Source organism: Dysidea avara, chromosome 1 (genome assembly GCF_963678975.1).
Source record: "Dysidea avara chromosome 1, odDysAvar1.4, whole genome shotgun sequence".
Classification (NCBI taxonomy): Eukaryota; Metazoa; Porifera; class Demospongiae; order Dictyoceratida; family Dysideidae; genus Dysidea; species Dysidea avara.
The window spans coordinates 42,217,351-42,289,439 of record NC_089272.1 but is presented as its reverse complement, the minus strand read 5'-3'; the positions used below and the strand labels follow the sequence as shown (position 1 = coordinate 42,289,439).

At 37.3% G+C, this 72,089-nt stretch overlaps 1 protein-coding gene across 19 annotated transcripts; it reads right to left on the bottom strand.

Annotated features, from left to right (window-relative positions):
* Nucleotides 1-11,509: 11,509 nt before the first annotated feature.
* Nucleotides 11,510-56,103, bottom strand: LOC136264859 (uncharacterized). Of its 19 annotated transcripts, none has more exons than XR_010705322.1 (12): nucleotides 55,929-56,097; nucleotides 55,660-55,870; nucleotides 55,448-55,607; nucleotides 55,221-55,325; nucleotides 54,901-55,170; nucleotides 54,812-54,840; nucleotides 54,629-54,721; nucleotides 54,146-54,210; nucleotides 12,377-12,405; nucleotides 12,194-12,326; nucleotides 11,722-11,786; nucleotides 11,510-11,662 (listed from the first exon to the last, which is right to left on the bottom strand). XR_010705322.1 is itself a non-coding variant. In XM_066059659.1 (12 exons), the coding sequence occupies exons 7-12, from the start codon at nucleotides 12,793-12,795 to the stop codon at nucleotides 11,587-11,589; spliced, it is 339 nt and encodes a 112-aa protein (XP_065915731.1). In that variant the 5' UTR covers nucleotides 12,796-12,889; nucleotides 54,812-54,840; nucleotides 54,901-54,965; nucleotides 55,221-55,325; nucleotides 55,448-55,607; nucleotides 55,660-55,870; nucleotides 55,929-56,097; the 3' UTR covers nucleotides 11,510-11,586. The 19 variants fall into 19 exon arrangements, 10 of the variants coding, with proteins under 10 accessions (XP_065915731.1, XP_065915701.1, XP_065915725.1 ...); XR_010705320.1 differs by having other exon boundaries at nucleotides 12,194-12,286; XM_066059659.1 differs by lacking the exons at nucleotides 54,146-54,210; nucleotides 54,629-54,721 and adding exons at nucleotides 12,466-12,530; nucleotides 12,785-12,889 and having other exon boundaries at nucleotides 12,194-12,286; nucleotides 54,901-54,965.
* Nucleotides 56,104-72,089: the final 15,986 nt, after the last annotated feature.

The window sequence follows — 72,089 nt, the reverse complement described above, 5'->3', positions numbered from 1 at the left end:
TTACTCATGGGGAGTTCGAAAATCTTTGTTTCATTTCTGTAACCCCAATGGTTTGCGTGTCACATGAGTTTGTTTACGAAGTGGCAGACGTAAACAAAGTTATTACTGTTTTTTTTTAAAAACAAAACTGCCTTCATACTCCTATGCACAAGTGAACGCAAGGCTAAAACTATACCTTAGTTGATCTGCCAATCCATGGTGAACATTGTAAGCCAAATTCCAACTTTGTAGACTAATCCAAATGGAAGTTATGGCTACGAATGCAAGCGCCTGTAGTTTATTTTTAGTATAGTCACTGTACAAATTGATTTCCTTGTTCTTCCTACTTTCTAGCACTGTAATTCCAAACCTACTCACCACAGAAGGCTGGAACTTTGGTGAACCATTCCCAAAGTTTTTATTCGCCAAAGTTTTTACCGCCAAAGTTTTTTACTGTATGGTATGTAAAGATATTATGACAATGTGTCAGCTCATCAGTTAAGCAATGTAGTAAGTGTATAGGTAGCTAGCGTTGTTGTTGTAGCAGTACGTTTTTGTAGCTACTGATCTAATGACGTGCTAGCTAAGGCGTGCTTCGCTATCTCCTGCGATGCCGAGAGCAACTGTATTTACTTTTTCAGTGAAATCCAGCAGCAGAGGTTATCACGTATATATCAAAGTATTTGGCCAAATCCATCGCGAGACAATGAACTACAGTAGCTGACTTGCGAACAGGAAGCCAGCTGGAAATGCTATCCCAAGGAGTGCTTACAACTGTGGGACACATTCCTAGGAAGATCTCCAAAGTCAGCTCGATCTTTATTGCGTGGTGGTATGAGCTGACCTTTATCTCAAGTTCTAGTTACTCAATGTGCTCATGTGATCATCTAAAATAATTGGCAAAAAAAACTTTGGCGAATTAAACGCTATTTGCCAAATTCGCCAAAGTTTTTTACTATACGGTATGTGACTATTGTACGTATATTCAGTGAAATTAAGTAATGAATAACTCTCAATCTTTCTTTAATATTGTTGCTCTGTTTGTGTTGGCTAGTCCATCTGTAATTCTATAATTTTTATAGCATACTGTAGCATTGTTACTAGGTTGTACTGAGAATAAAGCAGATGGGGTTGATAATGGTCCTATTCAGTGTCATACATGGTACTGGGGACATTAACTTTATATAAGTTGACCATAACAATATCATTATGTATGTACACTGAGCACAGGGTTGACACTTGTTATCTGTATAGTAGTGTTGTGAACCGGTATGGAAAAACTGGTTATTAACTGGTATTATCTTTTGCCCACCCACTTGGTACATAGACTTCTGCTGACAAGTGATAATGTCATAGCATAACCTCAAAGCATGTGTAAATGCTGTGTAACAACAAAATAATATTTAGGCAATTTGCAGTTGTTAATTTGGCGAAATACACACTATTTAATTTTTATTAAATTTACTGATAAATTAGCACTACACTGTTGCACATGTTGTAGGCTGACAGAAGGATGAATTTGTATCCTGAACATTTCTTATGCTGAAATGTCTGTCTTGTAGATTTAGTGCTCAGTCACAGTGAGCTGTCCACTGATCCCTTTCATAGGGTTAGATCATCCAACGTGTAATCAAATATCTGAGTCTGACCCGGATTGGATCATGTGTGCAATGGGTCAATTAGTTCACGTTGAAGTGTTTTAACCTAGTCCTGTTACAATCTAGTTTTTTTGTGAGCCACACCCACTTATCATGATCATGTACGGGGTGTGTATCTCAAAGTAATCTTTGATTTCTTTAGAATGTCATATCAAGTTACACATACAGTATTAAGGAGTGTTGACAATGTCATAAGTGGACTGCTTATTGAAGCCAAACTACAAGGGTTATTGAAACTTAATGCTGAGTAGAGACCTTACCAACTAACACATTGAAAGTGACTATAGGTATTGCATCATAACTTCAAGATATGCATTTGTACAGCTATACTGAAGTAGCTACTCTCCTCTCTTTATATATTATGAACTCTTGCTAGTGACCATGAGCTTGGCTCCATGTAAGCTTACAGACAGCATCAAACATAAGATTCATGCAGACTGTAATACTCTAATTGATAAATGAATACAAGCAGAGTCTTATATTTAGAGCGAATTTACTAGTTTGTGTGTAAAATTACTGATATGAGCAATTGTTCTTATAAATAAGACATGTTCATGTTTCATGTATACAGCTTCCCTAGACATATCAGTACTGTTCATTTGGTGCATATAGGCACACATGTCAGAGAATAATAGTATATAGCTTTGAGCATCTTACCATACCTTGCAGCAGTTTGGATGTGTGACTACTGGTTAAGACCAATCTATTATAGATACACTTTTCTGTACACTTTGTAGAACGGAATTAATTTTGTGTATAAACATGGCTTATAGTTACCGTAGCAATTAAACCTATCACTTTACAATTATATCGGATTACTAATTAGTGCATAAACGAATGCTCTGAAATTCGAATGTTTGTTCGTTTGGGAGCATTTGAATACAAATTCATAACATTCAAATCCTTTACGCGGGCGCCCAATGTATATAATTAGGTCAGGTGAAGCTGAAATAGTACAGGACGTGACATGTGCCAGATGTCAAGTGATTAACATGTACTTCGCTATTGTTTACACTTAGATAACAGCCTGTTGTCTACAGTCAGGTGCATGTGAAGCCAAAAACGCTACAAGCGACAGCTAGCGCGCCAGGTGTGAGGTTGATTACAGCGATAAAACTACAACTTCACTACTGTTTACACTCACTTTACTGTCTATATCAAAGAGTATTTTAACAAGTAAGTGCATAGAATCCTCACAACAATAAGTCATTTTCGTTAGATTCAATAAATTATAATTTTTGATTGTGGGTTTTAAATATTAGAAACATTCGAATAATCCGCAGTTTTTCATTCAAACATTCGAATGCTCAATTCTAGCATTCATTTATGCACTAGTACTAATGGCTACAATAGCAGTGCTAATGTAAATGTAATGAGCTAGTCATTTTGGGAGTGGGTAGCCATGTTAGTAGTGTGCAGCCATGTTAGTAGTGTGCATACTAAGATTCTATCATATAAACTATTGGCATATAGCTTATAATGTATATGGACAGTATAGATCCTTGCTAATCTAAACTCCTGTAATCTGAACACTTGCCAATCCCAACAGTAGAAATGACTGTTCTATTAGGGTATTTTGAGAACAAGTGTTTGTTCTATTAGAGTATTTGAATAGGGTTCTGTATATAGTCAATAATCTGAACAATTTCACTACTTTTATTAACTTGAGAACAGTGCTGTTCAGATTATTGAGGATCCACTGTTTAATAAATTACTATAATATCCATTTTATTGTATTATTAACTTACAAAGTGTGCCTGTTGTACTGCACATATGATGAAATTAAGTGATGGATAACTCCTAATCTTTCTATGATAGTTCTGTTCTGTGTTGGCTGGTCCATCTGTTGCCATATAATTTTGATAGCATACTTTAACATTGTTACGAAGTTGTACTGAGCTTTCAGTGTCTTTGTATTGGTACTGGTACTGGTGACATCAACTTTATAATATGACCATGTATTTTGTGTATGTACACTGTGCACATGGCCCTTGTCATCTGTACAGTGGTCCTTCTATTATTTAAATTCATTAAATAATGGAAAGTTAAAATCGATTGATTTATATACAGAATTCCATTCAAATACTCTAATAGAACATACACACTTAAAGAAAATACTCTAATAGAGCAGTCACTTCTGTTTGAATAACAAAACATTTAGGTATCGATGGCTGAACATTAAATGGACCACTGTACTGGGGCATGTGTGACCTATTAGAGTATTTCGTCATTACGTGAACATTCTATTAGAGTAAGTGTATGTTTTATTAGAGTAGTTGAACGTAACTCTATATAAACAAATGGGATTCATTTATTTGAATAAATTCACTTAACTATAATATGCTTTTAACGTTGAACTGAAACAGATGTTCGGATAATGGAGGTCCTACGATACTTATTATACATCACAGTTTAACAAAACAAATACATGTTGTTTTATACGTTAACAAATTTACATGGTTATGTGTGACCGGTCCTAGTAATTGCATAACCAAGTAATAAGAAATGACGTCATAAATAATTAATTAATGTACAGGACTAACTACGGAGTACATAAACGAATACTCACCGGGGTTGTATTAGACGCTACACAAACTTCAAAATTAACTATAGGTTTTTTCCCCAGTGCCTTCGTTAATGAGTTAGGTTTTCTAATAGACGCCGTCCTTTCCAGTTCTTAACAACCGGTTCAAACACGCCACGCGTTAGTTACTAGGCATTCCACTCGTATAACCTGTTTGAGTAGCTACAGCCGCGTAGCAACCAGTTTATATGCACAGCGTGTAAAACCAAACATTGAACTCGTACAACCGGTTCGAGAACCAGGTTTGTAATTCTTAGCAACCAGTTCATATGTGCTGCATGTTAAACTAAGCATTAGTGTTAGTATTAGTATTTGTGTTACAGGTAAAGAAAGCTCAAGGAGCCTGTAAAGCCTGATCTGTACAAAAAGAATTTAACAAATTTGCAACTACATAGCAAAAACTTACATACAATAATAAAGTAGACCAGCCACTGTCGAGAAAATTAAGTGTGGGTGCATTAACTATGTGATTGGGTAAACTGTTCCAGTCATTGATGGCTGGTACAGTGAAAAAAGTAGATCTCACTCTTGATGTTGCTTGAGGTTTAAATAACTTGTAATTGTGACCCCTAGTTGTTGATAAAGTTGCAGTAGTAAACAAATCTGATGTATCTAGACTGAATTGGATACTACAAAATTCGACTCGACGCTTTGACATGAGAACTCACTGGGTGGAACTAGAGCAGCGTACTCTGTAGAAAGATCGAGATACTGGTGTGAGAGACACTTGACCAAACAAAGGGAGAATACACGAGCGCCTTACACGAAAACAATAGGCTGGAGTAGAAGGTTTTATTTTATAATAGACTTAGACTGTGTGAATTTCTTTTAAACCATTGCCCCTAGGTTAACCGGGCAACTTTTGTCAGTATGAAATTCATCCTTTAAGAAGGATGGGGCCTAAAAGGTAGCACAGGATGATGTCAAACGGAACCATAAATGGTGGGGCCCTTGGACAATGCTTGCAAGGAAAGATTGAGATACTCTAATAGAGCAGTCAGCTACTCTAATAAAATAGTCACCTTTACAGTTCCTTTAAAAAAAGCTAGCAGTTTTTTTGTATGTTTTGTTGTAATTTCACTCCTTGCCACACCCACCTTATGGTCTTCCATGTTGTGGTCACGTGTGCCTGAGGACACACCACACTCTCAGTTACTGTATAATATACATATGCACTATTTTCATCATCATTGATGGTTCTCTCTCTTAAGTAGTAGCTAAGAACAGTTAAATTGTCTAAAATAGGCTCTCTGGGCTTCTAAACTATGAAAATTTGGGGGCAAACACCCAGATCCCCAACATATCTGTTGTATGCTTCAAATTACATTAGATAAATTTCATTGTCAAAGTTGCCCCCTCATGCTTTAGTCTGCTCCACCGCCTCTTTAGGAGCAGTCAAAAGATACCATAATAAAACAGCCAAAAAAGCTCCATCCAGCTTTGCCATCAGCTTTTCCCCCTTGCGTCATCACATTAAGTCAAGAGTTTTCCTGATAGTTTAACTCAATTGTTGTATGGCTGACTCGTACCTTAGATTTCTACTGTTGAAAGAGATTTTTCAGCTTGCTAAATGTGTGTCCCTTTGTATTTCAACATTTTGTCCTCCATAAAATTTTCATATGGCTGATGAAAACACTGTTAACATCTGTAAAATCGACTCAAAACTGTAGATGTTTCTTCTTGGCCACAGTGGACTCTGATAATATGAAACAAAAAATTTTATTGTGTTTACAATGTATTAGTTTTTAGGAGTACAAAATAGATTTTTAAAGTATAAGATTGTGACACTTAATTTTCATAGTGCTGTGGAGAGACTACCTCTGATGTCCATTCAATCCACTCATCCACCAATGTTAAAATTTCTGAAACAATCAATTATGGTTAAACCTTCATCATAGCTCGTAACTGTACTCCAGCACATAGGTTGTGGAGGGGGGCTAGGGGGGCTGAAGTCCCCCCTCGGTCTGCTGAGGGGAACGTAGCCCCCATCAGAATGATATCATGCCGAAATTATCCTTCTTTGAGTGAGGCTGAAAACCGTAATAAATATTGATATACTCTAATAGAACATTCAAGTACCCGTCAAGGCACCTTCATAAAAACATGTTCCTAAAAGTAGCTTTTAAAAAAGTTGCCTATAGTGGGGATTGAACCAGGTACCTCTTACTTTAAGAGTTGGTGTCTTACCACTGTATCAAGTGTTTCCAGGTGGCTATAGGCTGTTTTTGTACTGCTTATAGATATTATATGTTCATTGACCCTGTAGTCAACAGCTAAAAGCTTTGCCAAAAAGTTTTATTAACTGCAAATAGCCTGTTTTAAGGTTACAGTATATTTTTAATGCGTGGGCAGAACAATTTACAGAACCCAAGCAAGGGAAACATAATTTCACCAACTGTGTTGTAGAAGTAATACAACTATTTGTACTTGTTTGTTTATACTGCAGAACAACAACTGTTCTTGGGTGTGTGGTCCACGATAGAGCCATGTTTTTCAAAAATGCGCCGCCAAAAACCAGACCAATGGATTACTGAATCCCTATAATTTTGACACAATTAACTAAGCAACTACAATATCTAGGCCCTATGGAAGCAATATTTTAAGTTACTGTTTGTGAACACATTTTATTAAACTTTTAGTAGATTCTTTGAGTGAAACAAGCTCTTTGAAGGCTTGTATCTCTGTCACTGGGAAGAAATATGCCAAAAACGCTTCCACATGACCTCATTAATTTATCACCATGCCCCAGAACTGCCCACACATAGAGCCTACAGCTTTTGCTGCATTTGGCAGTGGAAAAACATGGTAGTGATAGCTGGAGCTGAGCAATGTACGGGCTATCTTACCTGTCTTACTACAACAACTTGTAGTGTTCCACCTGCCTCAAACTACACTGTAGCGACATAAAAACATTAAAAATGAAGGGCTTTGTGTTCACTTTAAACCTTTCACGCTGCTAGACTCAGTAGACTGGTTTTATGGCCTTCTCAAAAAGTACCGGTGGGCATTCACAATTTTGAATGATTGCCTGTGATTATACCATAACCTTAAATAGTTTTGACTAAAAGTTGGTGTTTTAGTTAAAATGCTTCAAATTGTACTCTATAAATTAATTTTGGTGAACTTTGAGACGTTGTGAAAGCTATAATGGCTACAGCTTCTGGGGGGCTGTGCCCCCCAGACCCCCTGCTGCCAGAAGTTCTATACTCTGGTCAGTCCCCCATCATATCAACTACTTCCTCTGCCACTGCTCCAACAACTGTTTTCTACCCCGATATTTTGGGTCTATAATCCTTTAAAATACACGCAAATACACAAAACACATGTGTGTACTTCTTTTGAAAGTGTTTGTCTACATGTTTTGCTTGTGCGTAGATGGGTATGTTTGTGTGCATGCATGTGTGTGTGTGTGTGTCAGAGATGTATGCAGGAATTTTGAGAAGGAGTTTCCACTATAGGTAAATGACTACTATATTAGAGTAGTTTATTGCCTGACAGCTTTATTAGAGTATCTCAATCTTTTCACCAAAATTACAATTCAGAACAATGCTATAAGTGTTGTTATTGTGAGAGACTAACAATTTAAAATGTGTCCTGTTCCATGATAGATTCCGGCTTCTGGATACCTGAAGTTTCAACTTGTTAAGGTTTAAACTAAAATCAAAAGGGGCTTCCTGAAATCCCTGGAACCTCCTTGGTATACCCCTGTATGTGTGTGCATGCATCGGGGTATAGCCAGCCAATTTTCTGATGGATATCCATAGCTACAGTGGAACCTCAGTTATCCAAACCCCACTTATTCGGATTCTCAGTTAACCAAGCTACAGAAATGACTGCTCTATTAGAGTAGTGACTGTTCTATTAGGATTCTGAAATTTTTAAAAATGTTCTTATGCAATTTTATACAGTTTCAGAGATTTAGACTTTTCAGACTTATGGACCACCCCTGGTTCCAAGGGGTTTGGATAACTGAGGTTCCACTATAGTATCAACTTTATACACACATAAAAACACACTCACATTCATGTGAGTCATTATTAAAAAATAGTAAAATTAGGTCTATAACTAGCTATGCTATAATGTAAACAAATGCTGCTTGTATGGCATGCAAATTGATACACTTAACTATATATATGTTATTCTATAAGTTGTAGCCCTGGCCATGGTTTGTAGCTACAGTATCCATTGGTGACGATCGTCATAGTTGAACATCATGTGACATCAAAATTAGTAAGCCTTAAACAAGTATGAAAACAAACCATCTTATCTGTCTTACAAGCTACAATCAAATGGAAGTAGAGACCTGTGATATACTCAAATAAACATTGTGTCCTAAATGAGCATGAAGGACAGGGGTACAAATGTATGAACCAGCAAACTCCTGGCATACTTATGCAGCAGTAAGCCTGTGACAAATATTTCAGTAAAATAAGAAGCACAATAGGCTAGTGTGTTATGTCAGCATAATACTAGCATATTAGGTAGATATTTCATACTTAATTCCATTGATTCTCCCTAATAGAGCAGTCATTGAAAAATGCAAACTGCAATGTAACACTCATATACATTGTGCATACCTCCTTTGATCAATACTCTCTAATAGAACAGTCAGTGTGTAGTGAAATGCTCTAATAGAGCATTTGCAGATTAAAATATTCTAAAATTATGGTAAGGAATGTTGTTAACCTAGGAAGGGACACTGCATGAAGTGCATAATAGGCAAATATTTTGGGAAATTCCTGAAAGCATTTTGGGCAAAATTTTGAACATATTTGGCTCAGGCCTACTTCTTAATAACAAATTAAGTTTAGTCCCACTGAGTTGTAACAAATGTACGCTTTGCGCAGATATAGTATCTACAAAATACGGTTGGAACTCTTCACAATGACTTGATCTTCTCTCCATTTCCTGTTCCATCCAATCCTCATGGCATATATCATAAATTGTATGAGCAGAATTTTCTTCTTTTCCACTGGTAGTCTATGTTCCTAGGGTGTGCAGCACTTTCTGTAGTAGACTAAAGCACAGTTGAACTGAAATGTCAAGGCCAACTACTCAAGATTGAATGGTGGCCATTACGCTTCGCTTTTCAGTCCATTAAACAACGCTACAAATGAAGAGTTACAGTATGTACAAAATAAACGTGCATTTATATGAGGTGTGATAGGGACTTTCCAAGAGATTTCTCCTAAATATATCATGTGATGTCAATCATGAATTCAGGCCTTTGGCAAAATCATAATTCAAACAATGTGGTACGTGCCATATTGCTGTCACAGGGTTGTGTGTGCTCTGCCATGAATCTAGTGTAGCATAACTGACATTGAGTTAGTTGTTTGTGATGGCTGGACAAAGGTTGATGGATGGGAAAGGAACTGTAATGGTAGGGCAATGCCTGCAGCTGCTCATGCCCACCCTGGCCATGGCTACACCTATGGTGTGTGTGTGTGTGTGTGTGTGTGTGTGTGTGTGTGTGTGTGTGTGTGTGTGTGTGTGTGTGTGTGTGTGTGTGTGTGTGTGTGTGTGTGTGTGTGTGTGTGTGTGTGTGTGTGTGTGTGTGTGTGTATCTGTCAAATATGTGTGCACACAACTATGTGTGCATTTATCCATGTACATAATATGTGTATGTGTGTATATCTACATGTGTGCATCTGTGTGTGTACATGTGTGTGCGTGTGTGTGGTGTGTGTGTGTGTGCGTGTGTGAATAATAATAATAATAATACCTGCTAGTTAGAACTCGATATCTTCCTTATTAGCTGAGATATTACCGTTCAAAAATTTTCTTCCCATAGTCACCCATACAAATTTTACGAACGTCCCCACACTACAGCGGGCATTTTTATGTCTCTGACATAATTTCGGATAAAGTCCATGACATGAATCAAGTGACAATCAGTTCATGTGCATTAGGTTCAGCATCTCGATTAGCCCAGCAGATTAAGGCTCTCCCTATGATGCTATTACAGCATTATTGGGTGTATATCAGCACATTGCTGATATACATCAAAGAGCCAGCCATACAATTGCCACAATATTTTTGCCACAGACCTCCACCACCAGACAATTCCACCAATTACATTTTTTATTACCATCATCACACACCCAACATTATCAAGAGTGCTTTTTTTACAGAACTGTTAAAGAATGGAATGAGCTGCCACCATCTAGTTATGACAAACTCCTAGTTGGACCAACATTTATAAATCAATTTATATTATTGGATGTATATCAGCACATTGCTATCTTTCCAATATAATATGATCATAATCATAATCGTTGCTGTCTTTCCAATATAATATAATCATAATCATAAAACACACCTGCACTGGCCCAGACCACACCTGAGTGAATAATTAACATAAATATTTACAAAAGGAATATACTATTATCAAGACTCACAGTAGTGAGTCGCGCGGCCAAGAAACTACAAAGCGCACGCCCAATTAAAAGACGCGCGGCCACTACTGTGAGTTATTTACATGTAGGGCCGGTTTCGCAATATTAGTCCTAGATTATGCAACATCTCTCAATAGATTTGTATTGCGTTACGTGATAAAAAAATCTTTAGGAGTCGTCATCATAGTTTTCTTGCGACCTCGCTAAAATAAAAAAGTAACCATCGCAAAATAAAAAAATAGGCGTATTTCACTTTATTTCTCTACCTTATGTTACAACTACTGTCACGTTATACCAGTCAACATAGCCGTGTTTGTATAGTCCATCTAGCACTGACATTATCCAATCCTGGTTTGCCTATACGCATATTTTCTTCAATCAAACCTCTAATCCCTACAATAACTTTTAAAGACACTACGTGGACACAAACTCTAATGCCTGATAAACAAGTTGTGACAGCGTGCTGAACCGTAAGTTCCCTAGGGATGGCGTTTTAAGCAGAAATCTTTTAAATTCCATCTAGTGCCACACCCCATGCGAGCGTTTATAAATCGCCAGTTGTCTTATGGTGTGAACAAAATCACTAGCGAAGGTGCTTTAAACATATTCTTCAATTCTCTATTTACATGTAATTTTTTATAGATTAACCACAAAGGCCGATAAGGTGAATACAAAAGGTAACAAGCCTTTAGGGGTTACCACCTCTATGTAGTGTGTACCATGTAGCTTGTGTTGTGGCTTTCATTAAGTATTATGCACACACAAATGGTGCAACAAAATTTTGTAATGGATTGCTTGAATGTGGTTCGTGGTGTTGTGGCTTGAATGTGGTTCGTGGTTTGCCAGTGACTATGTATGAGTTGGGGTTGTTCCACACAACTTACACAATATTCAAATTTCATGATGGCCATGAAAATTTCTTGCCATATGGTAAACATACAACAATGTGTAACAACGTTAATCAACATCACATCAAGACTTGACTAAAAATAGTTCCAACAATAGTGATGATTTCTTGTATGTCAGCATGACGATACTGAGACCTGTAAAAGAATAAGCAGGCACTGAAGTTAACCTTAAATTAAACACTCATGCAACTGACCTGGAACATCGGTCACAACACCAAAAACACTTGTTTCGATATCTGATGACACAATCCAGCAGGCACTGAATTAAAAGAGAATGTACAAAAAATCAATATGCCGGGCTGTATCAATAATAGCATATAATCAAAATGAACAAAAATTATATCCCAGGCTAAGTGAATGAATAACATAACTGTTGGGTAAGCATGTCAAACCTGAACATTAGGACATTAGTCAAACAAAAGTATGCTATCACAACTTGGTCATAATACAATGTTTGTACCACTGGAGTTCACACTGGTTGCCCAAAAATTGTGCCATTCCGGGACAACAGCACAATTATGAAACAAATAGTTACTACAACACAGAAGGCTTACTGTTGCACTGTCCACACTGATATACCATAATTTAAAAACGGGCATTAAATACAATACACTTAACATCTGGGTAATAGGAAAAAATCACTAACATCACAACATGTAAACTGACCTGGAAATTAACACCCTTGATGCCACTACAGTCTACACTGGATATTTGTTTGAACCCATCAACACTATGCCCGATACATCTGAGTAGACTGACCTACAAATTCACATCACTAGTATACAGTGATAATTGATAACTACAAAAACAACAATTGCAATAATAAAATTCTTCTGTACGTCAACTGACCTGAAATTCATGACACTCGATACCGAGACCTGTACAAGAATAAGCAGGCACTGAAGTCAACCTTAAATTAAACACACATGCAAACTGACCTGGAACATCGGTCACAACACCAAAGACACCTGTTTCGATATCTGACGAAACAATCCAGCAGGCACTGAATTAAAAAGAGAATGTGCAAAAAATCGATATGCCAGGCTGTACCAATAAAGGATGGATAATCAAAATGAACTTAAAAAAATATATCCCATATGCAGGTTAAGTGAGCAACATAACTGTTGAGTAAGCATGTAAACCAGAACATTAGGTCATTAGTCAAACAAAAGTACGCTATCACAAACTGGTCACTGATAATTGATAACTACAAAAAGAACAACTGCAATAATACAATTCCTCTGAACGTCAACTGACCTGAAATTCATGACACCTGTATCTTTGTTCCTGCATGGTCTCAACTTACATATGTACCATGATCACATTCAACTGCTAGTGGATAAACCAGTATGACCAGATGGCCTGCAAAAACCAACAAGCAGGTGTTAAATACAATACACCTAAAGCCTGGAATATGAAAAATATTATATAAGCATTATTCCACACTGATATAGTAATAGATTATAGGATGTTGTGGAACTTGCCCGAACGTGTAAACTTGAACATGAGGACAACTGCATAATCTGGACACTTGGAATTGTCCAATACCTGATGAACTAATGACATTCACTTCAACATTTTATCCCAGCTGGGTGAATCTCTTGTAACTGAGTAAAAAGGTGTTTATTTTCCACCAAGTTCTACATTTCTGTGGTTGAGTGTACATAAACTGACCTGGAAAATCAGTATGCCATAGGGGTATGGAAATGGTTCCTTTCCTTCTGTTGTGACATTACTTACAGCTGACTGGTAAATGATCATCGATGTCCACGTGGGCCCCAACAATGAGTATATCAATAACTTCACAAGTTGGAATGAATTTCCTTTCAACATGTGGTGGAATGAATTTCCTTTCAACATCTGGTGGACAGGTCCAAAAACCCTATCGCACAAACACGGTAAATCAGTGTGTGGCGATGTGACACGTTGCACAAACTTCACTCCTCGTTTCGTTAGCCTTCAAGACCGGCATATATCATAGAGTACCTCAGTATTCTTGACTCTTACTTCTGTGTTCAAGCGTTGCTCAAGCAATGTAGTTTCTCACGAGGGGCTCGAGTTTCTCATTAAAGTCGAGCCAATTAAAGTACGCCTCACCATCCAGTTATGGTCTTAAACCATTCAATTTAAAACCACGTATCACGAGTGTCCGCTTAAGGTAATTAGGGATATTCCACGAGATTTCCCCTAAATAGATCACGTGTTAGTTGTCAATCCGGTGGATTCTGGTGGTATACATGGTTCAACAATGCGGTAAGTGTACTTTAATATAGTATAAGCTGTCAATAATTGTTTGTGCACTGCTAAACTAAGTTATTTTTGTGTGATAAGCATGCGTGAGGAAGGGTCTGGGGGACGAGACTAATGTTTTGACAGCAGTTGATGATGGCCAGGCAAAGAACTGCGAGAGGAACTACTGTGATAGTGTGATAGTAGGGAAAAATTCCCACCCCTATAGCTCTGCCTAGGGGCATCAACTAGCATTATCTACAGCTACTGTATTATGTTGCTGATATGTACATCCGGGCTAAGAATAAAGGTGAAAGTGGTAGTAAGGCTCAATCCTATTATTCTGCTGAACAGGCATGGGACTCTGGGGGCATGCTCTCTCAGGAAAGGATAAGTACTACAACTTTTTTGTTTTAATTGCTTCATCAAGTATAAAAATTTCAGTAAAAATGTGATGATTGAGGCTCTGGTCTTATGCACTGGTTGCAGTGGTTGTATCGATACTGCACTGTGACATCCTTGAGGGGTTAGTGCTGGCATTGTCCATGGCAATTCTATTCCATCTCCCTGAGTCTTGATGATTGAGTCCTCCATTCCTTTCTCTGCTGCTCCAATCCTGAAGTTGTAACCACAGTCAAAAGGTGACGATCGAGGCTCTGGTCTTGCATCTATACTGTACTGCAACACCCTTGAGGGGTTAGTACCGGCATTGTCCATTGCAATACTGTTCCATCTCCCATATGCAAGTCTTGATGGTTGAGTCCTCTATTCCTTTCTCTGCTGCTCTAATCCTGAAGTTGTGACCAAAATATTAAAAAATGGCTATAACATGATAAATGATTATGATGATAACAATTACAAATGTATTTATAGCTGTGTAGCAACTGTGAACTAATTAGGCACTCGCAAGTTTAATTAGGTGTCTGAAGCATTTAACATGCACAGATATGAGATATATTCGTCACATGCAGGCAGTAAAGATAGATTTACTCTAATAGAACAGTCATACTACACCGTAAATTCATACTTCCGAATTTACAGTGTTATGAAACAATCATTATTATGTATGGATTTTACTGACTCTCCAAGATAATATTCTGCATTAATGTTAATTGCTCATTTCCAAAAAAATTACCTTTTAAACCAAATGTAGAGTCTATCACTGACAAAAATGAGTGATATCCACCCCAAAAACACCTTCGCTGTAAAAAAGGCGCACCCAAGAAACTACAAGTACCTGGAACCCAATGTAAAAAACAAAAAGAAAAAACAGCTCAGCTGAAGTGAAAAGTAACTGGTAACTTACAGAGCTGATATCTGAAGCGGCCAAGAATACAATTACTAAAGTTTAATCCATGCAAGAACACCTTGGCTATAAAACAGGTGTGTACATGAAAGTAACTGGCAACTGAAATGGCTGATACCTGAAGCGGCCAAGAATGAATGATCATATACAACTAATTCAAAAATTTAACACTGAACCTTTATAATTCAGCTGTGTTCTATATTCACTCTTGCTGCATCGTAAAGTAATTTCTTTTAACTCTAATTGGCTGGTAATTTGGCCGTCTTTTTTTGCTCTATTATACTGACTATTAAAAAAGGCAGCCAAATTACCAGCCAATTAGAGTTAAAAGAAATTACTTTACGATGCAGCAAGAGTGAATATAGAACACAGCTGAATTATAAAGGTTCAGTGTTAAATTTTTGAATTAGTTGTATATGATCATTCATTCTTGGCCGCTTCAGATATCAGCCATTTCAGTTGCCAGTTACTTTCATGTACACACCTGTTTTATAGCCAAGGTGTTCTTGCATGGATTAAACTTTAGTAATTGTATTCTTGGCCGCTTCAGATATCAGCTCTTTAAGTTACCAGTTACTTTTCACTTCAGCTGAGCTGTTTTTTCTTTTTGTTTTTTACATTGGGTTCCAGGTACTTGTAGTTTCTTGGGTGCGCCTTTTTTACAGTGAAGGTGTTTTTGGGGTGTTATTAATTACTGTGCAGGCCTCTGTACAAAGTGTATAAGTGCACAAACATTACAAAACAAGTAAAACAAAATAATAAGACTAGATAACATTGTCTAACTTGATAATTGACTTTGAAAGTCATCTACGGAGTTGGCTTCAATCACATGAGTTGGGAGAGCATTCCAGAGTCTTACTGCAGATGGATAGAAGGAGTATTTGTAAGCGTCTGCAATTGTATAAACCTCAATGGGTGACCACGAGTGTTCCATGAAACTGGAGTTAGATAGCAATCTGGTACTGAGACGTCAACAACCTGATGTAATATTTTGTACATGAAGACAACCTTAGCTATATCTCGACGTTGGTTTAGGGTAGGCAATGATAATGACTGTAGCATTTCAGTTACACTAGAGCATCTTGAGTAGTCATTACATGTGAATCTTGCTGAGTATCTTTGTATCTTTTCACTGCATGGTTCCTATTCAGAAATGACAGCGATTTCATGGGTATTTCCGCAAGATCATGTGGGTGCCTATTTCATGCATCAGATTGCTCTATGCGCTTACTGGGCAAGATAGCTGTATTGTTAGGTGTTAATAACCTTCGTATCCTTGCTGCTGGAGACTATCTCACTGATGTATCAACCACTCTGGTATTTGTTTGCGAAAATCACATCATTTCGGCCAAATTTCAGCATATAGTTGGCTCAGCCAGATGGCTAACAAGCTTCAATTATAACCATACTCCGCATGCAGGTACTTTACCTAGTAGTGGTCATTGCTGACCCACGGCGCAGTTGCTGCTCTACTTGTCCTGTGCTCCAGAGGAAGAAACATTTTGTTTGTCACCAAAAAGCTGCACAGATTGTGCTGCCACCAGAAACTGATCAATAAAGTCAAACCACCAATACTTTGAGTTGATGATAGACTACTTGAACAATGTTGATAGTCCACCTCCAGTCAGCTAGTCCTTTGATCATAGTTCACCATCTCTAGTCAACAAGTCCCTTTGATAACAGTTCACCATCTCCAACCAGCAAGTCCTTTGTTGATAGTCCACCTCCAGTCAGCAAGTCCCTGTTTACTGTTTCAGCTCCTGTGTCACCTCCCAACTCAGATGGTCCTCCCAGCTATCTTCTTGGTATTGTCCTTTGTGTGGTAAGCATTGTTCATCTTGCTCTTTACTCTGGAAACACATAAATTCTGTTCACATATCAAGGCTTGTTTTCCCATGTGTTACTTTCTTTGAGTCATGTAGTCGCTTAGTCTGTTCTCTTTCTTCTTGTCAGTGGGCTTCCCATGCATGTTTTCACAATTCTGGCTGTCATCATTTACTTAGTCCTGGTGTACGCTGTGGTGCTCCACTTGTACCAGCTAACGAGGTTGTGGAGGTGCCTAGAGTTCCTCATTCTGCTTCAAGATTAACTCCTGTTTCTCTTTCTGATACCAATTCGTTTTCTTCACTTGACCCTCTAGACATTGGGCCGATTTCTGCTTCAGCTGGCTCTTTTCAAGGACCTCCTGCTATGGAATCCGAAGTACTTAATGTGTTACTTGAACATGTAATGGTTTGTCCTGTTTCTACGGTATCTCACATCCCTCGCAGTGTTCGTCGCCTCTTGGCTCATGTCCTAAGTATGGAACTTCGAAGAGCTTGTTCATCAACTTGGTGCTTTGTTAGATTGCTAATGTTTGCCGATGCAATGTTCTTAGTTCCATTCTTCTTGACCGTTTGCACATTTGGTCTCTCTCTGATGGGATTAGAACTCTATGGTCATCCATGTGGGATGATCTCAAGGACACTAAACATAGCCACAGTACTACCTGCAATGATTTCAATAAAGCTTGTGCTTTGTATTGGGCATGTGAGGGTAGGTATAGTAACACTCTTCAAGCTCTTGCCTCTACTGGAGTTGCAGGATATGATGATAATGATGATGATGCCTATCAGGATCTGCTTAAGTGCTACCCTACTTCTTTATGCCCTGACTGTAATGATTACCCATCTTCTCCATCTGTTACAGTGGATGATTCTATGGTTCTGTTGGCAATTTCCAAAGGGCACAAGTCCTGGGGCCTCCAAACTTCATTCCCAATGTTTACTTGATGCAGTTTCGGGTAGCACTGCCCCAGCTGCTGGTGAGTGTTTACGCTCTCTCACTTTCTTTGTGAATCATCTTCTGTCTGGTAAAAGTCCCTCCTGTTTAGCTCCTTGGTTGTTTGATGCTCCTTTAACTGCACTGCTTAAGAAAGGTGGTGGTGTTCGCCCAATTGCTGTTGGAGAGCCGTCTAGCTAGTTGCCTTTGTTGTCTTATCATTTGCCCTTCCTTCCCTGACACTTTCCTACCCTATGGACAAGTTGGTGTTGGTATTCCTGAAGGCCTGGAATGTGCTATTCATGTTACTCGTCGTTTTCTATCTCTTCATGGTGCCGATGATTCCCTAGTGTTGCTAAAGGTAAACATGAAGAATGCTTTCAATGAATGCAGTCGTCCTGCTTTTTTTGCTCGTGTATGTGAAGATTTTCCAGAAATTTCAGCATGGGTAAAATGGTGCTATTCTCAGCCAGTTGAATTACATTTTGGTAGGAAACGAATGGTTGCTTCTTCTGGGGTACAACAGGGTGACCCACTGGGTCCTCTACTTTTCTCTCTTGTCCTCTTGCAATTTACTGATGCTGTCAAACTCCATGATCTTGTGCAATTAAATATGTGGTATCTGGATCATGGAACTTTTGTGGGTAAGCGATCCTCTATGCAAACTCTTTTGTCTCACTTTATTTCACCAGGACCTGAATTTGGTCTTCATTTGAATTTATCAAAATGCAGACTGTTTTGGCCTTCTGGTGATTCTTTTTCCAGAATTGTCAGAGCTGAGTACGCTTATTGGGCGCAAACATCAATACCACTTACTGCTTATTTTATTTCATTGATTCCACGCAAGAATGACGAAGGAAAATCAACAGAAATGTAACAGAGCACTAGTCTAGCTCTAAATATTGTACTCTACATGTTTATACAAATTATCACCAAAATGCAAATAATTAGTGAAAACCACAATCGAAATTTCCATTCATGTAGTTAGAACTAGACTAACTCCATTTGGGCTGTGTAATATTTCTGTTGGTGTTTCTTCGTCATTCTTGCGTGGAATCAATGAAATGAAATAAGCAGTAAGTGGTATTGATGGTTGCACCCAATGGCATGCTGTGATATGTATTTCCAAAAGGCTGAATAAAAAGCTACACAGATGAAGGCAATTGAATAGTCCAGTAAGGATTTAGACAGACAAGCCAACATGTTTGACTTGTAAAACTAGTGACAAGTGGTGAGATCGGCGTTTTTGATGGATTTTGGGTTTGATGAGAGAGCTGCCAGTGGCGCCCTATGGACGAATATAACTAAACAAGGATGCAGCATGACTTTAGAGAGGAACAGCATCACATTTGTGGTGCAAGATTTCTTTAACACAGTTTTAATTGGTCGATATCGGCATTTGGCAGATTTTGATGTCGCTAGAAGAGCTGCCAGGCCAATCCTATGAATGAAAGCTACTGGCTATGGGTCTAGCAGGCTTTTGAGAAGTAAACTAGCACATCTGGCTAGCAAAAGTTGCTGTAAGTGGATAAAATCAGCATTTTAAACGAATTTTTGACAGCCATTGAGCTCAGCCAGATGGCAAACAATTTTGGAATTCAATGATATTTGGTGTGGTAGTAGTTGGACACATGCCAGACCAGTTTGACATGGGAGGGTAACTTTGGCATCGCTGCTGTGTGTTCCAACGGCATCGAAACTTTTTTCAAGTCCGAAATTTATTTTTGCGATGCTGCGGTTGTAAATTGCTCCAAACAATGCAGCCACTGATGGTCTTAGTTTAGAGTACAGTTAGTAAGAAAGGTTCAGAGTGCGTATTGTAGCTTGAGAAGACATTTCCTTAAAGATATAGCAAAAAATCTCGTAATTTGTAAGGCTGTTGCTATTGTTCCGGCAGTCACGTGAATAAAAATAAAACTTAGACAAAAAAGGTCCTCAAACGAACAAAAAAGAAACACAAAATTCCTTGCGTGGGAATTGAACCCAGGACCTCCAGTGCTTGAGCCCAGAGTCCTACCCATTGAGCTACGTGGCTCCCAGCTATCCAACTACCTTAGTTTCTACCTTATATGTCTCCGAGTGGAGTAACTTCTATTATAATATTATATAATATATATTGAAGGTGAAGAAGAAACTAAAGCTGAACCCGACCTTAACCCTAACACTAGAACTTAATTTTTTTTTTTTAAGTTTGACAATGATAATATAAATAAAACTATAAATTATTTGTATTGGCGATAATATTAATAACCGTTATGGGGTTATTATACCGGGCGTTGACAATAAAAATGCCACATCAAGGATTTACCGAAAGGGGTGTTGTGGAAGTTATTTGAACTCTTATTCCTGCGGGTATTTTAATTGGAATTGCGTTTCCTTCTTTGAAATTGTTGTATATGATGGAAGAGGAGTTAGGGATTGATGTCACTGTTAAGGCAGTAGGGCATCAATGATATTGAAGTTATGAACACATGGATTTTAATGGAGAGGTGATAGAGGTGGAGTCTTATATGGTGAATACAGGGGATTTAAATCCGGGAGAGCACAGATTATAAGTAGATAATAAATTAATTGTTCCTATGAGGACTTTTCTTAGAGTTTTGGTAACTGGAGCAGATGTATTACATTCTTTTGCAGTACCGGCCCTTGCTGTTAAAATGGATGCAGTACCTGGTGGATTAAATCAAGTTTATCTTATGATAAATAGGCTAGGTGTTTTTTATGGTCAATGTTCTGAAATTTGTGGGGCTAATCATTCTTTTATGCCTATTGTTGTTGAATCGGTTTCCTTATTGGATTATTGTACTTGAATCCAAAATTCCAGCCAAGAATAGAATGGAATTTCGGATTATGAATGGCAAATTAAGATACTAAATCAATAAATTGATTTAGTAGATTAATTTGCCATTCATTGAATCCAAAATGGACAATCAAAGATCATCCATTTTGGATTCTGAATCCACAAATTGATAATTTAAATTAGCAATTTGTGGATTCAATGAATGCAAAATTTGACACTTTGTATAGACCTCTCAATTCTCACGATTTGGTCGTGAGACACACGATTTCAGCCTTCATATCACGACCACTTGCTGATCTCACGATTTCTCACAATTTTCAATAAAATTTCCTAAGCACGATAAATCTCCTTGGTTTAAGCCCCAAAACATCTTGTAGCAGGTATCACGTGATCAGTTAATTAGAAAAGTGGGGCACCTCTGTATTTAGAGCTGGAAATTTTGGCGGTTTTCCATATTTTGACTGTGTCACAAGTCACTACGCTGTCAAACTCAATGAAATGATCATTATTTGAAGGTGAAGTCCTTTGAGAAAATACTCAGTACACATGGAAGGTGAAGAATAAGGTGAAATCCTACCAGTTGTGGTTTTACAAATGTTTATTGCTTAATTTTGGTTGTTGTTGGTGAGGTGTACTTGTGCAAAAAATCTGCGCTGAACACTAAATCCACTGCTGGATACTGATCACTCAAGAAATGTGATTTCAACGATGAACCATTACATCAACGGAGTTGAAAGACTGATATCACGTGATTCAACAATGGAGCAAAGATAGTAGGTTCTTGTTATATAGTAGGCTACATTGTAGCATAGAGATATTATAAGCTGCGATAAACAGCAATATTGCATCCACATAGCTAGCTAGTTGTGCTTTTAAAACAATTTTTTGTTAAAACAAATGTATGTGCATGAGCCCCATCACAAAGATGGTAGACTTCACAGCTGCATGGGGTATGGGTGGCTAGCTTTCTCATGACCAGGTCTGCTTCCAGGTTGAGAGGTCTGTTTGTATCAATTTTTGTATTCATTGAATGGATGCAGTACTAGAACTACTTTTCGCGTCCCCTAAAGTTGAATGGTTGGGGTAACCTACTAGACGCGTTCCCTAAAGTTGAATGCTCGGAGCAACCTACTAGACATGTTCCCTAAAGTCGAGTACTCGGGGCAACCTACTAGACGTGTGCCCTAAAGTCGAATACTCGGGGCATAGCATACAACTAGTGTGCTTGATAGTGAGAAATCTAGTGGACTGCCAGAACAATAGCACTGACAAAATATTTCCGGCTGCCGGAACAATAGCAACTTCGAATTTGTAAACATATTTGCCAATTTGCACGACAAGATGTTAATGAAAAATAGTGCCAATCTGGCATTTTCTAAGTGGTACCAAGCCTAGCATTTGTCGGTGGTTTAGTAGTTGATTCTCGGAGATCGAAATTTCACATTGCGGACCCTACCTAACATAGTGTTACAAGAGTTGCATGAAATCTATTTTGGAAAAGCTCTTGCCAAGGCCATTGCTCAGAGCTATGTTTGGTGGCCAAAGTTAGACAATGACATTAAGTGTCACTGACAAAATCTTGTACACTGTTAGAAATTCCCCACCAGTGGCACCGCTCCATCCTTAGAACTGGTCGTCCAAACCATGGAAAATAATCCATGTCAATTTTGCTGGTCCCTTTTAACAACATAATGTAGTGGACTCACATTCCAAATGGCTAGAAGTCATTGAAATGAAGTCAACCACCACTGCAGAAACTACCACTGAATTATGTCGCTTATTTTCTTGTTATGATTTCCAGAATGGCTTGTATCTGACAACAGACCACAGTTTGTAGCTGTAGAGTTTCAAGCCTTCCTGAAATCCAATGGTGTGAAGCACATCCGTTGTTCCCCGTATCATCCTTCTTCTAATGGGCCAGGGCAGTCAAACAGTCTGTTCAGACATTCAAGAAAGCCATGCAAGGCAGCAGTAAGAGTGATTCACCTTTCTGTCAATACTTAATGAATTTTCTCTTAACCTACAGAACTACATCTCACTTGACAACTACTGTAATGTTGCTCCATGTACACTGTTTCTTAAGAGAGAAGTGCTCACAGCCATGCTTATAAGAGAGAACTGTTTATAACTTGTGGAACAATGAGTGATGGTACACAATCTACACTGTACGTCCTGGTTCCTGGAACTAATCCTCTATCATATTTAGTTCAAATGTCTGGAGGTCAAACTTGGAAAAGGCACAAGAAGATTACAAACCTATACAACCAGTACTGAGTCATTCATGAGATATCCGCAACACAGGATACTACTTACAAGCCATGCCACCAGTGTCCCAGATAAAACCATGTAATGACTCTTTATAAGTGTGTGATTCATTTTTGTAAGTAATTGATTCAAATTTTCCCCTTTTATTAAATGCTATCCCACTAGGGACCTGTGAGAAGGCTATAAAGCCTGTGAATACAGGGAGCCTGATATAGTAGTAGCAGTAGCACATGAGTGAACATTGTGCTCGTATAACTACTATATCGGTAATGAAACAGGGTTCCAAAATAACATGTTAACATGAATAGATTGGATACTTATTAACACATATTGGTATGTTGGTTACCGTTGCAGAGATAAAATCAGAACAATCTCAAAGTAAACATATTATGAACAAAATGGCATATTATTTAAGTTGTTTAAAGTACTTTTATTTTATTGGTTCCTTTTGACATCATATTTTCCAGTGTACCTAAACTTCTTCAAAATTAACTTTTATAACTTCTTTTTAAGTTGGGAGAGCTTTCTAATGTAGTGAATAGGTGAATGTTCTATTAGAATTTTGACAACAAAAAAATGGGTGATCTCTATTATGAATTACTACTGTGGTTCATGCTTAAGGGGAATAGTGTACCATGCTCTTGTTTCTGTAGCAAAACTGATCATATTAGGTGTATCAAGTTGATGTATAAAGGCTTCTTGGTATCCAGACAGTTTACCTACATTCACTTTACACCTCCTCTTTTGTATGTATTCCAGGATCAATTTATCTTATCTTTAACATTTCATAGACAGGGAAAAGAGAAGGCTATAATGAACAATCGGGATGCTCTAAGAGCCATCAACATTAACCAGTCTGATAGAACAGTCAAATTTTACACCCTTTTAAAATCTCAAAGCTTCTAAATCTGCTCAAAAATGGCTGTGTACTTCAAACCCTACTCATTGCTGAAGGTTCCCTCTGTTCCATTGCCTCTGCTGCATGAAAGCTTAATTATTTTGCAACCTTAATGATTCTGTAACACTGTGCAAAAAGTGGGATATAATATGGTATTTCCAGTGGCTTATTGAATACAAATAAGCCTTAATATAAATCCTGTATTATACTCATTTTATACTTTAGTATAATCCATACTATACTGTTGTATATATGGTTTCAGCTTATTTACCACATTACCTCAAATAGCTTATATCTAATATAATGCCCACACTATACCTTCGCATATGTAGTTTCAGTATATTTAACACATTAATTGAAGTCTTACATGAGACTGTTAGTATAATATAGGTTATACCAAGCTTCTTTGTATTCAATAAGCCACTGGAAATACCATCTTATATCCCTCTTTTTTCACAGTGTAAGCCAACCATATAATTATATGCACATTGAATTTGGCTGGAGTAAGATTTGACATTATAGCTATGTGGCTCAGTTTGCACTACAATGATGTAAAGTAAATCTAATCCAAAACAGCCAAGCTGTAGAAAAAGTGTGCGGCCCTCAAAAAGGCTATGGTGAAGAAATATGTGAAATCCAAGGTGGCGGCCAAGAAATGGCTGTGATGGTAGGTTAATGGTAAAAATTTAATAACAACAATTCAGGTGAATTTTGGTGCCACTTGGTCTTAGCACAAAATTCAACTGAATTGTCGTTATTAAAATTTTTACCATTAACCTACCATCACAGCCATTTCTTGGCCGCCACCTTGGATTTCACATCTTTTTTCACCATAGCCTTTTTGAGGGCCGCACACTTTTTTTACAGCTTGGCTGTTTTGGATTAGATTTCACTTCTTTTTGTATTTGTATACCCCAAAGTCGGCCTATGGCCGGCTTTGGGGCTTTTTTAACCTATCTTTTTTTCTTTACCACAGGAAGAAGAAAAGATGAAGCAGATGTTAAATACTATAAATATTTCTGAATTTATCAGTAAGTGTACAAATAATATATATAATACATATATTTATTACAAAACTCTCTGCATGGTGGTTTCTTTGTAACTTAACACTCTACAAGGTGACTTCTTCTAGCTGATCTCTCTACAGGGTGATTTGTTTGTAGCTGAACTATCTACAAGGTAACTTCTTCTAGCTGATCTCTCTACAGGGTAATTTGTTTGTAGCTGAATTCTGTACAGGTGATTTGTTTGCAGCTGAGCTCTTTACAGAATGATTTCTTTGTAGCTGAACCCTCTACAAGATAACTTCTTATAGCTGATCTTTCTACAGGGCAATTTGTTTGTAGCTGAATTTTTTACAGGGTGACTTGTTTGCAGCTGAACTCTCTACATGGTGGTTTCTTTGTAGCTGAAATCTCTACAAGGTGAATTCTTCTATCTACAGGGTGGTTTGTTTGTAGCTGAATTTTTACAGGGTGACTTGTTTGTAGCTGAACTCTTTACATGGTGGTTTCTTTGTAGCTGAAATCTCTACAAGGTGAATTCTTCTAGCTGATCTTTCTACAGGGTGATTTGTTTGTAGCTGAACTTTCTGCAAGGAAACTTCTTCTAACTGATCTCTGTACAGGGTTAATTGTTTGTAGCTGAACTGTCTACAAGGTAACTTCTTCTAGCTGATCTCTCTACAGGGTGATTTGTTTGTAACTGAATTCTGTACAGGTGATTTGTTTGCAGCTGAGCTCTTTACAGAGTGGTTTCTTTGTAGCTGAACTCTCTACAAGGTAACTTCTTCTAGCTGATCTTTCTACTGGGTGATTTGGTTGTAGCTGAATTTTCTACAGGGTGACTTGTTTGCAGCTGAACTCTCTACATGGTGGTTTCTTTGTAGCTGAAATCTCTACAAGGTGAATTCTTCTAGCTGATCTTTCAACAGGGTAATTATTTTTGTAGCTGAATTTTCTACAGTGTGACTTGTTTGCAGCTGAACTTTCTACATGGTGGCTTCTTTGTTGCTGAACTCTCTACAAGGTGAATTCTTCTAGCTGATCTCTCTACAAGGTAATTTGTTTGTAACCGAACTCTGTACAAGGTGCTTTTTTGTAGGTGATCTCACTGCAGGTTGATTTGTTTGTAGCTGAACTCACTAAAGGGTGATTTGCTTGTAACTGAACTCCTTACATTGTGTCTAGTTTCTAGCTGATCTCTCTACAGGGTAATTTGTTTGTAACTGAACTCTGTACAAGGTACTTTTTTGTAGCTGATCTCTCTGCAGGTTGATTTGTTTGTAGCTGAACTCTCTACAGGGTGATTTGTTTCTAGCTGATCTCACTACAGGGTGATTTGTTTGTAGCTGAACTCTCTGTAAGGTGATTTATTTGTAGCTGATCTCTCTGCAGGTTGATTTATTTGTAGCTGAACTCTCTATAGGGTGATTTGTTTGTAGCCGATCTCTCTACAGGGTAATTTGTTTGTAGCTGAACTCTCTATAAGGTGATTTGTTTGCAGCTGATCTCTCTGCAGGTTGATTTGTTTTAGCTGAATTCTCTACAGGGTGATTTGCTTGTAGCTGAACTCCTTGTATTGTGTCTAGTTTCTAGCTGATGTCTCTACAGGGTGATTTTTTGTAGCTGAACTCTCTACAGGGTGATTTGTTTCTAGCTTATCTCTCTACAGGTTGATTTGTGTGTAACTGATCTCTCTACAAGCTGATTTGTTTGTAGCTGATCTCTCTGCAGGTTGATTTGTTTCTAGCTGATCTCTCTACAAGTTGATTTGTTTGTTGTTGATTGCTCTAAATGCTGATTTGCTTGTAGCTGAACTCCTTACATTGTGTCTAGTTTCTAGCTGATGTCTCTACAGGGTGATTTTTTGTAGCTGAACTCTCTATAGGGTGATTTGTTTCTAGCTTATCTCTCTACAGGTTGATTTGTGTGTAACTGATCTCTCTACAAGCTGATTTGTTTGTAGCTGATCTCTCTGCTGGTTGATTTGTTTCTAGCTGATCTCTCTACAAGTTGATTTGTTTGTTGTTGATTGCTCTAAATGCTGATTTGCTTGTAGCTGAACTCCTTACATTGTGTCTAGTTTCTAGCTGATCTCTCTACAGGGTGATTTTTTGTAACTAAACTCTCTACAGGGTGATTTGTTTCTAGCTTATCTCTCTACAGGTTGATTTGTGTGTAACTGATCTCTCTACAAGCTGATTTGTTTGTAGCTGATCTCTCTGCAGGTTGATTTGTTTCTAGCTGATCTCTCTACAAGTTGATTTGTTTGTTGCTGATCACTCTAAAGGTTGATTTGTTTCTAGCTGAACTATCTGTAAAGTGTTTTGTTTGTAGCTGATCTCTCTACAGGGTAATTTGTTTGTAGTTGAACTCTCTCCACAGTGACTTGTATGTAGCTGAATTCTCTAGAGAGTGAGTTAATTGTAGCTGAACTCTCTACAGGGTGCATGACTTGTTTATAGCTGAACTCTCTTCAGTATGACTTGTAATGTTCTGAATCTCTACAGTGATATATTTGTAGCTTAACTCTCCACAGGGTGACTTGCTTCTTGCTGAACTGTCTATAAGATTAACTGTTTGCAGCTGAACTCCCTACAGAATAACTTGTAATGTAATAGAATTCTATACTTTCCTGTTACACCTTTTCAGCTATAAGTCACTAAGTCTAAGTCCTTGAAAATTAGGTTAGGTAATCTTAAGGCTGCAGCACATGTTGCTGTCAGACCTTCAGTACTGGTCACTGTAAAGCATTAATAGCAATAGCAATAATGGAGTAAATAAATTAGCTGAATGCTCTATTAGGGTGACTGTTCTATTAGAGTATCTCGATCTCGCATTTGCTACACGGAGTTGGCTTTCGAATCATAACTCAGTGGTTCGTAATCCGATTCTTCTATACTACTGCAAGGACTTTCTATGAAGATTATTCCAGCTATACACCGATTTTCAGCTCATTGCTCTAATCGGTTTGCCTAGTAGGCGTAAAAAATAATACTTTTTTATTCATAAAAATAGATCACGTAATTGTGACACAGGTTGGGTTTTGTGTCATATCTCCGTGGTCTTTATCTCGATTCCTTTCAACCTACCTAAAGGCACTCCTACGATTAGGCATTCCAGTATCCGAGATTTTTTAATTAAAAAATTCTCCGTATATTCCCCAATAGAACCCTGGCACAAAATGAGAACTCGTGTTTAACTTGGGATTGCTCCGTCGTCCGAGCTCCAATGAAGATGAAACTCGTTGTGGGGTTTGTCTACACGCTGATCATCATGAAAATCTTAGTTTTATCGTGTGCGTTACATATAAGTAAGTTTTGTGTTGTTTTGTAATCTTTTCAAGCCTTGTAATGTATGTAGAATACTTTAAAACTTTAAAAAACGTACTGTCGGGTGGAAGGTAGTCACTGGTGCTTACTTTAAAGTGCGTAGTTACTTCACTTGGGTTAGCGATTTTCAGCTCCAGAGCAATTTCCTGATGGCTGTGTCATCAGCTCAAAAGTATAAACCACTTCAAAGTTGGCATAACAATGCCATAATTGAAACCACAACTCCACCTTAGGTATTGTTGTATCATTGTGGCACCTCCACTTTAGTTGTTTACCTTTATAAGTTGCTAACTTGATGTTTTTACCAACTTGAGATAGCCACTTGCCTATGGGTATACACCATTGTATTGAGAAGTGTGCAGTAGGTGAAACATATTTGCTCACCACAAAGCATGCAAAGATCGCTGAGATCCAAGAAGACCTGAAGTTACTCTCATTACATGTACAAACTTGCAGCTAGAAGCAACTGCAGTTTCAAGATAGTCCAGATTGCTAGATGGCTTCCTGATTCAATTGTGCCATTTTCCCCTGTAAAATGTTTGGGGAGCCCTGGAGAAAAAATGTACCTTTTTTCAGTTTTTAAGCACTGTGCATGCCAAAGTAGCTAATTCCAACCCAACAAACTATATATTTCTGAGATCGGCAACCAATACTCTATCTATTGAGCATATAAAAAGCCCGTTTTTCCAAAATTTAAAAATCGGTTTGGAATGCCTACTACGATGGTTACTCTATCTACATAGCAATTTTCAACTCATTCCATGAAGCGGTTTACCCTGCAGGCGTAACAACAAATCGATCTTGTTTTACGCGAATAATCGGTCATAACTCCTGCACCATTCATCGGATTTGCACCAAATTTTATGTTAGGATTTGCCTTTGGACTCCGTTTCTGTGTACCAAAGTTCAAGGCGATAGGAGTACGCGTTTGCGTTTTATAGCAATTTTTGCAAGTGTACGAAAACACGAAGAAGAAAAAAACAAAGAAATAAATTGAAACTTTGGCAACTCGTATCTCGGAAATAGCTGGAGCGATTTCCTTCACATTTGGAATGTAGACTCCCCTGGCTGGCGGGCAACTCTGTAGCAAATTTGGTTCCAATTGGATAAGGGATACAAAGGTGTGAAAATGACGTTTTCTTTCTTCCTGTAAATATACTCACGGTATGGCGCACCGGCTTCTTGGGCCGCACGACACACTATCGTGTGTCTTGATTAATACAAATTATTTATAAATATATATGTATGCAGTCAGTTATTGAGATAACTTGTACTATTATCCAATACTTCGTGGTAATCATTGTTGCATCTTCAGGAATGTTCAACAACCACATATCATTTGAATGGCATGTAGCACTTTCATTACTAAGGAAATTTTTCAGCACTTCCTTAACATCAACCAATGTCCTCATGATATATTACAGTGACACGTGTAAGTGAGAAAATGGTACAACCGAATCATACTAAAGTGAAGCAAAGTAGCAATGATCATGGCATTTGAAATTCATGATAATAATGCATTGCCAAAACTGCAATAAGTTGTACTATATAGTACAGCAAGATTTAGTAAGAGAAAAAGTTCTTGAATGTTTGCAACTTTGTCTTTGTATGGCTGCAAGTATCCACTGGCTGCACATAAACACACTAGCACAAATGTGCAAATCATTAACTGTATGTTTGCTCTTACTGTGTATAAGGTAAGGAATATATTTCTTATCATGATATTTAGTGCAAACCAATAGTAACATTCACTTTTGTAAGACTCGTTAACTGTAACTAGCAATGGCCTAAAGTGGTATACTATATTAAATTGCAAAAAGCATCTTGTAAATATCAAGATGATATTAAAAGGAATCAATATATTAAGAACAACACAAGACATGTGATGAACAGTATGGTAAACTTTACACCAAACAATGGAACACTGCCATCAAAAGACCACACTAACTGTTGATGACCACTTGGTAGTTCAGTTATGGTAGAAGAAGAGAACAACACTGTTGATACAGCTCTGAAGATACCTGTGTAGGATAGTAGGAACAATGTAGCTAGTACAGGAAGAGATCTAGTATATGTTAGTCGTTGTATTCTGTAGGAGTAGTGACTTGCTATGATAATGAAAGTAGCTATCAATATCAGATACAATGGAAAGAATAACTGTAGCCACATCTCAGCATAACTGTCCATCCCATTGTAATAACATGTCTCAATACCCAAATCTAAGTTGATGAAAGAGATGAACACTTTAAGAGTTTTAAACACGTTATAATTTACCAGGAAAACAGAATCAATGATACTAACAATGTTAGCATAAAATATTATTCCATTGATAGTTCCATTAGTAACTGTGAGGTTGAGAAGATAAAGTAACACTACCAAAACAATTCCTGCACAGTAAAAACAAACTAGTGAACGTCACTACTAAATGTAGTGAACATCACTACTAATGTCTGCCACAATACTCACCATTTTTGTGTAGTGACGTTCACTACTAATTATGTAGTGAACGTCACTACATTGACCACCAAATAGTGACGTTCACTGCAAAAAGTAGTGAGTGTTGTGGCAGAGAAATTCACTACTAAATTTTTACAGTGTGCCACTATTACTATGAGAGTGATGAGAATATGTACATTAGTACACTTCATACACCTTGATGATCCAAATACCATACTAAGTCCATGTTGACATTGTGAACACAAGATACCACTCCTATTAAACTGACACTGTAAGTTAGGATTAGACAAATTGAGTGCTGATGAGTGTGGTAAACAATAATCCATAGGACAAGTGGTAGATAACAAGTATTTTGCACCATTTAATGATATGTCACTAGATATCCAACTGTTAGCAGGACGTAGGATAGCAGCTTGTTCAATGTAACAAGTTTCAATGTGCAAGTCACTGTTAGATAGGATCAAATCACAGTCACAAATTCCATGTAAGGAAAACCCAACTGGACATTGTGAGAGTTGTACATAAAAAGAATCACTTAATAAGTTTGGAATGTAAGTGTATTCATCTGGTTCTACTGTAAAGAACAGCTCACATCCTTTAGTGGCATTAGAAACAATCACTAAATTGAGAGTGTTGCAGTCTCCATTAAGTGTGTTTATTAATTCATCATCAGTTTGATGGGTAACTGTGCAAGCTGATTTAGGTAATAAAATATCGTGTATTTCAGTATAAACAACCGACATCTCCTTTTAATTTGGTATTGATATATTTATTTATAACATTTGATCAGGATAAATAGGCCCCACTTCATCAATGCTGCAATCATAACCACCATTTGATGAACACAAACATATTCTAGTGGTTGCTCGTTCATAATCTTTATGATATGGGATGTCAATTATTTTCTCGTTTACTGACCTAGAATGATAGCCATAATATGCTGCTTCAGGTAGCCATTTACAGTGAATACTTAGATAATAAATAGTCATGTAGCTGTCATAATAATCACTTCCATAATTTCCAGTAAAAGTAATTGCATAGTGGTCAGATGATGGTGGATTATTGGATGTACTATTAGAAGTTATGTACTGGAATGGACAATAAGTTCCATTGCTATGTTCATCTAATGTAATCAAGTAGCAATAGTTATTGTCAAGAAATGTAATATTTGTATATTCCTCTACTTTAATGTATCTGGTATTTGATTTTAGAAAAACCAGATGTTCACACCAATTGGATGCAGCCTTAAAGTTTCCATTAACAATTATAGTACAAGAAAGAAATAGAAATACAGTCTGTGCACTGTTCTTCAAAACATTTATTGTCCCATTCAGATACACTGCTACATTTTTGAAGAATACAACATAAACAGTCTTAGTTGTGTATGAAATTGAAATATCTCCAAGCAATAAAATTTTTGCTGTGTTGTAGTGTGCCCATTCACTGTGAATTTTTAATGTCCCTCCACAATTTTGAGTAAAAGTACATGACTCTATGACAACAGTGCTACTGAATGGGAGCTGACAGTTATTTGGAACATGGTATAAATAACATCAATTAATGCCATGCCAGTATACGTGAAAGCACATTTAAGTAAAAAGTACAGTATGCAAATCTGATTAATGCATTCGAGTTCGGCATGCTCATACTTAGCATTGGTGGTAGTGGATATGTTTTGCTATCTTTATTTTTTGTTATTGATATATATTTTATCTGTGCAAATGTGCAATTTTCAAATGTTACATTACAATTCATCAAGACGGCAAATACAATGGGTTCTCCAGAGTAATACAGTTTATTAATCAAAGAGTGGAATATTTTAATGGTAACTGTGTACTCTGTTGTAACAAAATTGTTAGAATAATTCCTTCAAGAATTGTATTAGTGCTATTGTCATTTGAAAGGCAGTGGAGAAAATCTGTGCCATCAACTGAGAAGTTGCTGATAATTGTTGTGCTGTTGATTATGCAGTTAGTACTGATGCTGCCATGATGCATCAGGAAAATTCCCTTTCCACATGCATCACTTGATGATGCATTTAAATTAACTGCTATATTTACCAAATAACTTTCTCCTAGTAAGTTTATCCCTGCTATACTGTAACACTTTGTAGGAGGATAAAAATTCACATTTGTGATGATACAATTTTCACAATTGTTCACAAGTAAACTAGATAAGTTGTTTCCACAGTGTCTAATTGATACACCAGTGATTGTGATATTATTGGAAAACTGAATGCTAATAAATACTCCTGGATGACATCTAAGTGTTGCATAGGGATTTGACAATGCACTTCCAGATAATGATAAATTTTCAACACCCTGAATCATCATATTGGTAGTAAGTTGATGTTCTCCTGGCAAGAAGTGATATTCAACATCAGACACAAAAGATAATGTACTATTATCCTGTAGGTATTGACTGAGTGTAGCACATGGTTGAGATGGACAATATACAGGAGAAACATTATCAGGTAAAACATAGTATACTTTTGTAGCTGGGACAAGATGCACTGTTAGTAGTAAGGTGAGAAACCTGGACCACTGCTTTACCTATAAAACAATTGAGTATGTACATAATCCAATGATTGTTACTAATAACATGAGTACAGGTATTTTACCATGATGCTCAACTACTGCAACTAGAACATACTACATATAAAGTAAATTATAATTTCTTTAATAATATTATATATAGCTACAGCAAGCACACTGTATATAACACATTATTGAAAAGTAAACATAATTATCATGTTGTTGTTTACTTTAATAACATACACGTACATATAGTACACAATAAACAAACTGGTACATCATGTTATTTTCTTCCGGTGGTGATTCTAGACCAAACATAGGTACAGAGGGAAACACAAAGAATTTAGAATTTTAAGCAGTCTGGGTACTGGGGTATTCTTTACTATAAAATATATTATGTAGTCATATGCTGTAATCATTATGCCAAACCAATATGGTGGCTGACCATCGCAGGTATATCATATTAGCAAAATTTCATATCATACAAATTTTCATTGCTGATTGAAAGGCATGACAGATATGCATATGGGATTATGGATATAGATTTCACAGTCTTGGTATTGATAAGACACTGTTATGCATATCCGCTTGTGTATGCATTCTTCTTCATCAATTCAGGTTGTAATACCATTAAAGTTTAGGTATATCATTAATTTTCCATGTACGTATACAAAATATTAAGAGATTGTAAATAATTTGTGATTGTTACTGATCACGAATTAGGTAAAGACTAGCAGTAACTGGTTTCAGTTACACTTCTTTGTTATGTAACTGATGAATGAATCATATAGTGTGGTAGTACTGTATATTATGGATCTTGGAGCTTTACACTGTCTCACAAAAATAATTTTTTTGACCAGAAAGCAGCCTCACAATACTTTCTTGGTGACTTGATAGTATTGGTTAGGTAGAATCAAGCCCAAAAGTGTTTTCAAAGCAGCCAAAAATGCTTCCAATAAGTGGTTACAAAATTATAAGAAAGTTAGTTAACATAATTTTCTACTAACCAGCTACTGTATAATTACTTGCCTGTATGATGCCTTCAGACAAGCATGCAACAGCTAAGGCTACTTGCTTGACTTTTTACACTTTTACAGGCATTACCTCCAGCCCAACAGGTGCCTTTTGACATACTAAAGTATGTATAACGTATATACATCATGGACTTACCATTTACCCCTTTGTGTCCCATTTCTTCTTGCTGACAGCACAGGGTATCAAATAACGGTAGCACATGATGGCTTCCCTATGTTTGTAGCAGTAATAGTCAATAATTTCTGTAGATACTGGATTGATTGCAGAGGCACTTTTTATAATGTTCTTTAATGCTGTGTGATGGGCTAAACAGCTGTCGATATCAAAAGTTGTGTAATATGTAAATAGTGATTCCAGCCTTGTGTAATAAAAAATGTGGTGTTGTGGTATGGGATTTTTCAATGGAGGTGAAATCCAAAGTAGCTGATAACAAAGTGTAATAGCCGCTTTAATTTCAGTAATGTATTGATAGTTGGGATGTGTGCTCAAACAGAAACATTAAGTCTGGTGCCATTCTTTCTTTTAATGCCATATGCACTGGTTTACCAGTTGTAATTATGTTGCAAAACAGTTAACAAACAGGTACAAGAAAAAAAACTTAGGAATTTATTAAGGGTCAAGGCCAATTGGCCATAAAAAGTAATGAAACAAGGGAGGTCACCTACACCTGCAGATAGCTACGTAGCTATACTAGTGGAAATTTAATCCATAATTCAGTCATGGGTATAGGCGGCGGAAGGGGGGAGGGGCCCTTCAGAATGATATCACAACCGAATTATCCTTCTTGGAGTGGAGCTGAAAACCGTGATAAAGATCGATATACTCTAATAGAACGCTCAAATACCCTAATAGAGCAGTCAAGGCCTTCATAAAAACGTGTTCCTGATTTCATAAAAAAGAACGAAAAACAGTTGCTTACAGGGGGAATCGAACCAGGTACCTTTTACTGACTTTAAGAGTTGGTGTCTTACCACTGTATCAAGTGTTTCCAGGTGGCTATAGGCTATTTTGTACTGCTTAATATAAATGCTATAATATGTTCATTAACCCTATAGTCAACAGCTAAAAGCTTTGCCAAAAAAGTTTTTAACTGGCAAAAAGCCTGTTTTAAATAGTTTTGACTAAAAGTTGGTGTTTTAGTTAAAATGCTTTAAATTGTACCTATAAAATTGCTATAAAGTAATTTGGTGAACTTTGAGACATTGTGAAAGATAAAATGGCTACAGCTTCTGGGGACTGTGCCCCCCCAGATTCCCCTACTGCCAGAGACTCTATACTTCAGTCAACCCCCCCCCCCTCCGTCATATCAACTACTTCCTCCGCCACTGGTTATGGGTATAGACTGAGTTGGGGATTAAATTTCTGATAGTGTATCTGCAAGTGTAGGTGACCTCCCTTGTTTCATTACTTTGTATGGCTATAACTGATCCCTTCTACTTGTGTAGTAATGGTAATAATACATACATCAATTGTTTGTATAGTATGCAATGCAACTTACAATACCATTACATACAGCTTATATTATGCATAAGTTGGTCTGGAAAGGCCTATGTACATGTATGTATACTAATGGTAATTTAAAACATTATATTCATATGGTTTGAGATTATGACTAGTTTTCTGGGGATTCAAGGGTCCCATAGAACCATCAAAAGGGCCTTGACCACTTTTCAGCTGAAGTATCTTCAGTTCTTATAACTATTATAATGCTTTGCTAATGCTTCAAATATGTCTGAAAGATGATTTAATAGTCAAACAATGTTAAACTAGGAGTTTTAAACATCTGTCCTGACCTTACTGTAGAATACACTGCAGTCTGATTGCTATATATGTTTATTGATAAGAGATATCTGTGTATGTTTCATTAGCAAGCTATTGTATTGTATAGCTATACCACAACACTAAACAGCTTCTACTGTTTATTTATTCAAATAGTATCACTTTTATTGTTACTAGCTACCCAACAGTAAAAGATTCTACATATTATGTAAAGTTGATTATAAAAATGTTCATATTATGCACATCACATAGTATGTTTGCAGAGGATTTATCAAAATCATTTCATGTACAGTACATAGATACGTATTAACTGAAGTAAACAAATGTAACTCTTATCTTTCACAATTATTGCTGTAAACAGATTACATGCACATTGTGAGGAGCATAACTGATGCATGCACATACGTACTAAATTACTTAAGCATTAAGTGCTATATACTAGAAATAAGATTGCTGCATAGCTAAATAGCTAAAATTGCAAACCTTGGTTTTACACACGCATACACAATAGCCACCACAGTGGTAACTAATCTTATTCATGTCATAGTCCTATTAGTAGAGCAGCTAAGCAAAAAATCGTTCACTTTTTCATGAAAGCACCAAACTTTTGGTACAACATTTGCTTAATTCATACTATTTCACAATAGATGTGGTGCCATTAAAATTACCAATCATATCATGCTCAAAGAACCTAACAAGTAACATCAATAGAAAATGTATTTGGGAAGCCATAGCAGTGCTCCATAGGAAATAATTGTACCCTCATTTATCTGTACCCTTGTTTATTCAAAATTGGAAATGGTTGTTCTATTAGAGTACTTTGAGTACATGTGTATGTTCTATTAGAGTATTCCAACAGAGCTCTGTATATAATTTTATGGGCTTCACTTATCCAAACAATTCACTTATCTGAAAAACTTTATCGTTGCCTGAAAGACAGTGGGGTTCGGATAGCCAAGGGTCTACTGTACTCAGGAAAAGCAGCCTAAACAAATTGGTGGCATGGCTGTGGTGTAAATGTGTATAATCTATTGGTCCTATCCATATAGCCAAAAGTAAACTTCAAAGGTTGTGTGATCATAAAATCAGCAGTTTACAAAAATTCAATCATATGGAAATATCAGCAAATAACATCACATGCAGTTATTATATTCACACCTTCTGACTGACTAGGACTCTGAACTACATGGACTCTTGTTACTCTACTGTCCTACTGTGTGTGTGAGATGACTGTTTGTTCATAAATATGATCCTGTACCTGCAATGATCGATCCTGTTGGTAAAGTTATGAAGAAGTTATTCAGAATACTGGAGAATCATAGCTACAGCATCAAGACCAGTGTATAGCTTAGTTTAAATGATGACATTTTATGCATGTATACAAGTGCAAAATCTGGTTACAGTTCACACTTTACGCAGTTGCATAGTCACTCAGGAGTCGAGACCCACATAGCTAACTGTACAAATGGAAAATCATGTAGAAACACATAAACGTATTCACACAAGATTTGACAAAAATGCTGACTATACCCATTATTTGAGTTCATAATAATTATTATAGCCACCTTCAAATATTGTGCAGTGCTAAGCTGTAGCCACTAGCTCATTCCATTCCACTCCATTCAAATTCCATATTAACACTTCCCTCTTTAACTTTTACACAGTAAGAAAACTGCTGGGACATGAATTTCATTGTTTAGTCCCAAAAAGTCATTAGCACTGTGAATATAGGTATACTGACAGCTGGTATAATAGGTACCATTTCAATAAACAGCATTGTGGCTAATTTAGAATTCACAACTGCAAATAAATTAATTGGAGAATTCCAAGTATTATTTTATTGGCACTAATCCCTTTGCAATGCTGTCTAGACAACTTGTGCTTATATATCAACAATTGGTCAGTATATAGTAGGGCTGGGCGGTATTGGAGTTTCGCTTCACGATATATCGTACAGAAATATATCACGATATTACTATTTATCGCGGTTATTAAAGATGACTGCTATATTAGAGTAGCTGACTGCTTTATTAGGGTATCTCGATCCTAGCTGACTGTTCTATTAGAGTATCTCGATCTTTGTAAAAAAATTTGACTAGCTAGTACTAGGTCCTTGTTTGCAGTAGTATCACGTGATTATTTGAGGTGCATTATAACAACCTTAAGGGCTTAATAAGCTGTCACAAACACTAAAAATCGTAATAATATCGATATCGTGATATTATCGTTTCGCCGAAATCTACGCGATACAGATATCGTTTCATTGCATTACCGCGGTATTACTATAATACCGAGAAACCGCCCAGCCCTAGTATATAGTGTATATTCACAAGCAATTTGAAACCATACTTGTTATTCTTGGAAATGCTGCTGTGTGTCATTGTAGGTATATACAAAGTATTGTTTCATCGTAGCAATATAAATTTAAGGAGTATGAAAATGCAGGGCTGAGATAGCATGCCGCTGACTATAAGAGCTTTACAGTAACTATAAAAGTCCAAGTCACTCTACATCTGTCATAGTGGTCTTACACATAGTAGTGACAACAGAAGCCAGCCAACAACCAGATGACTCTAACTTGATACACAAACATACTACATAACTACCATAGTCTTTTATTTATCCTTGATGTTGTACCTTTACCATTTTTGTCAGCTGTACATGTGCCCTTATCTCAATTTTTACATGCAGTGGACCTACTAGGGTATAGCCATCCTCACCAACCTATTACTATCACATACACCTGTACCCCTAGTCCTCATTCATTGATTTTTTTCATATTCATATTACACTGGCAAAGCTTTTCAATTTAAAAAAGGAACTACAGGATTGTATAAAATAATATGGATTAGCTACACACAATAATGATGCAACATAAGGTGTGTCCATTAACAATCACAGTAGTACTGGATACCATTGTGTAAGTATCACTTATGTTATGTTCTCTGAAGAGTCACTGCTTGAAGTATCTTAGTTTACTACAGTGGTATATCCCCAGTATATGGAACAGTTAATTGTTTGTTATTTTAGTAGTTTTTCAGTAAACCCGCATTCACTGATGTTTTACTGAGAGTTTAAAACTTAGTAAAATAATTATGTTCCATATACTTAAGTTTACTGACACTTTACTATCAGTATAACTACAGTAAGGCATCTTAACAAATTAGTAAACTAAGAACCTTCAAGCAGTGAGTGCTACACATATAGTGCATTGAATGTGGAATGATAATGTAGCCAGTAGCAATATAAATTTCCGCAAGTTGGCTAGACCAAGTACTACCTCATGTGAAGATGATCTTGTTCTACACTATCTACTTTGGGGTACAAAACTCAGGCCATAACATGCTTGCAGGAAAATATAGCAAGATGCAAACATAACATACTTACTGTATATACAGGCACAGTGTTGCTGTGTCTCCTGCAGGCACACTGGTTCAATCAACCGTATAATTTTATAAATCAGATAAATATGTAAATCAACTCTACACTTCTACGTATATGCATATTAGACTGAAAGGAAAACTAAATAAATACAATATATAGTTTATGTGGTGTACTACAGAATAGTACACGTACTGTACTTGTAACAATGTGTTCTACATGAGGTTGTGTGAATCGCTTATAATTACACATGTTATTGTGTGTGCCACTTACAATGCAATAGCTGATACATGGTTAATTATTCCATAATTACTTCTTTAGAATTCGGTGTAAGAGTATCTGAAGTGGATTCTATTGACTCGTTTCTACCTTCTTCAGGGTTTGTTGTATGTTTGGATATTACTGTAAATGTATCTTTCTCAGAGTCTGGTTTGCTAGTATCTGTGTCAGATTTTATTCCTGCACCTTTCTCGAGGTCTACAGGTACTTTGAGAGTTTTAGTCTTAGATTTTAGAATTGGCCAGGGAATCCAATGTAGCATAGTGGATGCCAAAAAGGATACCATGAGGTAGAAGTAGAATAAGAATGTGGAAAAGGCAGACTGACAGACTCATGTCAATTCCTGAACATAACTTACATCACATTGTGTTGCACTTTGTGTAGAGTTATATACAGTTACAGCATATTAATCATGTATATTTTTAATGTGAATATTATTTTTGATGAATACTAGGCAGGTGTATCTATCATGATACGTAAATGGGTGCTTTATTGTGCATAATTATATCTAATCAAAAACAGCCAAGCTGTAAAAAAAGAAGTGCGGCCCTTGAAAAGGCTATGGTGAGAAAAGATGTGAAATCCAAGGTGGCGGCCAAGAAATGGCTGTGATGGTAGGTTAATGGTAAAAATTTTAATAACGACAATTCAGGTGAATTTGGTGCCGCTTGGTCAATTGGCACAAAATTCACCTGAATTGTCATTATTAATTTTTTACCATTAACCTAGCATCACAGCCATTTCTTGGCCGCCACCTTGGATTTCACATCTTTTTTCACCATAGCCTTTTCAAGGGCTGCACTCCTTTTTTTACAGCTTGGCTGTTTTTGATTAGATTTCACTTCTTTTTGTATTTGTATACCCCAAAGCCGGCCTATGGCCAGCTTTGGGGCTTTTTAACCTATATATTTTTCTTTACCACAGGAAAAAGATGAAGCAGATTTTATAAATACTTTAACTCATTCTGAGTTTATCAGTAAATGTACAAATTATATATATAATGCATATATCAAGAGTTCATAATATAAAAACAGAGCATATATTTATTACATGTCAATTAATCCCCACAGGACAATTTGCAGCTGATCTCTCTACTGGGTGACTTGAAATGTAGCTGAACTCTCTACAGGGTGATCTGCTTGTACATAGATGAACTCTTTACAGGATTCTCTCTACAGGGTGACTTGACTCTAGCTGAACTTTCTGCAGGGTTATCTGTTTGTAGTTGAATTCTCTACAGGGTGATTTGTTTGCAGCTGAACTCTCTACAAGGTAACTTCTTCTAGCTGATCTGTCTACAGGGTGACTTGTTTCTAGCTGGTCTCTCTACAGGGCGATTTGTTTGTAGCTGAATTCTCTACAGGGTGATGTGTTTGCAGCTGAACTCTCTACATGGTGGTTGCCTTGCAGCTGAACTCTCTAAAAGGTGACTTCTTCTAGCTGAACTCTCTACAGGGTGATCTTTTCATAGCTGAACTTTCTACAGGATGATTTGTTTGCAGCTGAACTCTCTACATGATGATTTCTTTGTAGCTGAACTCTCTACAGGGTGATTTGTTTGTAGCTGAAATACCTACAAGGTAACTTCTTCTAGCAGATCTTTCTACAGGGCGATTTGTTTGTAGCTGAGTTCTCTACAGGGTGTTTGTTTGCAGCTGAAATCTCTACATGGTGGTTTCTTTATAGCTGAACTCTCTACAAGGTGACTTCTTCTAGCTGATCTCTCTACAGGGTGATTTGTTTGTAGCTGAACTCTCTACAGGTGATTTGTTTGTAGCTGAACTCTCTACAAGGTGATACTTCTAGGTGATCTCTCTACAGGATGACTTGTTTCTAACTGAACTCTCAACAGGGTGATCTGTTCATAGCTGAACTTTCTACTGGGTGATTTGTTTGCAGCTGAACTCTCTACATGGTAGTTTCTTTGTAGCTGAACTCTCTACAAGGTAATTTCTTCTCTCTACAGGGTGACTTGTTTCTAGCTGATCTCTCTACAGGGTGATCTGTTCATAGCTGAACTTTCTACAGGGTGATTTGTTTGTAGCTGAACTCTCTACATGGTAGTTTCTTTGTAGCTGAACTCTCTACAATGTGACTTCTTCTAGCTGAACTCTCTACAAGGTGACTTGTTTCTAGCTGATCTCTCTACAGGGTGACTTGTTTCTAACTGAACTTTCTACAGGTGATTTGTTTGTAGCTGAACTCTCTACATGGTGGTTTCATTGTAGCTGAACTCTCTACAAGGTAACTTCTTCTAGCTGATCTTTTTACAGGGCATATTTGTTTGTAGCTGAGTTCTCTATAGGGTGATTTGTTTGCAGCTGAACTCTCTACATGGGAGTTTCATTGTAGCTGAACTCTCTACAATGTGACTTCTTCTAGCTGAACTCTCTACAGGGTGACTTGTTTCTAGCTGATCTCTCTACAGGGTTACTTGTTTCTAGCTGAACTCTCTATAGGTGATTTATTTGCAGCTGAGTTCTCTACAGGGTGATTTTTTTGCAGCTGAACTCTCTACATGGGAGTTTCATTGTAGCTGAACTCTCTACAATGTGACTTTTTCTAGCTGAACTCTCTACAGGGTGACTTGTTTCTAGCTGATCTCTCTACAGGGTTACTTGTTTCTAGCTGAACTCTCTATAGGTGATTTATTTGCAGCTGAGTTCTCTGCATGGTGGTTTCTTTGTAGCTGAACTCTCTACAGGATGATCTGTTCGTAGCTGAACTCCCTACAAGGTAACTTCTTCTAGCTGATCTTTCTACAGGGCGATTTGTTTGTAGCTGAGTTCTCTACAGGGTGATTTGTTTGCAGCTGAACTCTCTACATGGTAGTTTCTTTGCAGCTGAACTCTCTACATGGTGGTTTCTTTATAGCTGAACTCTCTACAAGGTGACTTCTTCTAGCTGATCTCTCTACAAGTTGATTTGTTTGTAGCTGAACTCTCTACAGGTGATTTGTTTGTAGCTGAACTTTCTACAAGGAGATACTTCTAGCTGATCTCTCTACAGGATGACTTGTTTCTAACTGAACTCTCAACAGGGTGATCTGTTCATAGCTGAATTTTCTACTGGGTGATTTGTTTGCAGCTTAACTCTCTACATGGTGGTTTCTTTGTACGTAGCTGAACTCTCTACAAGGTAACTTCTTCTAGCTGATCTTTTTACAGGGCATGTTTGTTTGTAGCTGAGTTCTCTACAGGGTGATTTGTTTGCAGCTGAACTCTCTACATGATGGTTTCTTTGTAGCTGAACTCTCTACAAGGTGACTTCTTCTAGCTGATACAGGGTGACTTGTTTCTAGATGAACTCTCTACAGGGTGACTTGCATGTAGCTGAATTGTCTATTAGATTAACTGTTTGTAGCTGAATTCCGTACAGAATATCCTGCAATGTAATATAATTCTGTAATAGAGTAAGTTATAAACGTAGCTGAATGCTTTATTAGGGTGACTGTTCTATTAGAGTATCTCGATCTCGCATTTGCTACACAATAGATAATATACCCCCCGGGGGGGTATATTATCTATGGCTACACGTAGTTGCCTTTCGAATCATAACTCAGTGGTTTGTAATCCGATTCATTTGTACTACTGCAAGGACTTTCTATGATGATTATTCCAGCTACACACTGATTTTCAGCTCATTGCTCTAAGCGGTTTGCCTGGTAGATGTGAAAACTAATAGTTTTTTATTCATAAAAATCGATCGCGTAATTTTGACACAGGTTGGGTTTTGTGTCATATCTCCATGGTCTTTATCTCAATTCCTTTCAAACCACAAAAAGGCACTCCTACGATGATTACTCCATCTACATATAAATTTTCAACTCATTCCTCCAAGGGGTTTACCCTGTAGGCGTGACAGACCTTCGACCTTATTTTACGCACATAATCGGTCATAACTCCGTGTATGTGCATAGGATTTCTACCAAAGTTGGTAACTGGGATCCGCCTTAATGAGCCCTTCAAGTGTGCCAAATTTCAGCCCTATCCGAGTACGCATTCGTGTTTTATGTAAATATTTTAATAACGATAATTCAGGTGAATTTGGTGCCGCTTGGTCTTGGCACAAAATTCACCTGAATTGTCATTATTAAAATTTTTACCATTAAACTACCATCACAGCCATTTCTTGGCCACCACCTTGGATTTCACATCTTTTTTCACCATAGCCTGTCTGAGGGCCGCACTTTTTTTACAGCTTGGCTGCTTTGGATTAGATTTCACTTCTTTTTGTATTTGTATACCCCAAAGCCAGCCTATGGCCGGTGTCACAGTGATATATGTTTCCCAGGGTAACGTGTTTCCCGCACACATATCCCTAGGGATCCGTGTTTCCCCGCACACATATCACTAGGGATCCGTGTTTCCCACCAAAAGCTGTCAGTGATATGTGTTTCCCGTAGCGATTTTTTTAATATTTCACCGCACACACATATCCCTAGGGATTCGTGTTTCCCCGCACATATATCACCAGGGATCCGTGTTTCCCACTAAGATATAGCCATCGTGCAGTAACTCCAAGGTCCTATATGGCCAGTTGCAAACAGTACGCGATCCAACCATTCAGTAGATATTATTGCTATCTAGCTAATAGACACCCATGCATGCATATTGCATGCAGCTGTATATAGCTATAGTTAGCTAACTAGCTATATAGCTACTATATATGCTAGTACAATAATTATACTATAGCTAGCTATACTAATAATGATAACTATAATAGTCATTTAAAATAAACTTTGCTGCTCTTCTCTGGACCTGCTCAATAAGTGTGATGTCCTTGACAGGGGCGGATCTAGGATTTATAAAAGGGGGGGCTAACTCAAGGTGCTAATCTCTTGGGTAGAGAGCATGCTGGAACTAGGGGAACTAGGGGATCTTGTACACCTCCAGGTCCTTGTTGCATAAACTTTAGCATATAAATCCACTGATAATACCTTGGAAAGATGTTAATAAGGTGGTTTTATATTATTGGTGATCATATAATTATGTTAAGACGAAATTTCATTATAATTCTCAGCATCATATTGATCAAGTAAAGCCTATAAATATGAAGGGGGGGGCTTCAGCCCCCAAAGCTCCCCCCCTGAATCCACCCCTGCTTGATATGGTTATATAGGTTTCGAACAGTATATAACTTGCGGTCTCACTAAGGAAATTCACTGTTTGATGCTTGCTAAAGTTGCGATGGAGCAGTCCTAGCATTCTGTAGGTCTTAGGGATTATGTTCTAGTAGTGTTGATCCCAAGATAGGTCTAATGATATAAGACCGAGATTTTATATTTGTTAAAACCTGTATGTCAGCTATTTTGTAATTAGTGATGACTTTTGCATTAATATAGGTGGACACTCTTTTTTGGATTAAAGAACATATTATATCTCATACTCCACAAAGTTGCTGAGTCTAAATCATTTTGAAATAGTGAAATATCTCCAGGACTACAAACAGTATTATAAATCTTGGTGTCGTCAATAAATAGTAAAGTTTTACTGATGGTAACACAAGATGGTAAATCATTCACGTAAATAATGAAGAGTAGGGGTCCCAAAATACTCCATTGGGGAACCCCAGATAGAACCGGCAAGGGGGTAAATAATGACTGACTGCATGCCAAAGCTGTAGCTAGTTATACATAGCTGCAATCACATGATTTTCTCTATATAGCTAGAGATATAGTATTTTATTGTATACATGTACTTGTATAGCTACTGTTTTATTAAACTGATGCTATAGCTATACGTAGCTAAATCACAGCACAGTTTAGTAGTTATAGTTGAATGCCAGTGAATGGCTTGATTTCCTTCATCAACATGCATAATTATAGTATTAGTTCTGTTGTAAAGGTAGCTATATGGCTAGCTATGATTATTAAAAGTGCATGCGCGCCTATGCTAACACTACGTAGCTACGTTGCACATGCTTTATAAAGGGGAAACATATTACCCGGGGAAACACATATCACTGTGACTTGTAGGTCGCTAGCGAGTTAGTGATATGTGTGCGGGGAAACACGGATCCCTAGGGATATGTGTGCGGGAAACACGTTACCCGGGGAAACATATATCACTGTGACACCGGCTTTAGGGCTTTTTTTAACCTTTCATTTTTTCTTTACCACAGGAAGAAGAAAAGATGAAGCAGGGCGATTTCTTTGTAGCTGACCCCTCTACAAGGTTATCCTTCTAGCTGATCTCTCTACCGGATGACTTGTTTGTAGCTGAACTCTCTACAGGGTGGTTTGTTTGTAGCTGAACTCTCTACATGGTAGTTTCTTTGTAGCTGAACTATCTATACAATGTAACTTCTTCTAGCTGAACTCTCTACAGGGTGACTTGTTTCTAGCTGATCTCTCTACAGGGTGACTTGTTTCTAGCTGAACTCTCTACAGGGTGATTTGTTTGTAGCTGAACTCTCTACAAGGTAACTTCTTCTAGCTGATCTTTCTACAGGGTGATTTGTTTGTAGCTGAATTCTCTACAGGGTGACTTGTTTCTAGCTGATCTCTGTACAGGGTGACTTGTTCCTATAGCTGAACTCTCTACAGGTGATTTGTTTGCAGCTGAACTCTCTTACATGGTGGTTTCTTTGTAGCTGAACTCTCTACAAGGTGACTTCTTCTAGCTGATCTCTCTACAAGATGACTTGTTTCTAACTGAACTCTCTACAGTGTGATCTGTTCATAGCGGAACTTTCTACTGGGTGATTTGTTTGCAGCTGAACTCTTTGCATGATTGTTTCTTTGTAACTGAACTCTCTACAAGGTAACTTCTTCTAGCTGATCTCACTACAGGGAAATTTGTTTGAGCTGAACTCTCTACATGATGGTTTCTTTGTAGCTGAACTCTCTATTTGGTACCTTCTTCTGGCTGATCTGACTACAGGGTGACTTGTTTGTAGTCGAATTCCCTACAGAATAACTTGCAATGTAATATAATTGAGTAAATTATAAATGCAGCTGAATGCTTTATTAGGGTGACTGTTCTATTAGAGTATCTCGATCTCGCATTTGCTACACGTAGTTGCGTTTCGAATCATAACTCAGTGGTTTGTAATCCGATTTTTCTGTACTACTGCAAGGACTTTCTATGATGATTATTCCAGCTACATACTGATTTTCAGCTCATTACTCTAAGCGGTTTGCCTGATAGACACGAAAACTAATAGTTTTTTTATTCATAAAAATCGATCGCGTAATTTTGACACAGGTCGGGTTTTGTGTCATATCTCCGTAGTCTTTATCCCGATTCTTTTCGAACCATAAAAAGGCACTCCTACGATGGTTGCTCCATCTACATAGCAATTTTCAACTGATTCCTCAAAGGAGTTTACCCTGTAGGCGTGACAGACCTTCGACCTTATTTTACGAAAATAATCGGTCATAACTCCGTGAATGTTCATCGGATTCCTACCGAAGTTGGTACACAGATCCGCCTTAATGAGCCCTTTAAGTGTGCCAAATTTCAGCCCGATCCGAGTACGCATTCGTGTTTTATGGCGGATTTTGCGAAGTGTGCGAAATGAAGAAGTAGAAGAAAAAAACGAAGAAATTAAAACGAGATTTTGTTCGCTCGTATCTCGGAAATGGCTGGAGCGATTTTCTTCATATTTGGTGTGTAGACTCCCCTTGCTGGCCGGCACCTCTCTAGCAAATGTAGTTCCAATCGGATAAAGGATCACAGAGCTACATAGGTGTGAAAATTGCGTTTTCTTTCTTCCTGTTAATATACTCACGGGTGGCACGCCGGCTTCTTGGGCCGCACGACACACTACCGTGTGTCTTGGTCAGTATTATAAATTATCTAATTCACTTTCAGTATGTGCACTACTATAATTTTATACTATACGTAAAAGTCTTCACATTGATGTGTAATGGCAATATTGCTAGTGTGGTGTCATACAGATAGATAGCTATTGTGGCTGGACCATGGTAAGTGTGTTTGTGGTCTTTTGAAGTGCTGTCAACTGAATTTAATAGAAAGAGCAATGGATTTCTATATTACTAACAGTACATCTTGTCTCAGCCACCAAAGTATGCTATGTTTTACCTGATAATATTTCTCCTGCACATTGTCCATCTCAACCATGTGCTACACTCAGTCGATGCCTACAGGATAATAGCAGCGGCGGAGGAAGTAGTTGATATGAGGGGGGGCTGGACTGACCCAGACTTATTTCTATAGTTTGGTAAGGTGAGACCAAAAAAAAAAAAAAAAGAAAAAAAAAAAAGGTCACAACCAACTGACAAGAGCTTTCCACCTCACCAGCTACCATTTCTAGCTGATAAACTACATAAAAATCCTTACATAGCTCGCTACACACTGATTACTTTATTAGAGTGACTGCTCTATTAGAGTATCTCGATCTTTATCACGGTTTTCAGCCCCACTCCAAGAAAGATAATTTCGGTGTGATATCATTCTGAGGGGGGGCTTTAGCCCCCTAGCCCCCCCCTTTCCGCCGCCTATGGATATTAGTACATTATCTTTTGTGTCTGATGTCGAATATCACTTCTTACCAGGAGAACACCAAGTTACCACCAATATGATGATTCAGAATGTTAAAAATTTTGTACCATTTGCTAGGAATGCTCAATTTTCCTCCTCATTGAAATGTCATTCTGGTGTTGTCATCAGTATACAGTTTTCCAGTAATGTCACCATCACTGGTTTGTCAATTAGAAATTGTGGAAACACCACAACCTTTATAGCTAGCTTGACTATATTTAACTGTATCAACTGCAAAATCTCAAATGTAAGCTTTTACACTCTTACAGGATACAGCCTAGTGGGGATCAATTTAATTGGACAATCACATTTAGACAACATATAGCTATCAACTTGAAGACATCACCAAATGGTGTGTGTGGAAAGGGAATTTCCCTTAAACATAATGACACAGTTAGAAGGAATATCAATAGTACCAGCCCACTTGATACCACAATAATGATAAGCAACTTAACTGTTAATGGCGGACTCAGTAGATGCTTGTCATCTGGCAAGTACGTGGATGAGCAAGGAGATTTTCTGAGCATGACATTGAATCAAACTCAATATAGCATTACTATAAACATCTGCCACTCCTTGTTTCCACAAAATCACTTATTATGAACAACCAGTTTTATTTGCTTTCATGAATTGCAACTTAAATTATCTATTATTTGAAAATTGTACATTTTCAGAGATACAATTAGGCAAGAGTAAAGATGAGGCATCACATCAAACAATTCCACCATCGATGATTAGTACATATTCCTCTCATGTAAATGCAGTGGTCAGATTTGTAAGGTGTATGTTTTATTTAAACATTATTGGTAGATCCTCAACTCAAGCATTACTTGATATTTATGTATACCAAACAACAGGAAACTGTGATCACTTGTTCAGTAGCAATGTAATCTTGGACACATGTACCTTCCAACGAAATTATGGAGTTGTGTTAAGAGCTTATAGTGACTATAATACGACAAAGATCTTATTACTGGGAGATGTTTACATCTCAGGCGCTATTGATTACACTGTTTGCTTGATGTATTTCAAAAACACAGCTGTTTAAATGAATGGAACCATAACAAGTTTTAACAACAGGGTAAGTTCTCTGTTTCTGTTCTTTTCATGTAGGGTAGTCATCAATGGAAATTTGAAAGCCACTGCTAATCAGTGGGTCTATGTGTTTGTCCTTAAATTAAACACCAGGTATATTGAAGTAGAGGAATATACAAATATGACATTTTCTGATATTTTTCACATTTTCTATTCATCACAACTGTCATATTCCAGTCATTCTAAATCATTATGTCCCTTCCAGTACATAGCATCTTACAATACAGCAAACCATCCCCCACCACCCAACCATTACAAAATTATCATAAGAGAAATGAATGAGTATACAGATTTTAAAAACTACACATTATACAGATATGACTCTAGTCATTACTACTGTAAATAGTACCTACTGCAGTATACTATGGCTACAACCCTGGAGATGTAAATGAGAAAATTATTCGCATTCTTTTCTTTAAACCAAATAAAAAAGGGTATGACATCGAAAACAAAATATGTCTGTGTTCATCAGACAGCATATATAACTGTAGCATTAATGAGATTGGGCCTGTATATCCTGGACAAGTTTTACTGGCAAGTTTTACATTACCCTATGGAAAAGGAAAATCTATGGTGCATGCTGAAATGCGTTATTGTAAAGTAGCACATCAAAATGGTCTAATATTCACATTAAGTAAAAAGTGCAAAATTTTTAACTTTACAACTGTTATAAATAGAATGGATAACAAATGTGATTTGAATCTGAAAGTTATGCATCAAAACACATATGGGCATCTTTTCCATGTACAACTTTTAGAATGTCCGGCAGGATTTTTGTTATTTGATTTTTGTTACCTGTTTTGAGCAGTGCAGCATAGCATAATAGGTAAAATAATGAGCATAATCGGCGGGGCCCTATACACTGTTCCTACTATCCTACACAGGTATCCTCAGAGCTGTATCAACAGTGTTGTTATCTCATTCTACCATAACTGAACTACCAAGTGGTCATCAACAGTTAGTGTGGTCTATTGATGCCAGTGTTCCATTATTTGGAGTAAAGTTTAACATATTGTTCATCACATGTCTTGTGTTGTTCTTAATATTGATTCCTTTTAATTTGATTTTGTTGTTTATAAGATTTCTGTTGAAATTTAAAATTGTGACCGGGCCTGCGAAAACAGGGCATGTGGGCACAAACTACACCCCATCATTCTACAGGTCATATCTCAGTATTGGAAATGTATTTTTCCATTCTGTAGCTTGCATCATGATACTAATTAAATACTTACTAAGAGCTGAAAATTGCTATCCCATAGCATAATGGTACAAAATGTTATGAGTAATGAAAGTGGGAAAAAGTTGGCAAAAATCACGTGCCCACATGCCCTATTATCGCAGGCCCGGTCACAATTATTAATAGGTTTAAGCCACTGTTAGACGCATTTCACGGATCACAAAGAGACAGTTACTGCTATTGGATTGCAGTACAAATTGTATTTAGGAATTTGTGCTTTGCCTTCTTTGGATTAAAAGCAAAATTAATACACGTCTAACTGTTTCAGCTGCTTTGTTAATATGCTTTATTACAACTGGTGGATACCTACAGCCATATAAAGGCAAACATTTAAATATCCAAGAATTAATTCTTTTTGTGAATCTCACAATACTGTTTTGTATTCCTTATCAAGGTAATGACAGAGTGATTTACATGACTGCTAATGCTATGATCATTGTAGTTTTATTTCATTCCATTGCAATTGTGTTGTATCATTTCCTCACCTACACATGTCACTGTAATGTCATGATGATGTTGCTTTACATCAAGAAAAAATTTATGCAGTTATTTTACAATATAGAGCCAAATGAAGACCAAGAGTTGAATATTCCTGAATGTGCATATAATTACAGAGAGTATCGTGAGGGACTTGTAAGTGATGACTTTCATAACTAAATAAGACTGTTCAGTTTATCAAACAGATTATTTTAAAGATTTGCATGTGTATAATATTAATTACGTATTGCAACAATTGTTAATTAACTTTAAATATGTGTTTTTTTTTGCAAAAGTGGAACAAAATTTTAAGCTATTGTGGGTAAATGTGCTTACTGTAATTAAAATGTCTTGGAGCCTCAGTTGTCTGAACTTCAGTTATCTGTACCCCTGGGGATCACCTATAGTGTTCAGATACAGTAAATGAAAAGTCCACAACTCTAAGTTGTTTATAAAATCTTAAATCAATTACTATAAAACTAGTATTTTGTTAATTTAAAAATAAAGTAGGGACCTATACTATAAAAAGTAGCGAAACGAGATGAATGATGGTATTACAGCAGAGCTCAGTGGGAAGTTTCTTCCAATAACATCTGGACAGCTCAAATTAGCAACCAGACAGGATGCAATTTTGTGTAAAGTGTTGGTGTATACCAAGTAAGGTTGGCCAGCACAGATCACAGAACCTGTTATATGTACCTTTCTGGCACAGATGACATGAGTTAACTTTAGAAGATGATTGTATCATGTAGGTAATGATCCTGTAAGTTACAAGACATAGTGCTACAAGAGTTGCATGAAGTCCATTTTGGAAAAGCTCTTGCCAAGGCCATTACTCAAAGCTACGTTTGGTGGCCAAAGTTAGACAATGACATTGAGTGTCACTGACAAAATCTTGTACACTGTTAGAAATTCCCCACAAGTGTCACCGCTCCATCCTTAGAACTGGTCGTTCAAACCATGGAAAAGAATCCATGTCAATTTTGCTGGTCCCTTTCAACAACATATGTTTTTCATTGTAGTGCACTCACATTCCAAATGGCTAGAAGTCATTGAAATAAAATCAACCACCACTGCAGAAACTACCACTAAATTATGTCGCTTATTTTCTTGTTATGATTTCCAGAATGGCTTGTATCTGACAACAGACCACAGTTTGCAGCTGATGAGTTTCAAGCCTTCATGAAATCCATAGGTGTGAAGCACATCCATTGTGCCCCATATCATCCTTCTTCTGATGGGCCAGGGCAGTCAAACTTTCTGTTCAGGCATTCAAGAAAGCCATGAAACCCAGCAGTAAGAGTGATTCACCTTTCTATCAATACTTACTACTGTAATGTTGCTCCATGTACACTGTTTCTTAAGAGAGAAGTGCTCACAGCCATGCTCTTAAGAGAGAACTGTTTATAACTTGTGGGACAATGCGTGATGGTAGACAATCTACGTCCTGGTTCCTGGAACTAGTCCTCTAACATATTTAGTTCAAGTGTCTGGTGGTCAAACTTGGAAAGGCACAAGAAGATTACAACCTAATATACAACCAGTACTGAGTCATTCATGAGATATCCGCAATGCAGGATACTCCTGACAAGCCATGCCACCAATATCCCAGACAAAACCATGTACCACCAGACAGACTGAGACACTGACTCTTTATAAGTGTGTGGTTTAATTTTGTTAGTAATTGATTCAAATCTTCCCCTTTTATTTTCCTAGTTTTGTAATTTTACTTTGTAACTTAGTGTGTGGTGTATTTTTTCCAATATACTCCATGCCTTCAGGCACAATACGTATAACATATGCTCAAAATCTAATCAGTATGCATTTTTCATGTGTGGTAATGTAACGAGGGAACTTATTTTGTCATGTGAGCATGCATACACTGTAGTTTCCATGGTGCTAGTATTATTGCAAGAAACCTTTTCCTGAGCCTACAGCAGAAACAGTCATGGACAAGGTAAGTAATCTGAGTGTAACGTAAAATAGAGTCTAAAGCAGTTATACAGGCACAATGTGGAGTCTATGAAATTTATAAACCCTCAGACCCTTATATATATAATAGTAGAGCATGAGTGAACATTGTGCTCATATCAAGACTCACGGTAGTGAGTCGCGCGGCCAAGAAACTACAAAGCGCACGCCCAATTAAAAGACGCGCGGCCACTACTGTGAGTATTTACGTGTAGGGCCGGTTTTGCAATATAGTCCTAGATTACGCAACATCTCTCAATAGATTTGTATTGCGTTACGTGATAAAAAAATCTTTAGGAGTCGTCATCATCATAGTTTTCTTGCGACCTCGCTAAAATAAAAAAGTAACCATCGCAAAATAAAAAATAGGCGTATTTCACTTTATTTCTCTACCTTATGTTACAACTACTGTCACGTTATACCAGTCAACATAGTCGTGTTTGTATAGTCCATCTAGCACTGACATTATCCAATCCTGGTTTGCCTATACGCGTATTTTCTTCAATCATTATTATCAATTTTGTCAAAAGACCGGGTTGTACAAAAGGACAAGCCTGTAATCCCTACAATAACTTTTAAAGGCACGACGTGGACACAAACTCTAATGCCTGATAAACAAGTTGTGACAACGTGCTGAACCGTAAGTTCCCTAGGGATGGCGTTTTAAGCAGAAATCTTTTAAATTCCATTTAGTGCCACACCCCATGCGAGCGTTTATAAATCGCCAGTTGTCTTATGGTGTGAAGAACAAAATCACTAGCGAAGGTGCTTTAAGCATACTCTTCAATTCTCTATTTACATGTAATTTTTAATAGATTAACCACAAAGGTCGATAAGGTGAATACAAAAGGTAACAAGCCTTTAGGGGTTACCACCTCTATGTAGTGTGTACCATGTAGCTTGTGTTGTGGCTTTCATTAAGTATTATGCACACACAAATGGTGCAACAAAATTTTGTAATGGATTGCTCGAATGTGGTTGGTGGTGTTGTGGCTTGAATGTGGTTCGTGGTTTGCCAGTGACTATGTATGAGTTGGGGTTGTTCCACACAACTTACACAATATTCAAATTTCATGATGGCCATGAAAATTTCTTGCCATATGGTAAACATACAACAATGTGTAACAACGTTAATCAACATCACATCAAGACTTGACTAAAAATAGTTCCAACAATAGTGATGATTTCTTGTATGTCAGCATGACGATACTGAGACCTGTAAAAGAATAAGCAGGCACTGAAGTTAACCTTAAATTAAACACTCATGCAACTGACCTGGAACATTGGTCGCAACACCAAAAACACTTGTTTCGATATCTGATGACACAATCCAGCAGGCACTGAATTAAAAGACAATGTACAAAAAATCAATATGCCGGGCTGTATCAATAATAGCATGGATAATCAAAATGAACAAAAATTATATCCCAGGCTAAGTGAATGAATAACATAACTGTTGGGTAAGCATGTCAAACCTGAACATTAGGACATTAGTCAAACAAAAGTACGCTATCACAACTTGGTCATAATACAATGTTTGTACCACTGGACTTCACACTGGTTGCCCAAAAATTGTGCCATTCCAGGACAACAGTATAATTATGAAACAAATAGTTACTACAACACAGAAGGCTTACTGTTGTACTGTCTACACTGATATACCATAATTTAAAAACATAACAGGTAGGCATTAAATACAATACACTTTACACCTGGGTACTAGGAAAAAATCACTAACATCACAACATGTAAACTGACCTAGAAATTAACACCCTTGATGCCACTACAGTCTACACTGGATATTTGTTTGAACCCATCAACAGTATACCCGATACATCTGAGTAGACTGACCTGCAAATTCACATCACTAGTATACAGTGATAACTGATAACTACAAAAACAACAATTGCAATAATACAATTCTTCTGTACGTCAACTGACCTGAAATTCATGACACTCGATACCGAGACCTGTAAAAGAATAAGCAGGCACTGAAGTCAACCTTAAATTAAACACACATGCAAACTGACCTGGAACATCGGTCGCAACACCAAAGACACCTGTTTCGATATCTGACAAAACAATCCAGCAGGCACTGAATTAAAAAGAGAATGTGCAAAAAATCAATATGCCAGGATGTACCAATAAAGGATGGATAATCAAAATGAACTAAAAATATATATATCCCATATGCAGGTTAAGTGAGTAACATAACTGTTGGGTAAGCATGTAAACCAGAACATTAGGTCATTGGTCAAACAAAAGTACGCTATCACAAACCGGTCACTGATAATTGATAACTACAAAAAGAACAAATGCAATAATACAATTCCTCTGAACGTTAACTGACCTGAAATTCATGACACCTGTATCTTTCTTCTTGCATGGTCTCAACTTACATATGTACCATGATCACATTCAACTGCTAGTGGATAAACCAGTATGACCAGATGGCCTGCAAAAACCAACAAGCAGGTGTTAAATACAATACACCTAAAGCCTGGAATATGAAAAATATTATATAAGCATTATTCCACACTGATATAGTAATAGATTATAGGACGTTGTGTAACTTGCCTAAACGTGTAAACTTGAACATGAGGACAACTGCATAATCTGGACACTTGGAATTGTCCAATACCTGATGAACAAGTTAGTACTAATGACATTCACTTCAACATTTTATCCCAGCTGGGTGAATCTCTTGTAACTGAGTAAAAAGGTGTTTATTTTCCACCTGCAACCAAAGTTCTACATTTCGATCTGTGGTTGAGTGTACATAAACTGACCAGGAAAATCAGTATGCCATAGCCGGGGTATGGAAATGGTTCCTTTCCTTCTGTTGTGACATTACTTACAGCTGACTGGTAAATGATCATCGATGTCCCCGTGGACCCCAACAATGAGTATATCAATAACTTCACAAGTTGGAATGAATTTCCTTTCAACATGTGGTGGAATGAATTACCTTTCAGCATCTGGTGGACAGGTCCATAAACCCTATCGCACAAACACGGTGAATCAGTGTGTGGCGATGTGACACGTACGTTACACAAACTTCACTCCTCGTTTCGTTAGCATTCAAGACCGGCATATATCATAGAGTACCTCGATCAGTATTCTTGACTCTTACTTCTTCAAGCGTTGCTCAAGCGATGTAGTTTCTCACGAGGGGCTCGAGTTTCTCATTAAAGTCGAGCCGATTAAAGTACGCCTCACCATCTAGTTACATTAGGATTAATACAATAAATACAATAAATACTTTAGGATTATGGAAGAAAATCCATCCCTCCTGGAGGAGACTGAGTGTGGCCCCGACTAGACATTGGGTGACCTGCAGTTCGATTCCTGGGGTTGGAGGGATTTTTTTCCTTACTTTGGCCCCTTTTCTGTTACACCTTTTCAGCTATAAGTCACTAAGTCTAAGTCCTTGAAATTAGGTTAGGTAATCCTAAGGCTGCAGCACATGTTGCTGCAGACCTTCAGTGCTGGTCACTGTAAAGCATTAATACAATACAATACAATACATTCTTAAACCATTCAATTTAAAACCACGTATCACGAGTGTCCGCTTAAGGTAATTAGGGACTTTCCACGAGATTTCCCCTAAATAGATCACGTGTTAGTTGTCAATCCGGTGGATTCTGGTGGTATACATGGTTCAACACTGTGGTAAGTGTACATATGCTGTCAATAATTGTTTGTGCACTGCTAAAATAAGTTATTTTTGTGTGATAAGCATGCTTGAGGAAGGGTCTGGGGGACGACACTAAGGCCACTCCAAATAAATTCTCTGTTTCCCGTCCACCGCCCGCATCTGGTTACTGCCAGCTCTGAATATTCCATTATTCCGTATTCTTCCATTACTTTCCGGTTATTCTTGCATACTGATAGGCTCAGTAAAAGCTATCTTGAAACAGTGTCAGCTCACGTGTCAGCAGCCCTATCAAGTCAGCACAAACTTCACGTTTGTGTTATTTTTGCAACTTACAAAGGAAGGAACAAGCTTATGCATGCTCTTATGCAGCCTTTTTGGCAGTGCCAGGCAAATAATGGCTTGAAAAGCTAGCCAATCTCATAATGAAATAATGGAAATGGACCGCCCGCCCGCATGCAAATATTCCTGAGTCCAGGACGGGAAACAGAGAATTTATTTGGAGTGGCCTAATGTTTTGACAGCAGTTGATGATGGCCAGGCAAAGAACTGCGAGAAGAACTACTGTGATAGTGTGATAGTAGGGAAAAATTCCCACCTCTATAGCTCTGCCTAGGGGCATTATCTACAGCTACTGTATTATGTTGCCGATATGTACATCCGGGCCAAGAATAAAGGTGAAAGTGGTAGTAAGGCTCAATCCTATTATTCTGCTGAACAGGCAAGGGAGTCTGGGACTCTGGGGGCATGCTCCCTCAGGAAAGTATAAGTACTACAACTTTTTTGTTTTAATTGCTTCATCAAGTATAAAAATTTCAGTCAAAAGGTGATGATCGAGGCTCTGGTCTTATGCACTGGTTGAAGTGGTTGTATCGATACTGCACTGTGGCAACCTTGAGGGGTTAGTGCTGGCATTATCCTTGGCAATACTATTCCATCTCCCCGACTCTTGATGATTGAGTCCTCCATTCCTTTCTCTGCTGCTCCAATCCTGAAGTTGTAACCACAGTCAAAAGGTGACGATCGAGGTTCTGGTCTTGCATCTATACTTTACTGCAACACCCTTGAGGGGTTAGTACCGGCATTGTCCATCGCAATACTGTTCCATCTCCCATATACAAGTCTTGATGGTTGAGTCCTCTATTCCGTTCTCTGCTGCTCTAATCCTGAAGTTGTGACCAAAATAATAAAAAATGGTTATAACATGATAAATGATTATGGTGATAACAATTACAAATGTATTTATAGCTGTGTAGCAACTGTAAACTAATTAGTCACTTGCAAGTTTAATTAGGTGTCTGAAGCATTTAACATGCACAGATATGAGATATATTCGTCACATGCAGGCAGTAAAGATAGATTTATTCTAATAGAACAGTCATACTACACGTAAATTCATACTTCCGAATTTACGGTGTTATGAAACAATCATTATTATGTATGGATTTTACTGACTCTCCAAGATAATATTCTGCATTAATGTTAATTGCTCATTTCCAAAAAAAATTACCTTTTAAACCAAATGTAGAGTCTATCACTGACAAAAATGAGTGATATCCACCCCAAAAACACCTTCGCTGTAAAAAGGTGCGCCCAAGAAACTACAAGTACCTGGAACCCAATGTAAAAAAACAAAAACAAAACAGCTCAGCTGAAGTGAAAAGTAACTGGTAACTTAAAGAGCTGATATCTGAAGCGGCCAAGAATACAATTACTAAAGTTTAATCCATGCAAGAACACCTTGGCTATAAAACAGGTGTGTACATGAAAGTAACTGGCAACTGAAATGGCTGATATCTGAAGCGGCCAAGAATGAATGGTCATATACAACTAATTCAAAAATTTAACACTGAACCTTTATAATTCAGCTGTGTTCTATATTCACTCTTGCTGCATCGTAAAGTAATTTCTTTTAACTCTAATTGGCTGGTAATTTGGCCGCCTTTTTTAATAGTCAGTATAATAGAGCAAAAAAAGGCGGCCAAATTACCAGCCAATTAGAGTTAAAAGAAATTACTTTACGATGCAGCAAGAGTGAATATAGAACACAGCTGAATTATAAAGGTTCAGTGTTAAATTTTTGAATTAGTTGTATATGACCATTCATTCTTGGCCGCTTCAGATATCAGCCATTTCAGTTGCCAGTTACTTTCATGTACACACCTGTTTTATAGCCAAGGTGTTCTTGCATGGATTAAACTTTAGTAATTGTATTCTTGGCCGCTTCAGATATCAGCTCTTTAAGTTACCAGTTACTTTTCACTTCAGCTGAGCTGTTTTGTTGTTTTTTTTTTACATTGGGTTCCAGGTACTTGTAGTTTCTTGGGCGCGCCTTTTTTACAGCGAAGGTGTTTTTGGGGTGGATAACTATTACATAGGTACAGGGTTTCCAAACTAACATGTTAACATGAATAGATTGCATTAACACACATTAGTACATTAGTTACCATTGCAGAGATAAAGTCAGAACAATCGCAAAGTAAACATAATTATTATGAACAAAATGGCATATTATTTAAGTTGTTTTAAAGTACTTTTATTGGTTCCTTTTGACATCATATTTTTCAGTGTACCTATACTTCTTCCAAATTAACTTGTATGACTTCTTTTGAGGTTGGGAGAGCTTTCTAAGGTGGTGAATAGGTGAATGTTCTATTAGAAATTTAACAAAAAAAAATGGGTGATCTCTATTATGAATCACTACCGTGGTTCATGCTTAAGGGGAGTAGTGCACCATGCTCTTGTTTCTGAACTAAAACTTATCATCCTAAGTGTATCAAGTTGATGTATTAGCTTCTTGGTATCCAGACAGTTTACTTACATTCACTTTACACCTCCTCTTTTGTACTGTATGTATTCCAGGATCAGTTCATCTTATCTTTAACATTTCATAGACAGTGAAAAGAGAAAGCTATAATGAGCAATTGGGATGCTCTAAGAACCACCAACCTTAACCAATTTGATATAACAGTCAAATTTTACACCCTTTTAAAATCTCAGAGCTCCTAAATCTGCTCAAAAATGGCTGTGTACTTCAAACCCTACTCATTGCTGAAGGTGCCCTCTGCTCCATTGCCTCTGCTGCATCTTGTCAAAGCTTAATTGTTTTGCAACCTTTATGATTCTGTAAGCCAATCATATAATTATTTGCACATTAAATTTGGCTGGAGTAAAATTTGACATTATAGCTATACGGCTCAGTTTGCACTACAATGATGTAAAGTAAATTAATAAAAATTATTTACAAATATATATGTATGCAGTCAGTTATTGAGATAACTTGTACTATTATCCAATGCTTCATGGTAATCATTGTTGCAAGCATCTTCAGGAATGTTCAACAACCACATATCATTTGAATGGCATGTAGCACTTTCATTACTAAGGAAATTTTTCAGCTTTTCCTTAACATCAACCAATGTCCTTATGATATTACAGTGACATTTGTAAGTGAGAAAATGGTACAACAGAATCATGCTAAAGTGAAGCAAAGTAGCAGTGATCATGACATTTGAAATTAATGATAATAATGCATTGCCAAAACTGCGATAGGTTGTACTATATAGTACAGTAAGATTTAGTAAGAGAAAAAGTTCTTGAATGTTTGCAATTTTGTCTTTGTATGGCTGCAAGTATCCACTAGCTGCACATAAACACACTAGCACAAATGTGCAAATCATTAACTGTATGTTTGCTCTTACTGTGTATAAGGTAAGGGATATATTTCTTATCACAATATTTAGTGCAAACCAATAGTAACATTCACTTTTGTAAGACTCTTTAACTGTAACTAGCAATGGCCTGAAGTGGTACACTATTTTAAATTGCATTAAGCATCTTGTAAATATCAAGATGATATTAAAAGGAATTAATATTAAGAACAACACAAGACATGTGATGAACAGTATGGTAAACTTTACACCAAACAATGGAACACTGGCATCAATAGACCACACTAACTGTTGATGACCACTTGGTAGTTCAGTTATGGTAGAATGAGATAACAACACTGTTGATACAGCTCTGAGGATACCTGTGTAGGATAGTAGGAACAGTGTATAGGGCCCCGCCGATTATGCTCATTATTTTACCTATTATGCTATGCTGCACTGCTCAAAAATTTACCTATTATGGTTAAATTAATGCTCAATATTTACCTATTGTGCTCAAATTATGCTCAATATTTTTACCTCAGTTCCCATGTTTTTCTAATAACTTTGCACTTTATGGAAAAGCAGTAAGTGGTTGAAACACAGACTGTAAATCCTTGCTTGTCAAAATGCATGTCACAGAAAAGATCGATATACTCTAATAGAACAGTCAGCTACCTGATAATTTTATTAGAGTTACTGACTGTTCTATTAGAGTATATCGATCTTTTTGTCGGATATGTATTTTGATAAGCAAGAATTTATAGCATTGCACAAGTTTTCTGCCTATTATGCTAGCATTATGCTCAATGCTTTCAGGCACCTATTATGCTCATTATTATGCTAGCATAATCGGCGGGTCCCTAAGTCAGTGTAGCTAGTACAGGAAGAGATCTAGTTAATCGTTGTATTCTGTAGGAGTAGCGACTTGCTATGATAATGAAAGTAGCTATCAATATCAGATACAATGGAAAGAATAACTGTAGCCAGATCTTAGCATAACTGTCCATCCCATTGTAATAACATGTCTCAATACCCAAATCTAAGTTGATGAAAGAGATAAACACTTTAAGAGGTTTAAACACATTATCATTTACCAGGAAAACAGGATCATTGATACTAACAATGTTAGCATAAAATATTATTCCATTGATAGTTCCATTAGTAACTGTGAGATTGAGAAGATAAAGTAACATTACCAAAACAATTCCTGCCACTATTACTATGAGAGTGATGAGAATATGTACATTAGTACACTTCATACACCTTGATGATCCAAATACCATACTAAGTCCATGTTGACATTGTGAACACAAGATACCACTCCTATTACACTGACACTGTAAGTCAGGATTAGACAAATTGAGAGCTGATGAGTGTGGTAAACAATAATCCATAGGACAAGTAGTTGATAACAAGTATTTTGCACCATTTAATGATATGTCACTAGATATCCAACTGTTAGCAGGCCGTATGATAGCAGCTTGTTCAATGTAACAAGTTTCAATGTGCAAGTCACTGTTAGATAGGATCAAATCACAGTCACAAATTCCATCAAGTAAGGAAGACCCAACTGGACATTGTGAAAGTTGTACATAAAAAGAATCACTTAAGTTTGGAATGTAATTACTACTATCTGGTTCTACTGTAAAGAACAGCTCACATCCTTTAGTAGCATTAGAAACAATCACAAAATTGAGAGTGTTGCAGTCTCCATTAAGTGTGTTTATTAATTCATCATCAGTTTGATGGGTAACTGTGCAAGCTAATATGTAATAAAATAATTATCGTGTATTTCAGTATAAACAACCGACATCTTTTTATTTGGCATTGATTTATTTATTTGTAACATTTGACCAAGATAAATACACCCCACTTTATCAATGCTGCAATCATAACCACCATTTGAACTAATATTTGAACTAATATTTAGTTAAATCAGTTGAAAACAACTTTAATTAACAAACAGAACTATATACATTATCGTACTGTGCATGTTATTGGATTTTAAAGCAATGTATAGTAATGGACTTTCAAAATAAATTCTGAATAAACAATAGCTAGCTGTATACTGTATGATTAGACTGAATTGTAAAGCCATGCAATTAAATGGTGGAGCAACAAAAAATTTCAAAAATAAAGGATTGGATTTTAGGATCATTTATCATTATAATGTAGATTCATGACCAGATTTGAGAAAAGGGGTCTTCCACACACATCCATTATACCAACTTTGATGATTCATAACTTCAGGTTGGAAAAGGGTATTCAAGTGACTTAACATTTCAGTCAGTAGTGAGTACCAAATGGATGGAGGAAATTTCAGATTTATTGTGTTATTGAAACACAAAGTTATGGTCTCTCAAGTTCATAGAAATCGGATGTGTGTGGAAGACCTCTTTTCACAAATCCAATCACATATTCAAAATGTACACATACATACCTTTGACTTTATAGCCACTGTTTTGTGGTGCAAGTTGCTACTTTAACCTGACTTTTACAACTATGGCTCCATAACCATATTTTACAACTAGTCCAAGTTATATATATAATTATTATATATATAGGGTTCACATATTTAACCACAACTAACTGCTTCATTAGCTCCTGCACAGTGTTTTGGGAGTGTACACTCCAGAAGCTGTATGAAATTTTAGATGCTAATAACACTATATAAATAAGAAAACAAACTGCAACAACTGAATATATTTTAACTGCTTTCAAAGCATTTTTCACAAGGGAATGCAATTCCGGCATATCTGATTCACACTGCAGAGCATCTCCTCATTATTAAAAGGAGTACATATACATATATATGTTCTGTTCTGTGAATGCTATCCCACTAGGGACCCTTAAAGCCTGTGAATACCTGGAATCAGAAACGTGTAACTAAAACATGGTTCATTGCTAATGGTGATAAAGAACTATGTATTTATCACATAGTACCTTAATTAAGTATGCAAGAGATATAGCTATATACAGTGGTCACATTTTGTTTGGTGCTATATAGTATAGTGGCACAACCAAAAAATTGTGCACTTTTTCATAAAGCCATGAAACTTTCCACACAAATAATACTCCTCAATACATGTATTTTTAGATATAGTGCCATCACTGATTTGACCTTTGGTGACCTTTACAGCCATTTTTGTACAGAAAATTGATCATTGTTATCTTTAACTCCCTGAGGTAGTAATTAACTTGTTTAAAACATGGTACCAAAATTAATAAAGATCTTGTTGATAGAAACAACTTGGTATTTATTTGAAGTCAATAGGTGAATTCATTCTTAAGTTATGAGTATTTTTATTAGCTGCAAAATTTGATAAATTTATGCATAATTATCTGCTCACAGGTAATTCACACCTCAAGGGCAGGTAAATTTATTAGATTTTGCAGCTAGTAAAAATACTCATAACTTTGTAATGAAATCACCTATTGACTTCAAATAAAAACCAAGTTGTTTCTACCAGCAAGATCTTTTGTTTGGTACCATGTTTTAACAAGTTAATTACTGCCTCAGGGAGTTAAAGACAAAACTGATCAATTTTTTGTACAAAAATTGCCGTAAAGGTCACCAAAGGTCAACTCAGCGATGGCACTATATCTAAAAATGCATACATTGAGGAGTACTATTTATGTGCAAAGTTTCATGGTTTTATGAAAAAGTGCACAATATTGTCAATTTTGGGGGCTACGCCGCTATACTAATATCTATACTTTTATTTTATATATAATTATAATATATATATAGAGAGAGAGAGATTTAGCATGGAAGTAGGGTGAAACTCTCAGCTCTGTTACGTACCTTAAGGATAGCAAATATTTTACTATAATTACTGTTTTACTTGCAAGAGGAAGCATTTTCAACCCAAGCATCAAGTTTGTAGCTACAACTGAAAATACCCACTCTATATTTTAAAAAGCAGTAGTTTTCTGAATGAATAATTATTGAATTGGTGTTTAATGTGTCATTAAAAAGTAACTATACAGTATATACATTTTAATAGGGACCTGCCGAGTAAGTTGGCATAATTATGAGCATAATAGGTGCCTGAAAGCATTGAGCATATAATGCTAGCATAATAGGAAGAATATTTGAGCCATACAGGGGTGTAGCTACACCCGGGCCTGCATGAGCACAGCCCCGGGAAATCATTGCTGGTTCCTGGGTAGCAAGCCTGGAGATAGCGGCGCCCGCCGGGCGTGCCCGCAATTAATGTACACCTAAAATACGCACTCACTATCTTTTTGGAGCGCCTTGTAATAATGACCTCTATCCGAAATAACGTCACAGCATAAAATGGCCGCCAATAGTGGGGGGACTTTAATATTTTCGAGTACAGGCGCCTATGGAGAAAAATTTTGATCAATCATATTTCTGCCGAGATAGAAGATACGGAGCTCTAACTAACAGGCATGGTTATAAATAATATAAGGATGAACTTACACTATAGTCGAAATCTACGATCAAAAAGCTTCCAAAAGACGCGTAAATGATTCATTCTAATATCTTATAACCATACCTGTTGGCTGTAGCTCCATATCTCTTTTCTCGGCTGAAATATGACCAATTAAAATTTTTTCTTGATAGGCGTCTGTACTTGAAAATATTAGTCCTCCCACTATTGGTGGCCATTTTATGTTTTTGACGTCATTTCGGATAAAGGTCATTGAGTTTGTCAAGATTCCTTGGTTAATTTAGTAATTTTCTATTTATTTCCCAGCATCACGTGATAACATTTAAAAATTTTAGTGCGGGTCGAGATTCAAACCTGTGCTGCAGTGAAACCACTTAGTGGACAACAGTAACACTACTCAGATATAAAGTAGTTAGACAGTAATGGTATAGACTGATGAAAGACGGACAAAAGCTAACTCCCAGTCAGTTATTGCTCCCGTCTTACTGGAGGAAGGACTCAAGAGGATCCCGGCGCAGCACTGTTTAAAACTTGTTGTGCAAAAGCGCTCAGTGTGTGCAAGTCGAGTCCTCGGTGCAAGTAGAGAAGACAGAAAAGTGAAAAAGGAGTCAATGCTGGGGCTGGAGTTGTCACTGATGAAGTATTATGATGCTTAGCTATAAAGCGCTGTATCAGGCAGATGGAGGAGTACAAAGGAAGTCAGATATTGGGGCTGGAGGCTAAATCAGTCCATCCTTGCGTAGTTTTAGCTTCTATATTATTCATGCAGTAGTATCTTAGTCTAATAAGCTGCGCAAACAGCAGTGTATCATAGTAGCTAGCTAGGTACATGTATATCATAATGCACTTTAAAGCTGGCAGATTTTTGAAAGCAAATGTGTAATAAGGAGTCCACAGAGATGGGCTTGCGTTTATTATTAGCACTTTACAGTAGCCAACACTGAAAGTCTGACAGCAACATGTGCTGCAGCCTTAGGATTACCTAACCTAATTTCAGGGACTTAGACCTAATGAATTGACTTACTGGCTGATAAGGTGTAGCAGAAAAGGGGCCAAAGTAAGGAAAAAAATCCCTCCAACCCCAAGATTTGAACTGCAGGTCACCCAATGTCTAGTCGGGGCCACACTCAGTCTTCCTCCAGGAGGGATGGATTTTCTTCCTTAAACCTAAAGCATTTATTATTAGCACTGTCTGACAGCAACATGTGCTGCAGCCTTAGGATTACCTAATTTCAGGGACTTAGACCTAATGACTTGACTGTTTCTTGCTAAATAGTTTGCATGGGGACAGTCAGACCTTGTGCCCGGGCAATGCTGAAAGCTAGCTACGCCCCTGGAGCCATACTACAAATTATTGATGGTTAAAATACAGATCATAGAAAAAGATCGATATACTCTAATAGAACAGTCAGTTGCTCACATGCAGCAAACTAAGCAAAGATGTGCTACAGTCACTTGTGTGCCCATAACTGCATATTTAATAGCAAAACTTGGGAAATGAGGCATAAAGCTTGAGCATAATAGGAAAAAATTTTTGAGCAGTGTAGCATGGCATAATAGGTAGAATTTTGAGCATAATAGGGGGGTCCCTACATTTTAACTTTAAGCAATTGGTATTGCGGGAAGGTTGGCACAATGGTGAGATAGTAGTGCACAGGTCAAGAAGAATAGATTTAATTTTAGCTCACACACTGGTTTTATGCACCTATCAATGTCAAGCCCCACCCCGGGGTCCTCATACACCTACTGGGGATCTGAAATCTACACTTCCCCACCCCTAGAGATTTTGATGGCAGAAGTTTCCTGAACAAAAATTATCTAATAGGTATATCAAATCCCCATAGCCAGACACCCCTCTATCAAGGTGGGGTTTTGACAAGCTTCTTAGCCCCAGTACTGGGGAATTTGACACTACTGTATTGCCCCACCCTACCCGGGTAGGGGGTGGGGCATGACATTGATAGGTGCATTACAAAACAGATGGATGTTTGGATGTTCTATTAGAGTAGTTGCGCTGCTGGATGACAGCTAAACAGCTACTTTGACTTTGGTTTCAGGTGAGTTTGCAGTAAATGGTATAGTAATATGCATATTTTCATGGATCATAAACAATTCTTTGGCCTGACAATTTAGTCAAGACATAGATCAAGAGAAGTATGGCTCCTCCACTAAGGAAATTTCTGGATCCACCATTGTAAATATAGGAAGTACTCAATTTACGTATAGTAGTGTATATTTAGCTAGCTATATACACTCTGAGCATTGTAGTAGCTCTTTACAGAACTTGCACACAATGTTTCTAAGCAATGTTAACACTACAAGTTATACTGTATTCTCAGAAAAACAGGTTACATATTTCATAATTTATTGTTCTGAGGGCAGTAACTTTATTCATTACAAGTTATATCCAAATTAAACATAAACATGAACTCCAAGTCTATAACAAACAGCGACATTTCTTAATGTAACTCAGCCACAAAACATAGTACCTTGGCTTCAGTGGCTCATTGCATTGTAATAAAAAGTATTGCTTTGTCAAAGGTTACAATTGTGGTGACCTGACATGTGACGGATTTGACAAAACCAGGTTTCCACACACATCCAGCTTTGTTATTTTAAAGGACTGGCCATAACTCAACAATGTAGCAGTATACTATCACTTTCAAATTTTGACCTGTTAATGCAATGAAAGAATTGTGTGAAAATTGCAAGTCAATAGCATACTGAGTGGTCAAGTTACAAGTGGTTAAAGTCAAAGAATTGGATGTGTGTGGAAGCCTGGTTTTGTCAAATCCTGTCACATATGTACTTCATAAATGTACATGCAAAATGTACATCTGTGAACAGAGGCGGATCCAGGAGCTGGCAAGGGGAGGGGCACAAACAGGCTAAGTTGTAGATGGTTGGAGAAAGCCAGATTCTTTTGTTAGGTGCTGCATTTTTAAGCGGCAAATAAGGCCACTCCAAATAAATTCTCTGTTTCCCGTCCTGGACTCAAGTATATTTGCATGCGGGCGGGCGGTCCATTTCCATTATTTCATTATAAGATTGGCAGCTTTTCAAGCCATTATTTGCCTGGTACAACCATAAAAAGCTGCATAAAAGCATGCTTAAGCTTGATCCTTCCTTTTTAAGCTGCAAAAATAACACAAGCGTGAAGTGTGAGTCAACTTGACAGCACTGCTGACACCATTTCGAGATGGCTTTTACTGGACCTGTCAATATGCAAGAATAACCGGAAAATAATGTAAGAATACGGAATAATGGAAGTTTTAGAGCTGACAGTAACCAGATGCGGGCGGTGGACGGGAAACAGAGAATTTATTTGGAGTGGCCTAATCATCACCTAGTAATGTCTCACTATTTTAGACATTTTGGCTTCTGTAGATGGTTGTGGAGTCCTAAATACTGTGTAAAAGGCTATCAATGTCTTAACGACAGCAATACGATAACTATTTTAGAGGCGCTTAGTACGCACGTAGGTGCTGGGGGCAATTTCACAGCTAGTTTGCTTTGATTTCAGGTAAATTGTTGTAATAAATGCTACTGAAATGTGCATATCGTTTTCATGAGTTAATAGATCTGGCCCTGACATAAAGTTTAGTATTTTAATCAGAAGTATATGGTTCCAAAAGGATGGGGGGGAACATTTGCCCCAAATGCCCCATCCTGGATCCGCCATTGGTGAAAACTGTGGCTTGTATATCATACTTGCACTGGCTGCCATGCATGCCACTCAGGGGCGTAGCCAGCCAATATTTGATGGTTGGGCATAACATCAACTTTACACACACACACACACAAGAAACACGCTCACTTTCATGTGAGACATTATCAAAGAAAAATATAAAAAAGTGTATGCACACAAGGCCTACAGCTACCTATACTATAGTGTAAATAAATGCTGCTTGCATGCATGCATACATTTACTAGCTATATGCTATCTATTAAACTTGTAGGGCAGGCATCCACCGACGATCGCCGTAGCTGAGTATCACGTGACATCAAACTGCTGAACCTACAAGAACCAACAATGTAAACAGTTCATCACATATTTACCACAATCAACTGGCAGTATAGTTTAAAGACCAACCACCACAGCGATATGAAATGCTTTTTCAATTAAACGCCACATGGTCCCAAATGAAGACCGGGGCGCTAATTTATGAACTATAACACAAATATCAGCATGCCAAGAAAGCTTCGTCCCAGACTTATAGCAGCCAATGTACATTTTGCGTGAATCTGGTGTAAACCACAACTCGGTTAATCAGTACAATTTGTGCACGTGACGCTTTATAATGACTTGACCTTTTCTCCATTTCCAGCTCCATTTGCATATGCTATTATTGTTATCTAGAAGAGTCACGTTTTCCTGTTTTCTTTCATCAGCAGTAAGGTAGGCTATACGGTACTTTCCTTATCAAAAAAAATACGCTTGACAAATCCACTGAAACGAAATCTTTTGCTGCCAGCACCATCCACACTGAATCCTACTGACGATTATCACTCACTGTGACTCAGAGATACAGTACCACGACTGTAATGTACCACGCTTTGACTCCATTTTAAATTTCGAATTTAAACCGTGCCAAGGAGCGTGGCACGTGCGTCTTTTGTAGGGACTTCCCAAGGGATTTTCCGCGTAATGGATCACGTGATATACCATCTATCTCGATCCCTTCTGAAGTCATGGTTCAAGAAATGAGGTACATGTTTACGCTTTACAGTATCAAAGTAGGGTGGTTTTGTGTGCTGCTGTGAATCCTCGCGTGAATCTTAAGCTACTTGTGATGGTTGGGCAAAAGTTTGTGATGGTTGGGCAAGAAACTGTGATGGTTGGGCAAATGCCCGCCCATGCCCACCCTTGGCTACGCCACTGATGCCACTGATCCTGCTTTAATAAAAGTGTTACTTTTGTGTAATACCAGGAAACCTTTATTATGTAAGAAATATCTGTTACACAGTAAGTATAAGCTAATTACTAGGCGATGAATTTTAATTTTTAGTTCCAAAAAATCATTAGTATCATGAATAAAGGTAGGCTAACAGCTGGGAGTATACAGTAAACAGCTTTGAGGCTAATTTGAGTTCACAACTGCAAATAAACTGATTGAAGAATTCCAAGTGGCATATTATTGGCACCACTGCTGTTCTAACCCTTTTATTGTCTAGACAATTTGTGCTTTGTATTTCAATTATTACAGTGGAACCACTCACCTTTTTCAACTCAGGCAGTTGGATGCTTAAGTTAAGACAAGTGAATTAGTGAATAAATCCTTTAAAGTTGGCAGGTAAAAGTTGGTCACTATTAAGACAGGTTTCACTGTGGACAGTACCATTAGTTAGTCAACTTGCTTGAGCAACATTGATAGACATTATACATTTTGTATATCTCAATGATGGAGTACTATACATGCGTCACAGAACGTTATGACATATAGTATAGTCAGGTGCCCATAAGCTCACAAAGGGATGGAATTAAAATTCATAGAGAAACTTTAGAATAGTCAGAACATTTCCAAGAATAGTGAGCATGGCTTCAAACTGACTAGTGTGCCTATAATATGATAAAGAGAAGGCAGAAATCACTTTTTGGTTTTAGTAATGTCTTGCCAGTCTTGGAGAGACATGGGAGAGTCGCAAAAGTTGAAATTACCTTGTGGCAGAGTGGGACTTGAACTTTATTAGTAATTGTATAGGCTATATAAAGACATCTGGAAGATCTAACCGTAGATAATTATATTGAACTCTTTGTGATTTGTAAATGTTAATGATAAGACAAGCATTAGAACTACTGTAGTCTACTATCTAGTAAAATGAAAATGAATTTTATGACCTGCTCAAAGTGCTCCTTTCAAAGTATAATGCAAGGTGTCCATGTTGCCATCTTAGCATCCAATGACTGACTAATAATGAGTGCTTGTGTTGCTTCTGTAATCGATAGTCCCTATCAGAGCATAGATAATATCAGTAAGTGTAATATCTATAATCAGAGCAAATAACAGCCTCCTAGGCTGTCAAATTTCTAAGTAAAGGGGATAACCGGGGGTTCAGATATCTCCATCATTGTATGGATCGATTTTTTGATATGGCAACTCATACGCAGCTTTTACACTATGAAATCACAGCACTGCAATTGCTGCATTACAAACATCCATAGAGAGGTTGATACAGTATATCAAAGTCTATGAAGTTACATGAAATAGTCTTTACAATTTCTTTGGCCATGGAATTTCAGAAAGGCCTATCAAGCCATTGATGTGCTATCCACAAATTATAGGGGAAGTTACTATGGATGCATGCATTGACCATGCCAGGTGAGCAAATCTCCAGGAGCCGGTCCAGTAAACCTCTTCAAGTATAGCTAGGCCTACATCATTGACTTAGTCCACCTCCTGCAAAAAAATTCTTTAGTGCATACATGAGGTGGATGAAACATCTGTGGCCAAGCAACTTTACTAACATTAACATTGTTGAATTTCAGTGGTAAAAGTGGTGGCTAGCTCCTGTAAGGCTCTTGCCTGTTTTATCGGACTACTTACTACTTCTCTATGAATATTGCTATGCAAGACTAAATTTTGACCAGTGTATGTATTCAGAGTTCTATGGTAGTCAATTCCAGGACTACTAACTTTATAATACTTGACTAATAAAATACAGAATATTGTACACTGCATTATACTACTTTTGTAAGTAGCTACATTTGCTGTACTATAAGCAACAATGCTGAGGTGAATCATCAACTTGAAGCAAGTTGAGTTCTATGAGACTAATTTTATAGTACAACATAAAAATATTCATAATTGTTTTATGCAGATACAGTAGCTAACTACAGGACTGGTATTGCAAAAAACAGGACATGTGGGCACAAACTACACCCCAATGCACAACAGATGATATCTCAGTGTCAGGACAGAATATTTGCATTCTGTATAACTTGCATTGTAAAGCCAATTAGACATTTAACACAGGCTGAAAATTAGCTATATGGTCATACCAAAATATGAATGGTGAAAATTAGTTTGAAAACATAGGCAAATTTTATGTGCCCACAAGTTCTATTTTTGCAAGCCCCTGTAACCTGATTCAAGAAGTCTTGATGCCACTAAGGTCACACATACAAGTGATGCCAAAAAGTATGATTGGAATCAGCAATTAAATTCTCAAGCATCCAGAATACTAGTACACTGTTAAAACTTAGGTGCTACCATGACACCTATGATTTTCTAAAAATCAAGGGGGTGTTGTTGCAACACCCTTGAAAATAATAACCACCATAAGAGGTTTACAGTCACACACTTGTTGGGTGTTACCATTTTGTAAACACCCTTAATTGTTCATTGGAAACCCTAAACAGAGGTCTAACACCTCATGATAAGGTGTAATGTACATGTAATCGCATACATTTACTATCACTGTTAGAAGTGTGGCAGAAACACTTGACTGCAATTTATTTATGGGCCAAGTGATTTATCGGCCCCCATGACAAC

Bases quoted from the DNA above. Each gene is read 5' to 3' on its own strand.
- LOC136264859 (XM_066059647.1), bottom strand. The intron at 12,406-12,465 runs GTCAGTTTGCAT...ATTCTTGTACAG, and splicing joins TGTTGTGACCGATGTTCCAG to GTCTCGGTATCGAGTGTCAT. The intron at 11,663-11,721 runs GTCAGTTGCATG...ATTCTTTTACAG, and splicing joins TGTTGTGACCGATGTTCCAG to GTCTCAGTATCGTCATGCTG.